Here is a 72,089-nt window from a genome sequence, read left to right as displayed (position 1 = left end):
TTGTTACCTTTTTTTTACTATCGCAATATTTTGAAGCTTATCCTTTGTATAATGCTCCTGGGTAGAGCCTTCAAGATATCATTTGATAAATAAACACATGTATAAGCAAAGAAAGAAAGGTTTTGATATGTGTACTACTTAAATGTAAAAAGTCGGCTGATAAGTGTTCTTATAGGTTTAGAAAGAGGTATAGACGTAAAGACAGGGGGCGGGGCAACACGATGAAAGATGTGTTGTCCCGTTCCCCTGTCTTTACGTCTATAACTCTTTCTAAACCTACATCATTACCAACGCGCTCACTAACAAGTGAAATGTTCTTAATATTCAGGATTGTTTTCATATTAGTGTTACGTATGGCATTACGTTATATTAGTAGGCTGGCTTCAATATAGACATAAATACGTGAAGGTAGTGGAAATAGCATCGCACGAAGCATACGCTCAGGGTTGCTTTTCAGTGTTGGATTCGATTGGACGCCCTCCGGCGGGAATGATGTCTGGAAGACTGGCCGATTATGGTGCTTACGACCAATGCCTCGCCATGAGGCATCCGCAGATGGCATTCCAGGGGAAGTACTGCTTGCTCAATTTCAAAGCGCCCAGGTTAACCCCCAGAGTGTTCAGAGCGAGCAACAAATACATAGATCATTTCAACTTAAAGGTGAGTTGTCATTACGTCTAAAATTGTTTCCGAGTAAACAGTATCCCCAGTGGTAATACACAATCGCCTAGGTGAGATAAATAACCTTGGCGATATACAGGGTGCCCACAGCAGCAGGTTGATGGCTAGTGCCTACCTCATCTCGGGCGTCCTGCAAAATACATTATGGTAGAATTTGTATCTCCGTACATACGAAACACGTTCTATACCTTTCAACTTATGAAAATCCTTTTCTGCAACCTTTTTCTGTCTGATGACTTTTTATCGTAGTATTTGTGGTTCGAGAGTGACGACTGTGACGAGCAAAAATATAGAGATTCCACAAACTGCAAAAACCAATGTTATGAAAACTGTATCACAAGTGCTAGAAGTAAATGAACATCTTAATAAACGCCCGAACTGGTCTTCTTGCTTATGTCAATCCATCCACCTCTTCACTTCTCCTCATGTTCAATGTGAAGTTCTGTATTTTATTTTTAAGTGGTTCACTGTTTCACGAGTATTGGCTGACGGCAATGCGTTGACGTGAAATTTGATAGACAGCTTGTGCATACCGGCACCCCAACATTGCAACGTGGGTGCGCTAGCTCTCATTTTAAGTGCTAAGTTCTTACGTTTTCACTCGTAATAGATACGAACAAATGGCCGGTTGACCATTGTGTTAGTGTAAAACAGCTAAAGGACAGAACCCCACAAAAAAACAATTATTTCTACGTCCGTCTGAGCTGTATGCTCCCATTTAGAGACAATACTTATACCAGTAAAGGTGCATTAAGCCAAACTACAATCATTTCCCAGTCAGAACTGGCTCAGTAATTATAGAGTTATTGATATACAAAAAAGGCAGAAGGCAGGTCTTGTTCTTCTACCAACTCGTGACATGCCATACGCAGGGCCGAATCTAAAGGGGGCAGGGGGGGGGGGGGGGAGGGGGGTGACCACCCTTCACCCTAAGCGACCAAGAAAAATATATATTTTTTTTATAAAAGAAAACAAAATACATCAAATTCTTTTAGAAAAAAATGTCTAGTTTTCGGTTAAAACGGAAGATTTTGATCAACAAACTATATCTGGGCAACGCCTCGTCCGTTGCGGACGAGGCGTCACATCCGACTGTGATATTTGAGCTCTCTGCAGACGCTATTTTTGCATGTCCCGAATTCCGAGACATTTTCGGTTGGTTTTTAGCACGTGTGTTTTACTCCTAAAGGTTGTGTATGATTATTATTGTTTTGTGTTTTTATGGCGGACAGGAGTTCTTCAACACTCGTTAAGGTATTCTACAGTTTCAACCACAATATTAAACATACGTTGATCGAATATCCCATTATTCTAGCGTGAGTTTTTCCAGAATAAACCCACAACCATGAGTTTCGAGCCCTTGTCCTGCAAAGCCTTTAAGGGTGCAACTTTCGTGCAGGGCGAACCTTCGGGAATAGCCAAGAAATATTATGACGCCATGTCACACTAGGCTGTTTAGTTATTAAACTAAATTTTTTCCGAATACGTCATATTGAAAGTAAGAAAACGCTACGTAGGCATAAAAAGCTTCACTTGCTGTTGTAGGGTATCATTAATAAAAATAATAATTTTCAGCTTACAACTGTCCTATAAATTTCGATTGTCATAACAATTTTGAGTTGGCAATGGTCCTCCATATTGTTATCGCTAGTGGGTTTGCTAGATATACATTATATACTAAAGGACCTATCTAAGCACTTTAGTCAAGTACCTCCTAAATGTATGAGATTTATAGGGTGAAAGGTAATTTTAAAGTAGACGGGCTCACGTCTTAGCGAAGTCTGCTATAAACACTGAACAGGAGCACCGCAAAGGCCACTCGTGACGTTGTAACTCGGAGTCTGATGCATATAACGGACGCTTTGTAAACCGCATTTTGGGGTAGCAATCGGATTGGTCTGGTTTTGGGATAGCAATCGAATTGGGATTGGTTAAAAAAAAAAGAGCATTAGCTCTTTTTTATAAAAAATGGCCTATTTCCCCTAAACTAGCTTTGTGCTTTGTTATTCGATGCACAAACATTATGAAAAACGAAAGCTGAGGAAAATATGTCACTGCTTTTGTTTTAGATCAATGTTAGTGCTAGCCTGCACGGCTTTTAAAAATCCCTGCCAAACTTTGATGATGATGGCCTAGATATCAGGTATTTTTTTATATAGGCTCCCAATGCTTTACGAGTGGATACATTTTATTCTGCTTGTTTGTATTTGACAGAGCACCTAAAGGACCTAGTCCTCGCCTATTAGTGTGGGCAGGCCGTCGTAAGTAAATCGCAATGTCAACGCTGCCGCGCTTTGGTGCTGCGCCGAGAGAGACGACCGCCGCCGGGACATCAAACTACCGGATTAGCCAGGACAGCAAAGACGGCCGTCTCAGCTGTCCGAGCTGGTTTCCGCGACAACATATAACGAGAACCACCCCTCCCAATTCAAAAGAGAATACCCCAAAACTGCGCGCGTCCAGCCGTTCCAACAACGCAAAGGCTGTCGGCGCCATAATAATTAGATTTTCAAGGAACAAAGTGGTATTCTCTTGTATGTAGGCTCCGTCGAAAATCGAACTAAACGAAATATCAATCTAGCCATGACAGGAATCGCCTGCCTGAAATCCACTTTTGTTGCGGCGTCCAAATCCGAATGCCGCCGCTCGCTACCCAGCTATCGACAGTCTGCGCAAGATCGGGACATTACTGGAAGCGCCTCCTTCATATGGAGGACGCTTTCCTAATGTTTTGAAGCGGCAATGGTTGCAACAACATTTCCGTGTCTACACGTCAACCGCTGAAACAGTAATGTTCTATAGTTTGTCATTAACGTTAGTAAAACCGCAATTTCCTTGCATTAGTTAGACCTACACTTGAACAGTAACAACGTGTGTCACATAGACATAAATGGCATCGCGAATACTATCTCAGCCAGTAAAAATTATCCAAAGCAAGCCAGAAGAGTCAAATCTCGTTCTTCTCTGCAACCATCAATATCCCTTATTGGTTGCCGCGCAACAAACGTCCACTATTTGCTTATCGCTTTCGATCTGAATCGGGCCCGGAAATTCATGTCGCTGCGCGACCGCCTAAGGAACAACTCGTCAGCAACTTCAGGATTGTAAATAACAATTGCACGAACTCAAGTAGGCCCCCCCAAAAAATTAGCGAATGGCGAATCCTCTAAAGTTTCGTCATTGAAACCTGCCATCAACTATTCACCACTCCTTTACTTCATTAATGGCTTAATTGTAGTTCCTGCTATCATATATACTCAGAGTCCCAGCCGCAGGCAGAACAATCAACTGCCCGTATGCTACTGACTGCATAACGTGAGACATCACGTCACGCGTCCATTCAAACTAATGGCCGATTTGAAACTTCAAAGGGTTTGGGTACTAATCTGCACAGACTGTTACATTAAAAAAAGAACTAATGAGATTTCTGTCCAAATAACCAACGTACTCGGCGGGATTTGACTGCAGTTAAAGAAAACTATCTTTAGAAAACTGTTCAAAGGAATATGTGACCTTGAGCATACTGCACTGGCCGAATAGCCCGCTTGACGAAAGGCAGAAGTTCTAACCAAATAAATTTCTACGATAACCGAAGCTGGTAGAAAGAATCCGAAAAAAGAACTTCTTGGAGACCTCAGGATGGCAGCCGATATTTCGCTAGAATACGTTTGCTACGAAAGCTGGTCATAAATAGGGTTTAATGTTTTCAGTAGCCTGCGTATACCGATACGTTACAAAAAAAAAATTAACCCCCGAGCTGGTTTTGTCGGAATCGGGGAAGACCGAAAACCCCGATTTAGAGCTGTGTGAGAAAAGCCCCGGTTTCTCGAGAAGAGTATCTACCGACAGCTTGATATTGTGTTCAAGGGAGACACAGCCCCAACTGAAATGTCCGCAAGGCTGCTTTTTTGTTCGGAAGCTCACCTCTTATCTTGTACCCTTCTCTCAATCCACCCGGTAGTTTTTAAAGTATTCGGGTCAAGAGCATGTGTCTTATGGGAGTTAAGGAAACCTATCCATGTCTCCTATTGTCTCAATCATAAGCCGCTATAGGCGCCGATGTTTTGCTCGAAACCAAAACTGACACCGAAAAACACCTACCATAGGTGAAAAATAAGCTCCGAAAAAACACCCCCAATGTCAAAGCAAAATTAACACCGAAAACATTACCCTAGTCCTCAAGAACTTAAATGAAAACAAATTTGGATGTCATTTAGAGGCCCCAACGAAATTTCTTGTCGAGATCTGCCCCGACGTTTCTAATGTAAATTCTTCCCTTAGCTTAGTGAGTTGTTGAGTGATACTATTAATATTTATGCTTAATTACATGTACAATAAGGCTTCGCCAATATCTCATTGAGACGACTTTCGCAGTTTACGGGAAACATCTCCTGTGCTCTGGAATCAGAGGTGATGAAGATCTTGCCGGTGTTCGTGCTTGGATCGTGCATACCATCCTCTTGCCGCAAAGAAGACTTACAATTTATTTTGGATACGGGTAAGTTGTAGAAACTGTTTTTAATTATAATGGCTCTAAAATCCTAAGATCGTCGCAAGAGAGGCCAATAGATAACAAACGTTGAGGCTGTTAATTGTGAACTAAACCAGGGAAAGGAAACTATTGATGAGCTTCAGACTATTTGTCAACCTTTCGCTAATAGAGTTAAGTAATTTTTGGTTCATTTTGTGGGTGCCCTCGTATACGGCTAATTTTGTTTCGAGAATGTCCCTGTAACGATCCTCGTATTGAAGAAAATTACTACAGCTTCGTTCGCACTCCTCAAAAACTGGTGGCGCCAATTCTCGAGAGTGACATAGACGTTTTGAAGTCTCATTGTTAACTATACACAATTCAATTTCTCAATCTTCTGCAAGCTATCATTCTTGCCTGCTGGGCTATGCTTTGCGGAATGTTGGATGCCACGCATGCGCCCAAGACCCTGTGACTCGACATTTGTCGTGTGACTGATAAGTGCTGGAAAGGTATGATTGCTAAAAACAATAGAGAATTAAATCACTCATAGAGCATCAGTGACGGTTCATAAACTAAAATGACCTCTGACAAGGCATTTATGCATGTAAAGATTTTTACTGAAACATAACTTTTTCTTTTGCTTTAATATATATTTTTAGGTCACGTGCGATTATGTCACAACACTTCATGCATATTTTACATACGTGAGACAAATGCTCATTTATAAACGCAATAAAATTCGAGTAAGGCCTATCATCAATAACTATACCATCACGTTTAAAGACGTTGGTTTATTGAACTTCGAATGCATGCACAAGATCCACGTAACTTTCGAAGAGGACTAGCGCCGAAACAAATACGTGACACTGCTGCGAGAACTTATAGCTGGATGGTCCCCTTATTCTCCTTTTACTCCGGGTGTGAAATAAATTTAATTTAATCGAAATCAAAAAGATTATAGCCTAGCTTTTCGAGCGGTAAAGAAACCACACACATTATTTTGGTGAGTGTCAAGGTCTCTATAAATATATGCGGGGAGGGGGAGGCTAATACTGAAAATAGTCAATGACCAGAGTCAGCGATAGTTTAAGAAACGCAGGGCGTGGTGAGCCCTGAGAATCTTATCATCGCTTCTCAGCCAATAAGATTCCAGCGTTAGCCGGTACAAAAGCCGAACAACGAATCACGCAATAATAAGTACGGAGATAAAAATTTAAAAAATTGGAGTCTGTGTTTGTTTAGACAGCCTAGAACTTAGTCTGCCTCAACGGGCGACTTGTCTCCCAGCTGTAGATGATAATTTTAACCAGTGCAGTACAACCTGAGCCAACACGCGCATTTCTTAAGCTATTCGTACTAATAGGAATGATATGTGTGATGCCAGTTAGAACAACATACCTTACCCAATCAATCACCTGGCGTTAGGTTGTATAGGGAAAACAAAATTCCAGCGAAGAAAAGCTCGACCACTTTCATATCCTATTATCCAACACTGTATACTTTCAGTGCTGATAATGCTTACAGGTTGGAAACAGTATGTTCGTCTTGTCATTCGTGGACCTTCCGTACATTGCAGTGATTTGCTCACCGCGTCTCCTGTGGGACAGTGGACACGCGGACCGTGCTTAGGAACACTGGGGCGATAATTTCAGAAAATGCGCTAGACGACGTTAACTTTATTTTTACGCAAACAATAGACATCTATTTCATTTTTAATATCGTGATTAATTAAAATTTTGAGTTGCAAAGACCCGAAATTTGATTAATAATAGAGAGTTTTAGGGAGCCGTTTTTGCATATCCAGCATGGTACGATGGGCCCTCCTGGTACGGACTGCGCATGCGCTATACCACAGAAGACCTGCATATGCGCAGTTGGTACCGGAAAGCCCACCGTACCGTATCCGGTGTGCAAAAACGGTTCCCTGAAACTCTCCAATCATTATTCTAACATCCAAACGCTTTTTTCTTATAAAAGTTGGAAAATTGAAGGTTCTTCACAACAAGTACAAACTAGCATTGCCATTTACAAAAGAAAAACCAAAAAAAAAAAGAACAAGGGTAATCTGCATCATGGGATTGTTCACCATCTTAGCATTCAACTTCTGTGCCATTTATTTTAAGAGAACCACACCCCCAAAATCATCCGTGCGTTGGATGATTTTGTTGATAATGACGATGTTAATGTCAATGAATACAGTTTTCTCTGGTTTTTGTTTCATGATTTTTTTTTAGTTTGTTTCTTTTTTATTTTTATTGTGACGCAATCCTTATGTTTATATGGAATGTATTGATTGGAATGGTTTACTGATGCCTATGTTTATTTCAATCGTGTTGCTAAATTATTGTATGCTGTCTCTGTTGACTGCTATGGGCAGGGGAGAGGGGGGGGGGGGGGGCTAGCGGCCTCGTCAGAGGGCTTTTTTGCCTTCTTTTGCTGCAGGCCCCCAGACATATGTATGACACATGTATGTCTGAAATAAACTACTCTATTCTATTCTATTCTAAGTAAAGACACAGCCTTGCTTGTCTCTTCCTCTCTTTCCACAACCTTCTAAAATGAAATTCCTGAGCGTTCACCACGCTTCTTTGCGAATTTGAATTAAGTCGGTTAAAGTAGGCTAAACAAAACCCCTATCGTTAGGTAGACGCATTTGTTCTGTCATTCGGGCTGGCTCTAACAACCACACTGCTGACATTATTCATACGCACGTCCACTGGTAACATAATTGTTTTTTTGCAATAAGTTACAAAGGGACATATGCGCTACAAGTTTGCATGTACATATCAGGATGCGTAAAGCAAATATACCCCCAAACGTTTTCTCTACAGTGGTTTCCAAGTACAAGATTCGCATCGAAGTAAACGCGTGCGAAACCCAAGTACCAGTGCCCCTGGAACGGCGACAGATCGCGATCATGTAAGTTGAGACTGATATAAAATTATGTCAACACTAAATTATTCAATTTGCATCTTAATTTACCATTATATACAGGAATAATCTCGGCACTCAAGTAGAAGTCTAACAAAATTCATGGTGAATCCATAGAAAGTATACTAAAGTGGCTTCTGGCTTCGTCACTTTGGTGCTATAAATATATATTTACGCGCTCCGCAAATTATACGAATATCACAAATTACCAAAACCCGCGTCCTGCACGTATAAAATCGAAAATGTTACTTAAAGTTGTAGGCGTTCTCTTCTCTTCGATGTTTCTTTCGGTAAAGCAGCTGTGGAGAAATGAAGAACGGGTTGATTTGTCTGCTCTGAGCGACCATAAGCAAACTTCGCTCCCCCTCGCGGCCCAAAAGAAAACTCGACGTATCTCAATAAGCAAAAATGCGTGCGAGTCACGCTACAAGAAAAAGAATTAATGAGCACTTTTTAACTTGGTCCGCTAAATGGCGTTTGATCTTGAGCAGATGCGGTGTGGTACACTTTTAGTGACCGCTTGCGACCCGCGAACGCACTGGTACACTGGCGCCAGCTACCAGGTAGCTCTGGAACACTTACGGTGTGCGTAAAATAAAACTAAACGTTTTGTAGTATTTAGGAGGAAAAAAAATCTACACACTATACATTCTAAAATCAGCCTATTTTCCTCCTTTCCCTCTGCCGGACGATGAATTTTTGTTTCCACTTATTCAAATCGAAGGGATAATTCTTCAAGAGTGCAGATCATGTTAGAATCCTATAAACTTCAAGGGAAAACCCACCATCTATGAGCGACGGCGGCAAACAGACAACTGACAAGCCGGTTGTCTGGTTGTCGCCGTCTCTCATAGATGCGGCAGCTGTCCAGAGGGTTGTGTCGAAATTTATTTGTCCACAGACACGAAACTGGGGAAACTAGCCCTTAACAGCTCCGCTGTCAAAAACAACTCTTTGGTACACCTTTTAAGTTTCGCTCTCCCAGAGTCTTGCCTTGTCTTTACAGATGTATCTACTCTTTGTGGATCTTATTTCTTCTCATTGGTACTGCGTACGACTTCTTCCGAAATTGGAAAGTTAGAGGTGAATACACGTGTTCAACTGGACCGCAAGATCAAGGTAGGATCGAGTCAATTATTAAAAATCACTGGCGACCTGATAAACCGAGTGCTATGCATGTTTATATATAGTGGAATATTTGGCATTGACCAATCAGTCAATTTCGCTTTTCCCGGTGCGATGGACAGTATTTGCACGAAAAGATAAGTCTCCGCGTGTTGAAACTTGAAACAACTGCGCAGTTTACAAGCCAGCGGCAATAGCGTGTACGCTGTGAATACCCAATGGACTGTTCGAAAATTCGTCACTGCGCGTTTCCAGTGTCAACGTCTGCAGGTTGTCCATAGACTAAAAAAGAACAACAAAGACATCAATTGTTTTTATAGTATATATACACAGGAAACGCGTCAAACAATCTAATGTTTTTTTTTTTTGTTTTTTGGTTGTTGTGTTTTTTGCCAGGTACTTTATCGCGAATTGTCCTGGCGTTCTCACTGCGGAGAGGAGTGCTGAAGCTCGTTCAGATGCCCAAATGGGGAGTGTACTGCAGCGAACTTGGCTTTGTGCACGGAATGCGAGTTCTATCGACTACCTGGATCGTTCTGGGCCATACAAAAGTCGTCAAAGACCTCCATGACAGTACGTTCCCAACTTATATCTAATCCCTTGCCTAATATATGCATTGTGCTTTTTTTTTTTTCACTGTGAAATAAGCTGAATCCCACGCACATATCACGCATTTCGAAACTAAGCTGATGCTGTATATATGCCTGTGTTGGTAGCTGTGCTGCTGCTTCTACCATTACCGTTGCTACCATCTCTACTATGGTCCCTGACAGCTTAAAAAAAGCAGCACGTGACGAGCTTAGAACGTCTTATCATCACTCTACAGCCAATACAATTGCCGTAAAAGCCGATAAGAACGCCAAAGGACGAATCACGAAGCAAGAAGCGTGGATTTATTGAAACACGCCCTGACGCTCTGCGCTTTTTAAGCAGTCGGGGACTATACTACAACTAAATCTACAACTCCAACAACAACAACTACTACTACCAGTACTAATACTACTACTACTACTATGGTGCCTGGAACGCGTCTCTGACTGGCGTGTTTGCTGCATCCAAAAAAATGGTTCCCTCGATTTCCGCCTTTTGATGTCATAGAAGTGCCATGTTATCGCCGGTCGCGATCCTGGCGGTTCGAACAGCGGTGGTGGATATGTGGCAGACGCCTGCCACATATCCACTATGTGTGACAGTCCACAGAAACTTCGCCAGCTGGAAGTTGGGAGGCTTCGGTGACAGCAACACTAGCGTTCGCTCGTGCTTTTCGCTAGCATTTAGTTTCGCAAGCAGAAACTTCGCCAGGATCGCGACATCTGACAGCGTGACACTCCGGCTTCTGTGACCTCTTATGTTGCCACTTCGGGACCATTTGTGGAGTACGGTCGAGATAGGACGCGAAACACACAAGTCAGAAACGCGCTCCAGGCACCATATGACTACTCAGTGGCGTCACTAGGGTCAGTAGCACCCGGGGAGGTAGCCCGCAGCAACCCCCCCCCCCTCTCGTGGCCCGCCGCGACACCCCCTGAGCGCTGCACCCGGGGCGGTCCGCCCCCCCCCCCCCCTTGTGACGCCACTGCTACTACTATACTAATTTACTAACAAATGTTTATACAACTACGGGGACCACTGCGTGCTGGTAAAGTTTACAGCATGGCACAGAGCGGCTAGGTCGCTCTCAATATCCTTAAACAAAAAGCTCGGAGAATTAAACCCTGCTGCGCATCTTTTAGGCAATAATTCACGAGCTTCGAGTAAAGCTGCTAACTAAAAATAGAAGCGATTGCAAAAATAGGAGAGAGAAAAAAGTGTGGAAGTCTGTGCGGTCCAACTTATTAACACGGCCACATTACTTGCAATATAGAAGGCCGACATGTCTGAAAATAGAAAAGTAGCAAGCGTGTGATCTGAAGCCAAATAAAGTCAAATTGTTGTTTCATGGAGCGTTGGAGTACGTCTGTCGCTTGTTATTTCAGCGGCAATGTTCCACGCTCTTTTAAGGTACGATGTGGAGCGTTACGTAAACAAGCGTAGTCAACCAGCAGCAGGAATCAAGAGGAGGCAGTTAAGGCACAATGCAGTGATATAATAGTTACCCAACGACTACTTAGCAGCTCAGCCGAGGAATGTTCGCTGCAACCTATATATTCAAAGGCTCGACCCCAAATCATTTGAATCGTTGAAAATCTTAATGCAATTTAACCACTTCATTATAATGCAACTATTATGGTATAACTTTGCCTAGCCTATTTATTCCAAGGTTCATGGTATTGATTAGTGGATAGTTTAATGAAACAAACGGTTCTCACAAGGTTTCAGGTGTGATAATGTACGTATACACCTATGGAAAAAAAGTAAAAAATCAAGTAGCCTCTATTTGTAGACTGGGATAAAAATAACGGTTACAAATGTAAGTGCACACTGTCAGCTTTAATGTATGTTGCCACTAGGGACATTGTGAAGTTTCTAGGCCCTACGAGTGTACCCCGATAGCAGAACGAGGGTTCACGCTCATATTGTCTAGCTGCGCAACGATGTGAGGACCTGCAATTGTCGAAAGCATAGCACCACCTGCATCGTAGAGAAGAGCGATGCCTTGACTGAGCGGCGTTCAAGACGCTTCATCAATCAATCAATTCATGTTTTTTTCTTTCTTTTTTTAACCATGGTTCGAGCGCAAGTACAGTGTGACCCTTTGCCGCTTGCCATCATTTTGATTTCGCTTGATCAAATGAGATTTTTGGCACATCTCTGTCGAATGCTCGCAGCTTAAGCGGGTGTTAATTAAAAAAACAAATTTGGTCGAAAAGACAGCATGTCGCCAAGGGGCATGCTTGCATAAACGTCAATATTACAACCTGCTAACCGCATAAAATCGCTTTTTATTTACAGACCAAAGGTCCTCAACCACTTTGACTGACACCTTTTTCTAACGTAAATACGCGAACAGAACCTGTTCATTATGATACGCTAAAACATTATCCCGTTAATTGAAGAATATCATTGTTCGCTTCTGTCCTACTTTATAAATAAATATCGTATTGTCTCTTGTTACAATAATATCCGCAAATAAAATAAGCTAATTTTTATAAACCTCGGATTATCTATAAAGCTGTATCTATCAGAAGGTATGACCACTCGAAGAAAGAAATATTGCAACGGTTAACGGATGTCCATATTTTCAACCTGACGAAGTGTTCCCATTATCAAAGATCGCTCAGTACACATAAACCCGTTAATCAATGGTCAATCCAGCACCGAATTAATGCCGGTTTTTGAGGCCGGCCTGCATCGCTCCTTGAGAGACAATTGATAAACATAAATACACCAGTCTACCATTACTAAAAGGATTAGTCCTGGGTTTTTTTTTTTTAACCTACGACTAACCCTTTAGTGTTGTCCAGAAGATGCGACACCGAAAGCGCCCGGCCTGTTGCCGGCGAATAAACGAATAATCTCTATTCTCCCTCTAGCGTAGCTGTATGACGGCACTCTCCCTTCATTCACCTGTAAAGTGACCGGGCAGCAAAGGCTACAGGCACAAAGATCGCGACTTTGAAACCTGCTTTCGCAGACCGATAGCTTCGGCAAGAAAGGCGCGCTTCAAAACAAAAAAGGGAGAGCCTGTCGTCTTCGCTGCCCTGTCAGCTGAAAGGTGAACTTTTTGTAGTTAAAGCCCCTTGATAACACGTGCAAATGTACATAGTGACTGATGCGTTCGTGCGCACAATATGTCACTGATCAGATGAGAACGGCAGGGGGACTTTCAGTGGTACCGCACCCAGTACGACCTTTTTACCTTCGATAGCATTTCCTCGTCTATAGAGCTTCGAGCGTACGCGAGCAACCAAATCACGATAAAAGTCAACAGTCGGGCCCTGAAGTTTGTATATCCGAAAGAGACGCTTTCCGATTCTGGTCCCGTCACTGACTAGATCATGACTAGAAGTAATTGCTGCAAATATGATAACAGCAAACGCGACAAAATTTTTTACCTTTTCGTGATACTGTCGCGAATGACAAGGTGACAAAACAACGAAATAACTGAGAAAACTGAAACGTTTATTGGGGCGAACTTGTGCCCAGGAATCAAAGGCAAAAGAAAATAACAACAGAGCGTCGCGGGCGTCGAAAGCGGCGAAGCAGCAGGATCGAACGCTGAGGCGAAAACTGACTCGACAAGGTCGCGGGCGGCCTCTTATCAAGAGTGAATCACTATCTCGAAGATTCGGCGGAGAAGGTTCGAGCGTAGCGCGCTCGAGGCGAGAATGAACACGCACTTTCTAGAACAAGAAAGCAGGAATAAAGGATGGAAGTTACGTCCGGAACAAGAATAAATGAGAGCGTCTAGAGTTCCCTGACCGAGCGTTGATTTCCCGGCACAGCGCGCGGCAATATAATGTAATACACACCTTTTTTTTTTCTTTTCTTTTTTTTTGCAGCCGAGTGGCTTGTGTTCATCAAAAGGGTGCAGCAAGATATATTTTTCTCTCTGCAAGTGAATGCATTCATGGCTGTTGGAAGTTTCTTGGCCATCACGTACGTATACATAAAATTGAAATTACACCCTACAGAATAAAACTAGTCCAGTTCATGTCACTGGTGAACGTCAGTTACTATCAGATACAAGAGTGTTTTCATCAACTCCTGCTCCAGCACACGCTCATTGACTTTCTTCGCGCTTTGGCTGGGCGTGCACCCGAGACCCCCAAGTGTCACCGAAGATCCTAGATGTAGGCGGAGCTTCTAGCGCGTTCTTATTTTGCATCTAACTATACAGCCACTGGGGTGATAAAAACGATGCTGAGGTCTTTCAGGTGTCAGCACCTACACCCTAAGAAATGCCTGCGCATCTAATTACCCGCAAAACACTCAAAGAGCCAATCTCTGTGATCTACGAAATCAGCTCAGCAAATGATGAGGCGGAACATCCGTTTAGACTTAAAAATAAAGTCTGCGCTCTGGCATGGTGCAATGCAAAGCGTCCTGCTTATATGCGTAATGCCGCAGCGTAGACTCAATTTTGAGGTCTAAAAAAATGTTCCGCCTCATCACTCGCTGAGCTTATTTCGTAGATCGCAGAGGTTGGCTTTTTGAGTGTTTCGGGGGTAAGTAGACGCGCAGGCATTTTTTTAAAGTGTATCTTCAATAATACTTAGGCAGATCGGAGATTTCGAACATTCATCTGCAGCCAAAAGATCACTGAAGCAATGGGCGTGTGAGGGAGGCCGGGCACGCGAAAGAGACGTCGTGCGTTTCTTGTTCTTTCAGTGAATATAAGCTTTTCTGTAGTGATAAATGCTTAATATAACACCGAATTTTATTCAAACATAAGAACACAACAAAACTTTTTTCACAAATTATCAAATGTCTAGAAAAAAAAAGTTTAAAAAATTTGTGTAGATGTTTTTTTTTTTTTTTTGCTAAGTTGAAGCAAACTACACATCGCAAAACTCTCAGTTTCCGCACAAAATTGGCGTTAGTGGTATTGTACCAGAAGTCATAGCTTCAGAGCTTCCCGTCACTGGATTCAAAAGTTATAAGCCGACTGAAGACGCAGTGCCAGTGTGCAATTTATTATCATCATCATCATATGATCATCATCAACATCATCATCTTTTTATTTCTGTGCCCCTGAGGAACAATAGACCCTTTCCGAAATTCAGTCTGGCCACTTCAATAGCTATCATCACCGTTATCTTGACGGTGCTCAAAAGTGCGGCTGGCCACACTGTACGAGGGAGACGCCGCCAACGCCGCCATGAGCATGTACGGCATTGCGAGTACGAGCTCTGCTGCAGCTGGCAGTCTAACCGTCTCGTGGACCAGACGTTTGTCGCCCATTTCAGACTTTCAGCCCGGTCGAGGACTGCGCCTGTGGCAGCATTAACGCAGTCGTCGATGTTACAATCGTTCCCTACGCTGACTTCAGTTGCGACTGCGTGGAACATGAAGTCAGCGGTGAAGTCTTCCATAGCGTTGACAGTGACGATTTCGCCGCTTGCATTCTTCTGGCTCGACGCCCCAGGTGCCGCGTGTCCACCGGTCATATCGGCGAATGCGTAGCTTGTTTCTTCGCTAGCGGGTTCGCTCACCGGGTCTTGACTGCTCGGATCGGCGATTGCGTCATTCGTCACTCCGGCATCAGCGGCGGAAAACTTCGGCGTTGACGGCGGCGCCTGTCGTACTCGTGGTTTCTTTCTGGGCGGCCTTTTCGCGACGTTGAAAGCGAAGATGCTCGGCACTGCTTCCTGTCTGAGGTAGCGACGTTTACTAGCGACGTTCGGAATGTAGTCAACCTCTCGAGAAAGTGTCCTGAGCAAATCTTAGTGTACTTCGTAATGGAGAAGTGCTTGCCTTCGTCACGTTTTATCGCAACAACCCATTTTTCTTTGGAGAGCGGGGTCGGATGGGATGGCGAACAAAAATACCTCTAAAGAAAAAAAGTATACAAATTCGCGAGAGGTCACACGAAATTCCCAAATGTTAACGTTATCTCGATACCCCAAGCCCAGCAACACCGCTTCTGTTTACAATTAGAAAAGGGTGCAGGTACATGCTCCCTTCCGTCACGCTAGCGCTTGAGAAGCAGCACGAGACGGCTTATATCATTCCATGCACTGTAAAAAAATTTGCCCTCTTTTACGGAGAAATTCTCTGGCACCTATGCTGCCGGAAAGGTCATCCGTAATCCTAATAACGGAAAAATCCTTTTAAACGCATACACAATCCGCAAATTAAAGGACGTTCCGCAAAACAGATTACGGAAAGTGCTCTACTATCCGTAACGCTATTCAAGAGCTGTCCGTAAAACAACGGACTGGAATATGCATTCCGTAAAACCTATTACGGAAATCGCTCTAGTATCCGTAAAAGTGTTTAAAAGTTGTCCGTAAAAGGGCACTCAGAGTAGGCTTTCCGTAAATTATATTACGGAAAGCACTTTTGAGTATCCGTAATCCTATGCGGAGCGCAAGTTTGTCTGCTTCTTGCACAGGGGTTGCAGTGATGTCAGAAGGCCGAGCTCTTATTGACCGATTGAACAAAAAAAAATAGTGGGTAGACCTCATGCTGTCTAGCATAGTGGTCTACCCACTATATCTTCCGCTCAAAGCCAATGAGAGCTCGTCACCTTTCTGACGTCACCGTAATGTCTACGCAAGAAACAGACGACTTGCTCTCCACATAGGGCGGTGTCAATTGAAAGGTGGGCTGTAAAACGAGCTGGATGAATCAATGCCTTCATTTAGCAAACTGAACTTATTATCAACGGTTTTCTTTTTGTGACACAGATTCCCATGAAAACTTTTAAGGTGCAACTCCATTCTATGAAAAATAGAACTATATTATTAAAATTTTTGACAATGGGCACCGATGTATACAACTGAGTCGTGTTGAGTGCTCTTGTCGAGAAGTGCCACCACCTGTTGTGGAAAGCAGGCAATACAGCTGAGCAATGGATCTGCAGCAAGTTTCCTCAATGTCAGTTGTGTTTTCTTCTGCAAGTTCTGGCATTCAGATCAACATGCAGAATTATAGAAGGCAGTGGGATTACAAAACATTATCTGCAGTCTGATCGGCCACTGCGATCATTGCAATTTCAAACAGCGATATAAAGCACCTTCTCAACAACACCAAACGTCACTCTGTCATCTGCGTCGGCACTCATGCTTGAAAATATAGAGAATGCTGTTTTCAAATACCACAGAAACGGAGCTGTGCCTTGACATGTTACAATAGTGTTCACTGCTAAAATAGAGCTTTGGTAAGAATATGAGCTCAATGCTTGTAGGAGCAAATTTTTCCAGTTCGTTTTACAGCCAGTCCCTTAGTGATACTGCTCTATACATAGAGTAATGTTCATTATGACGCTGAGACCAACAGGTTTTCTATAAAAAAAAAAAAAGGTTACAGAATTTTGAATTGGAAAAGGATCTCTTTAAAAGAATATTGAGTATTCTTTCCTATGCTGCTTGAAACAATCATGCAATGTCACCTGAATAATTGATCAGAAAATAAGAAAAGTACCTTCGAACACTTTATTTCGGTCCTTGAGAAGCCAAAGTGGAGCCCCGTGGTGTTTTGCCTTTGTTTTCAGATGCTGCATGTAACGTGATGTGCTAAAGAAGAGAAAACAAAGAAAAAATAATTAAATATCTGTATCAAATCAACATGTGCAAATTGAGCTTTGTGCATAAGACACAGCCCCCCTCAGCCCATTTAATTATTAGTCATGCATCTTATACAAAAGTCAAATGGACATAGCCCCTAATTGTTCATCCTGTGATCCGATATCTAAAACCTATGTTTGACTTGAGGGTCTTGTTCTCCTGTTCCTTAGTCAAAACCGATAGACTTCATTCAAGCTTAGATTCGTTCGAAACTGTGAAAAAATGCAATGCCGGAATTACAATAGTGATTTGCTTTATAATGTGAAACATTTCTTGAGAACTGATGAACCAACCGGAAAACTCGATCCAGTTTGAGTAATGCTTTATTTCTAAGGTTCATGAGATGTTGCAGAAGAGTCTATGTAAAACTGGCTGAGCTCATATCCTAGACTTTTCTAAGTTTGGGCAGCCACTTAAAATCTCCTATTAGAACGAAGGGCTACTTGCCCTCTTTCGCGTCGTCGAATCAGGTGGTCAGCCTCGAGTGCTTAGAGAGCACGAGCATTAAAAACTTTATTTTCTCTTTAGATATCCCTGAAAGTTTTCACAGAACTGAGGGGGTGAGAGAGTGCATTTGTACTAAAACTGCTATCGAAAACTGGGGACTAAGCAGTAGCTTCCTCCCCAGTCCCCAATCCAGGGGTGGAACTCATGAAATGTACTTGGGAGTAGCCACGGGAGCAGCTGAAACAGCTGTTTTGGAGCAGGTTGGGAGCAGCTAAAACTATGCTCTGGAGCAGGCTAGGAGCAGCTCAGATCAGTTTTTATTGCACTTCAGCTTGTGTCTTAGACAAGCACGGGAGCAATATCAATCGTGCTTAGCAGCACAGATGAACATGAGTGGTTAGGGACCTTGGTAGATGGGATAACAGCATAACAGATGCGAAAACTTGAAACTTTGTGAGCCTTACCGCTCATTCACACTGGAAGCGGATCCGCGTTCGCAAAGCGGCTGCGAACGCGGTTGTATAAAGATCCAGTACAATTGCATGCGCACTTGATGTCATCGAGTGCATGTGCAATTGTACTGGATCTTTATACAACCGCGTTCGCAACCGCTTTGCGAACGCGGATCCGCTTCCAGTGTGAATGAGCGGTGAATGAGAATCAAAAAGCAAGTACCCTATGTTTCTAAAGATAGTATCCTTGACATTTTCTGAGTGGATTTCAGTTGCTCAAAATGCAAACCAGCACTGCTTATCGCACAACCCACACGTGCTCGACATAGTAATTATATGTGCGAACCACGTGACGTGCGTAAGCAACGGACGTGGAGTTGCATGGAGGAATAGGGCAACACATTTCGACTTTAACCTATTGTGCAACTCGATATCGAAGCAGCAGACTACGATTAACGAAGTTATCGTATTTGAAGCGATAAGCAGGAGCAAGGTTAATGTATGCCGAGCAGATTTACCACTCGTGTAAGAGCTGCTGGCCGGCAAGGTTTCGGATCGGACAGTGTTTCAGTTCTATCAAATCACAATTTATCTTGCGGGAATGCAGTTCCAACTTCTAACGACGAAGTACTAAAAGGAATATTTTGCTCATTTGTTTTCAACTGGCTGACGTCCGGATCCCGGGCCGCAGAGCCTCAGGCAATCTGACGCTTAACGGCTCGACCTCAGCTCAGCCGACTTGCTTAACCGCTTATGGTTAAAGAATAACAATCCAGTCGCAGGAGGTGGTGTAGAGCTTAGAATCCCGAGTTTTTTTCGCGCGCTTCCTACTCGGGATACACAGGGAGAATAAACAGAACAAAGGATTACAAGGCCGGTCAGGCTAAACGCGCTCATTGTGGCCAATCAAGTCAATAAAACCGAAACCAAGACAAAATAAAAAAGCTTTTGGCGCACGTTTTGCCATTTGGCGCATAATGGCACGAGGTATTAACTGCGGTGTAGGATGGCGCAGACACATGCGTCTGGCGCAAAATGGCGCAGCCGTTCCACCCCTGCCAATCTCACATTTTGGGAGCTCCATCCTATCCACGTTTGAGCACACCTGTGCACACGCTTTTGAGTCGAGCGAGTTAAAAATTAACAGAGTATTTTTATATGGCATGCAGGTCTGTTTGCAAGCTCCACACTTTGTGCACCTGATTACCCCCCTAATGTGATCTAGCCATTTTTTTTACCCAAGTGCCTACCACTCAAGGAGCTCACTTGGCCACTTCGTCAGCGCATTCTGACTGCGCTTTTTTTTTTTGTTGCCCGTTGAAAGGGAGATTCTTTTTTATAATTTTCTCTAAGAGATTGTTCTGATGTGTGCGAATGATGCATTTTGGTGTACCTGCATGCCATATAGGTACTCCAATTCACAAGTTGGTTTTGGAGCTGGCAAAGGCATAGGGTCAGATGCACGATTTTAAGAAGTGTTCTCTCTGCATGAGTGCTCATACAAACCAAGCTGTCCTCAAGTGCCTGTGCCGTTGCCTGTGCTAGAGTCAAATCGGTCACATGAACCATCCAACACACCAACTGACCAATAAAAAGTGATAAAAGGTTCACCCACAAATGCTGTCGCATTTAAATTGAAAACAGGACAAGCTGAAACAAGCAACCCATTAAAAAAAAAGTACCATGAAACTTTCATTACATCAGTTATTTTATATCTACTAGAAATAAATATGTGAAGCCAACCGCTTAAAATTAATTTACAGAGACTATAATCGGGTCTGCACAGATAAAGAGGAAAAAGCCAATCTTGTGGAAGGCCATCTTAATAAATGTGGCCTTTGACCTAGTGAAGCTGTACATTTTAGGATAAAATAAATGTTAGACGCAGAGTTTTCTTCATAAATTGTAGACAAATAGACATCCGACTGCGACTGTGGAGGGGAGGGGGACAGAGGCAGCAGCTGCAGCTTTCTTCTCCTAGCACCTCAACCAAGTCGCATTAATTTGGATTGTGGGGACCTGTACCTGCATGTCGTGGCACAGAAATCTGGCGAGCACTGTGGATTTCCAAGCCAAAACATGCAGGCCACAAGACATTTTTCAAGGAATTGGGTGGCTAGCAGGACTAGTTGGCTGCGAAGCCACTGCCACCCAACGTGGGAAAAACCCTGGTTAGATGTGACCAATATTGTCCAAACAGTTTTCAGAAGGGTGCTGTCAGTCACATCAGGTTTGCTTTTATCTCAGACATGCTAGATTTTAAAAACTGAAGTATTTACTTGCCAGCAAAAAACATGTGCAGCCAACTCCACAAACTGACTTTTTCAAAGTTCTCAATCGTCAAAAACTGCTCCCCGTTGTACAGTTTCAAATGTAGTTCCTGAAAAAAAAAAGACAAACACGAATGACAATCTATACAAATGAGAGTTGCTTAAATTGTAGCTGGCTATAAGTATGCAAGGTAATCTCGCAGTGCAATGGCCACAGGAGACTGCCAGAAATCAGCGGACCTGTGCTCTAAGAAATTCCTACAAACAAGACTAAAGAACCATGCAGTTCCCTTTAGTTAAAGGTTACATTATAATGTGTTAGAATATACAAGAAAGCAGATTTAAAATCTTCTTGCAGCAAGACCTTGTATGCATCCACATAAACTAAGCCAAAAATATGCATTTAGAGGGCCCTTGCAATATTTGTCGCCTTGGTCAAGATACTTTATATACAAAAACTACCTAACTAAGCTAGTTAAGAAAAAGGTAACCTATAACAGTTATTCTTAAGAGGTAATTCCATTATTTTACCTGACTTTTTTTATTAAAGAAATAAACAAGGAAAAGTAAGAACCGTCTATGCTCAGGTTTATTGCACAAAGTGCCTGTATCCGTGTTATTACATCTTATGTTAAAGCAGCGGTTGCTTTTGTAAATTTTCATCCAAAATCTTTACTTTACTGAAGGCAAGTGCATCTATTTCCATCGCTGAACAAGCTTTCAACTGGCACACTCGGTGGAATGGCTTGCACACACAAGGATTTGTTCCTGGTTAAGACCTTAACGATACACAAAGCCATTGCCGCTGAGGTTATCTTTCTCCACCACTGCGCCTCACAGTACGCACACCTTTTGGAGGGAGTTGAAAAAACAAATTCTCCTCGTTTATCTGTTGTCAGTGTTTTCTCTGTATTCATAATCCAAAATGCGTAATCTTTTTGGTCGTTGTCTATCCATGACAATCTAGATATAAGGTATGCATCAGATTATGCTCCTCAATGTAACTGTAATTAGAAAGATTAGAAAATTAACTACAAAAGAACATTGCTATTTTTTTTTATCCAGAAAAGAATAATGTGATACAGAAGTTACTTCCAACAAACTTAGCGAGAAGTTACAGAAGTTACTTCCCACAAACAAGAAAACAATTGTTACATTAATATGTTACTTGCAACGTGTCACTACTTAATACTACCTGCGAATCAAACGTGGCAAATCATCGGCTACAAAAAGCCAGCAGCAGGTGACCTAGTAGGCTTGAATTTAGCTATAGTAACTAGATTCAAATGAATTTAGCATATTAGGTTTGAATCTAGCTATAGTGCATAGTAACACCAGTTGGGGCCAAAACAATGTTACATGTGATGGACACTACTACATAACTTGTCGGAAAAGTGACACGAGCTAGATCAGTGTTGTCTCCCTCTCAGAGTCCTGTTCGATCTGTAATAACTCAGACCTTTTACTTACCATGAAAATACACCAGCGAAGTTGACTCCGTAATTAGAGTTGTTCAAATGGTTAAATCATCAAACGTTGCTCGACATTTCGAGATGCTAACCGTATCTTCTGAAAAACAAGACATACACAAGACTGTCAGAATACCAGTTTAAGCATGCGAGAGTAGCTTAAGTCGCAGTTGGTACTGGACATGCAAAGTAACCCTGCAGTGCAAGTATGGGGAGGCTGCCAGAGATCAGCCAACTTGTGCCCTGAAAAACCTCTACAAAACAAGAATGAACCATGCTTTTCCATTGCGAAGTTAACTCATAACCTGCTAAAATATGCCTTAGAAAAAGGCTTGATACATGCTCCAACTGGGGCTTTAGTGGCACCATGTTACATGTGGCTGATATTGCTACAACAGTTGTTGAAAAAGTGACATCAGCTACATCAGCGTTGCCTCCCTCTCAGGGACATGCTGAATATGTAAGAAATCAGACTTGTGACTTACCATAAAAAACACAAGCGAGGTTGACTCTGTAACTCGACTTGTTGAAATGGTTAAATCATCAAACATTTATCGACGTTTCGAGCTGCTACCTATTTTTTCTGAAAAACAAGACACACTAGACTGTCAAATGCTAGTTTAGGCAAGTAAGAGTAGCTTAAATCACAGCTGGCACTAGACATGCAAAGTAACACTGCAGTGCAAGCATGGCTGCAGGAGGCTGCCAGAGATCAGCCAACTTGTGCCCTGAAAAACTTTCTACAAAGCAAAAATGAACCATCTAGTTCCATTTTGAAGTTAACTCATAACCTGCTAAAATATGGAATAGAAAAAAGCTTGATACATACTCAAACTGGGGTTTTAGTGGCACCATGTTAGAAGCGGCTGATATTGCTACAACAGTTGTCGAAAAAGTGACATCAGCTACATCAGCGTTGCCTCCCTCCCAGGGACATGCTCAATCTGTAAAAGCTCAGACTTGTGACTTACTATAGAAAAACAAAAGCGAAGTTGACTCCGTAATTCAACTTGTTCAAATGGTTAAATCATCAAACATTGCTCGATGTCTTGAGGTGCAAACTGTATTTTCTGAAAAACAAGACACAAGATTGTTCGACTATCAATTCAATCAAGTTAGAGCAGCTTAAATAGCAGTTGGCACTGGACATGATAAGTAGTCAAGCAGTACAAGCATAGCTGCAGGTGGCTGCCAAACCGGCCGACTTGTGCTTTGAAAAACCTGTATAAAACAAAAAGAAAAACCACGCAGCTTCACTTACTTTGAAGCTTAAAAGTTACTATTTAATAATAATACATTTAAATATTGAACGAATAATTATTTTGTGCGAGAGCAAGGGGCAAAAAATTTGCAAGGAGATAAGCTGCAAAATTGCAGGATGCTGGTTGCTGTAATTAAACAGATGCAGACTTCTGATAACACAGGATATGAATACCATATCATGTCAGCCACATCTGCCTTGACATTGTAGCAATCGCACTGCATGCATGCATCACCGGTTCACAGCAGTGTATCGCAGCAAATCATGCATTTGCTCTGGGGGCTCAAAAATTTTATAAATCAAACATCTTTGTTTACAATTATAGGATGACTTCCAGTTTTAAATGAACGAGTGGAAATAAGTTTTATTTGCATACAGTTTCCAGACTTCTGTGTGGGCTTCTGCGAGTCGTTTCAGTTGCTTGTTTAAGATGGTGTGTCCTGGAGCATTCTCAGATTGAAAATTGGTACAACTGCAGAACCGTCATATTCAATGAAAGTATAAACAAAATATGACATCATTCGCTTCGATATTTGGAAGTTTTGAATATTCCCAAAGCCCTTCCTTACACTTCTTAAAAGGTTGGCGTCAGCCAGATTAGAGTTATCTCCCTCTTAGAGACACGCTAGACGTGCAGGAATTCAAATTTGCAGTTACCATAAAAAAACATACAGATTCAAGGGATTTCTGTGGAGACTCATTTGAAGCCCTTCAGCAGCGCTAAAATCTTGCGATGGGCCGTCGTTCGCTTCACTGCTCCCATTTTCTTCAACCCCTTCTCCAGGTTGATTTGGAAGATTAGTCTAAGAGGATATATTGCATCATCTAACATTAATGCCATGCTTGCTTCATGAATACTCAGCCTGGTGAAGGTAAAGCTATTTTTTTTTCTATTATCAGGTCAGACTATGGTAGTGTTGGATCATGTTAAACCTGAAAGACTGCTGAACAAATACACATTCTATACACCAACACGCTGTTTATACACAAGCCCGCGTTTGCCCACACCAGGTGTGGGCACTGCGCATGCGCAGAAACCAAATTAGCGTGAAATGAAGTGTGCGCGCATGCGCAGTGCCATCGACAGCGCCGCCGCAGCTGCAAGACGTCAGTGCTGCGTGCTGGTCTATACAAGATAACCATGTTTCCCAGCCTTGAAAGTTACAGCCTAATGACAACCAGTGTTCACATGTTATCAATTCATTATAAAAATGCATCAGCGTAATTCTTTGTAAAATTAATACAGCTCAAATGTTTGTGCGAGTTGTGAAAAAGGGCATTACGGCACGATAAATGAAAGGGTGATATAGATTATGTCATTCTATGACATATCCTGTGGACTTGACACATTTTAAGATTCTCTCCCCGTTGAATAAACTCGAGACTGGCCAAAGCTTCCTTTAGATAGGTAAATTCAACACGCAAAAAGCTCCAAACAAGACGCATACCGCCTTCAAGAATGGCATAGGCTCTTTAAACATTGGCTGACGCTCAGTGCCAAGGAGGCGTGCAATTGTTGTTGATGACGCCTCCTGAAAAAAATATGAGCTTGCATCTCAGACGATTTGAATCTGCAGGAACGGTGGCTAAGCTCTTTACAAACAGTCTGACTGCAGAGCCAAGATTAATGCATACAATTTTACAGTCCGTGGAACAGTGGTATCACGTGCCCTCCTGAGTGGCGCCATGCAAGTAATGAGTGGACGTATATTGCTTTAATATACAGATAGAATATTATGAGCATAAAAATTAATATCAATACGATGGTCTTAGACCATGTGGTTGGGGGGAATCAGCGTACGGTGACACAGGTGCATTCTGTGAAATGAGAAATTCATCAGCTGCATTGTGATTGCTAACTAGTGAACGCGCATCACGCAGTGGTGATACACCGGTAGGAATCAGTTCATCGAACGACGTTTCCTCGACAGATCGTTTCATCAACAGCTCAAATTAGTTTTTTTTTTTTTTTAGGGGGGGGGGGGGGTTAATAACCTGCACGAGACTGTCGCCGCGAAGCGACCTGTACGGGTCGGTTAGGTGGGTTAAGATTTTTGTAATGTGCAGCCGCAGGCTGTCACCGCGAAGTGGTGTGAACGCAGGCGGGAGTGTGGGTTAACGCGCACTTCACTGATACACGCGTGGCGAAACGACCCTGCAGCGTGAAATTCGCGTAACGAGTGCCGATGAAACGTTCGTGTCGACGAAACGTGTCCATGAAAAGTTGTCCACGAAACGTACTTCCGCGAAACGAATTTCGACGAAACAATAGGGACCCCCCGGCGAAAAGAGCAGGCTACAGGCCGCGCGAACAACGTTGCGAAACTCGTAAAGCACACTCACGCACTCAGACAATGCGTTGTCATGTGCTTTACTGCAACACTCCTGCCAGCCAGCACGCGCGAACAGCCTCCCAATCGCTACGAACGACGAACCGCGCGTACCAGCGAGCTCGCGACATGACACAAGGTTCAAACGAGTACCGGACATGAGCTTTCAATTCTGAGAAGAACGTCAAACACGAACTGAGATAGCGGCGACCGTCATTGAACCCGAAAGTTTCAAGCGACGCAAATCCGTGATTTCGTTCCTTTCGAGGAAATAAGTGTCAAAAATACGAACGCATATATGACAGTCCCCAATCAATGTGAATAAAAAGAGCAGAACAAACTCACCGTTTTGATAACAACAAGGTAGTTTAACGTAGAACAGTCGCAACCGCAAAAATCACCAAGCGCCTTTACCCCTCGACAAAACAAGCGCGGTAGCAAAACAAGGAAAACAAGCGAGCGGAGACGGGTAGATGAAGAGATAGCGGTAGTGCGATTGTACTAGACAAAAATTTCACCTCGAGCCTTTTCGACTAAGCGGTAACTAGCGCCACCTCGTTTCGGAACCTTTATTATAAGTTGTTTAACAGTGCAATAAATGATATTTTAAAGAGTGAGAACCGTTGTCTATTAGTCTAAATCAAATAAGACAATTTTCAGCTTGTTGCAAACAACTTTTTTTGTTGTTTACAGAATCGTAACTTTAGATTTACGGACAAGTCAACCGTATTTCAGATTACGGATGCTTCTCCGTAGCTTTTAATGAGAAGTTCTACGTTTTTTTACGGAACGTTTTTACCGTGTGCTACTAATCTGGCGGGATCTCTTCCGTTTCGATTGCGTGCACCGCCCAACCGCGAGCCAGAGGCATTCTTGAGTCCTTTTTGCTTATACAGTGGCACACAGCAATGAAAAGGCATCGCAGAAGCAGCGTGTGGCGAAGTATCAGCCGCGCAACACCTTCTGTGGCCGCAGTGGTGTCGGTGGTGTAGCGCACGTTGAGCAAGCGCCGATGCGACCATACATGCTTATGGCGGACGCACGCCGCGCCACGCCCTCCTGCGAAGCTTTGCAACCGTTCCGGTAGATGGCGCTGAATTTGTAAAAGGGTCTATTGTATGTAATGTAGCAACAACGTAAAAGCGAATGCTAAGAACATCATTTTGGTCGTTACGTTCTCGGAAAAGTTTTAACGTGAACAAAATATATAATGAAGTGAAAAAAGCTTGCCAAGAAAGAGAGGAACAAAAAAATATAATTTATCTATTATCGTTTATATATCACAGCGAAAATTACAATTCCGCCATCTACTAGTCTTTGTGTGTCTCACTCAGTAGTTCGATGATGATTAAAGCTCTAACCCATTGTGCTCCCTTTACATGAATAATGTTTAATACTTCCCCCTTCAACGTAAACCTCAGCGTTTCATGCCATGGGTGATGAGCTCAATTATCTTGGTTGGTTTCTTTTCACGTTTAAAACCTCTAGGTAAAGAGAGCACCTAACCCCTTCCGTTCTGATGCCTTCAGAGAATAATGGCGGTCGTACAAGTCATACGTCAATAAAAGCATTTTCAATATATCAATTAATCAACAAAACTCAATATAAACTTGCAAGAAACAGTTCATATTCCGTAACAATACCCTTTTAACAATAGGGTGATCCAAGTCACCAGGCTCGATCTCAAATGAGCCATAAAAGTCGGTGCCTGCACGTAGCAGTCTAAACTTTCCGTCAAAGATGTATTTCAGAGGTCGGTTTTTTCTTGTAAATTTACAAAGCAGCTCTCTTTCTGTAAAAAAATAGGGCCGAAAACCTTGCAAGGGCCAACGGCGGACGGTGACGCAGACGACCGAGTCAAGTTGCGGTGTGTGTTTAGCGCGCGTATGGATAGATGGCGTTGGGAGGAGCGTCCGAAGGTGTAGCCAACCAGCCAACGTTGCTAGAGCCACTCAGTTGGGAAACTGCCATATGGCTAATTCCACTGGTCGTTTTGGAGCGCGCCGGGATCGACTTATCTGGAGCGAGTCTATTTCACTAGGGCGATCGGGATCGAGACCGACGTGTTTCACTGGTCGTTTTAGATTAGCTCCCGCTCCAGATCTCGATCTGGATCCGAGAAAAGTCGCTCCGACGATTTCGGGAAATTCAACCGGAAGCCAGCCAGGCCAGCCCTTGGCGCAAACATGTGACTTCCTTTCTCGTAGGGCATCTCGCCTGGTCTCGCCCATCTAGCCTCAGAAGAAGAAGCACGTCGCGGGCTGGGATCCTAGATTGTCTCGACATCAGAAGAATTCTTAATGGCCGCTTGCTTACCCCTTGGCTCGACAGCCAGTTCGTTTTCCAGGAAGAAGAAGAGAAGGTATTTGCCACGCTACGAGCATTCCGGCAATCTTTGCTGAGCCATTTCTGCCGCTCATGCGTCGAACACGTGTTAGCGCCTCGATTGCGAAAACGTCTTCGAAACGACCGCGACGGCCGCGGAAAGGGGATTCCCGGGCAGTCGAATGACGGGAAGGCATCCGCCGATCCCGGAACAGTGGTCATGTTCACTGGGGATCCGTAGGCGGCGCGACCCCGTTCGGATCGTGTGCGCCAGTCCGGATCTGGTCAACTGATCCCGGCGCGCTCCGAAACGCCCTGTGGAATTCGCCAATAGAGACTGCTCAGAAAGAATGGCACCGAAGGGTTTGGATTTGGGCTAGTTGGTTGAACATGTTTAGGGGTTAAAAGCGCTAAAAACGACGGACGAGTAGGAGAGACACACACCACAGAGCGCTCGAGCCCGTACTCGAGAACCGAGCTAGAGGCGATCACAACGCCACCACTTCTTCCGCACCGGCCACTCGAGGAACTGCACGTGACTTCCATATTGGTTTTAATCGGCCATTTTGGGGCCAAAACGGATACTGTGGAAGCGGGCGCGCCTCGGATTACTGCTGAGGTTAATATGCGCCTAGCTCGGGACGCGCTACCTGAAATCACCGCTGAGGCGCGGTTGTATAAAAACAATATTAGTTGTACTGCAAAACTTTGCAAACTAAAGATTTTATAAAATAACACGCGCCCTTCATTTTGTATTAAACTCCAATAAACGTTACTACAAAAAGAATTTTTTCCGTTGTTTTTTACGCCAAAACATGCGTTATAAAAGCTCAAGGTGACCATAGTTAAGTCAAATTATACAGAGTTTGTTGTTGTCGTATTTAGCTCGGTCTCGGTGGACGCCAGCGGCCCAGGTTTCAACGGTGAGTTTCCCAACTGAGGGTTCTAGTAACGTTGCAACAAGCGAGAGAAAGCAGACGACACGCAGACGAAATATATTGGCAGCAAAGGCGCTGTCATTTCAAACGCTTTTTTTAACTTTAAGTTTTGATTTTTTGTCCGCATTTATTCCTAAACCAAAGGTACATTACAAAAAGATTATGTTCATTTTAATAAACCACGTTAAAGAGGTAGCGCCATCTATCAATACGAGTGCCAAACGCACCCCGTCACTCGACTTGGTCGTCTGCGTTGCCGCCCCCCGTTGAACCTGGCAAGTTTATTGGCCCAACTTTTTACAGAAATGGAGCTACGCTTTGTAATTTTACAAGAAAAAACCGACTTGTGAAATACACTCTTGACTAATAGCTTAGATTTCTACCTGCAGGCGTCGATTTGTACGGTCTATTCTAGATCGAGCCTTGTGACTTGAAACACCCCATATAAAAAACTTTTAAATGTCATTGTGACACACGTTTACCTGAATTTTTAGATTGGAATATAGCATATATACTCACGGTAATAGTATTTATCTATCAGCCATCTTTTTGTGTGGCGAATTTTGGATTGTGTGGCCTCGTTTTTGTGCGCATTTTCAGGGGATTTTTGTCAGGCTACCTCGTTGTCAAGGCACCAAAAGTCAAGTTCAACGGATTCCTACTCGTTGTTATCGCCCTATTCAGACGCTACGTCAGGTGAGTGATGCCTATTTTATAACCTTCCTTAATTTTTTTTTTCACATAAAGTTTGCTCGTGTTATCGCGCATAGTGCATTCTTTGCGTAGGAAAAGGGCTTACAGAATTTTGTAGCTTAAAGTTAAAGCCTAAAATGTACGAATTAAAACACATAATTGCCCAAATTATTAGAAACAGGAAAAAAACAAATTAGGGTTCTGGAGAAATTGACTCCGAAATTTTACACTTGATCTTAAGAGCGAGGAGAGGGGCAAGAGAAGAGTTTGCAGGTTATTATTAGAATAAGCCCTCTTTCTTTTCTTCTTTAAGGGAATGTCCTGTTGTTTTTTATAGTTACCGACAGCTGACTAAACACAGGGCGTCGCCAATTCAGAACATCTTAGTATCGCTCTTCCGCTAATAAGAGAGCGGCATCAGCCCATAGGAAGGCCAGATAACAAATTACGAAACAAAACGAATTAACATAATAAGCTACGCCCTGTTTGTCACTTACATTTCAGTGTCACTTACATTTCAGGAAACGTAATTTCACTAAAATTTCAGAAAAGCCAGGACGTGGAGTAATATATACCGGCTGTTTCAGCGAAGAAAGACAAAAATTCCTAAAATTTGTGTATTCCATTCAAAAAGATACTTTTCTCTGGACCTCACCACTCGTGATGGCGTACGCAAGAAAATGAGCGATACTTACTAATTACTTCGATAATTAAATAAAAACGACCAATTAACTTCTTAATTAGTTAAAATGGGCCTATATTTCCAATTAGAAACTTGCTAAGCGTCATCGAAAACCACTGAATCAGTAATTATCAGAAAGACTTTGAGTACGTGGGAAGCGTAGTAGTGCGCTATAGTTAAAAGTCGTGGCGCACGTACTATCGGGGAAAAGTGGGAACAGAGGAGCGCGTGGCTCGCGGTACAGGCTGCGCCACCTGGAAGTGGGCCTATAGTGACGAGGGTGCGTAGCCTACTCAGATGTGTTCGCGCCCTCCGCCCGGCGCTCCCCAAGCTTCGGCATTCGGCCTCTTAGTGCGCTGAAAGATCACCTCTATCTTCGCCCGCTCTGCGCGTGCGGCGCGATGAAGCTCCCATGCGCTCAAAGTCTTCCTGAAAATTACTGATTTAGTGGATTTCAATGGCGCTCAGCAAGTTTCCAATTGGAGCCATGTTTATTTTCACTAACTGAAAAGTTAATTAGTCATCTTTAGATGATGAGCGAATAAATTAGTAACTATCACAAATTTTCGCACGTCCACCACCACGAGTAATGCAGTCCCAAGAAAATTATCTTTTTTACCCCTAATACACTAATTTTATGAATTTTTGTAAATCTTCGCTGAAACACCCGGTATAACACTTCCTTCTTGTTCCATGAATCTTTTTTTTCTTTTTTTTCCCCGTTGTTATCGACGAATGCAGCAATCTGATTGGTTGTGGAGTGATAATATTATGCTTGTAGCTCTCGCCATGCCCTGTTCGATGACCATAGAATGCTCCCTATTTCAGGGCCATTTAATTGCAAGAAATTGACTATAAATGCGCTGATATGCGCAATACGAAAATGTGTGATTGCATAAGACGAGTTCAATCATGTTAGCGCTAGTAGTAGCAGGCTCCAATGCAGTGATCAAAGTGCCAGTTGAGAGCAATTGAAGTGCATTCGTCGGAAATGTTATATGTATGTTATATAAAGCGAGCGACGATCGGCTGAGCAAAGGCAACGCTGATTGCGGCTGTCGATAAATGTACATCACTGAGAACAAGAAAACGCTGCGTACGTCCCGAGGGTTTTTTTTATTCCACAGAAACATCAACGACCATGGTTTCTAAAACTTTTGGGTTTGGAGTTGGCGCGTAATGAAGATGGTCGTGCTGCGGTTCTGCAGTTGACAGGGGAGCACTACTGCTTCAGGCAAAGTCAATTCGCTCAAAACCAACGTTGCTTTCTTGTTAATATCCATATCCTCGACATCTCAACACTAAATGCAGCTATAACAAGCAACAAGATAATAGTGGAAATAGCGCTGGACGCACGGTCAGAATCGCGCTAACATATTTTAGCGGAAAACAAACTATAGATAATCTATGACAGCTCCGAGGACGTAGTTAAAAGCGAAGGCGTCGCGTTGATGAATCAAGATAAATGAGGTTTGTAAAACCTAGAGTAACCCGAAACTGTCTACCGGCACAAAAACAAAAATTAAGCAAAGAAGCTTATACATTGTTACAGTTAAATAGGATTGTAACTGTACCATCATGCATTCCCTCCATCTTCACACGTGCACATTCCCCAAGTTTTTCTTTCGCTGTCCCTTCGCGCAGGCTTGTCCCTTCCATGATGGCTGTTTTTGGATTCATGTACATGATTCCCCTCGTCACGAGCGGACCAGCGATGGGGCAGTATTGGCCTATCATTGATCGGAAATGCGCCGACCACTGGTGGAGGATCCTCACCATGACTCACAATTATATGGAGGGACCCGAAGACCTGGTAAAACAAAAACTCTCGGTCAATTATGAAACCATACGAGATGTTTGAAAGGAAAGAGAACCATATCTTCCTTACCCGAAAGAAGAAAAGATACGCAACCCCGAACGTTGAGACTAACCCCAAATGTAACGGTACGACCAGATGTCGAAGTTCGAGAACTTACCATTTTCTGATTCAAAAGTTGTGAGGGATTTTTTGTTTTGTTTTTTTTATATAAAGGGAGATCCATTGGTAGGTTTTTAGGAAATGCGTAAGTATGGCCCTTGGGAAACGCCACACACACACACACACCCTTTTGAGAAACGCTAACGCTGACCCCTTTACGTTTCTGTTTCGGCTTTCTCTGTTCCTTCCTTTATCTTTTGCTTCCTCTTTTTGACTTCGTTACGGGGTCAGTGTTCGCGTTTCCAGAAGGGGGCCGTGCCTGGTGTTTCCCAAGGGTCATTCTAACGCGTTGCTTAAGGATCCACCAATGGATCTTCCTTTAATTCTTTCTCGCGAAGCGGACTCGCCTAGCCAGCTTCGCCCCAGCTTCTAAAGGCCTGTTCACACATGTAGCGGAACGCTACAAGCGTAGCGCTGACTTCGCGCTAAGCGCGTGCTGACGGGAGCGTTCACCAACTTTGTATCGCACCGTCAATACTGTTGTTCATGGCAGACAATAAGTAGCGAACGACACGTGAGAAGCGCTACATTAGCGCTTCGCTGCATGTGTGAACCGGCCTTAATGCACGCAGACCCGCGTCGGCTTGCCGCTTCTTGCGCCGCATTTCAGTTAGCCGAGCTAGGCGGTGCTTCTGCTCCTCTTCCTCTTTCGCCCGTCTTGCACGCTTAAGAATGAAACACATGAGCGGTCACAGGGGGTTCCGTGCGGCAGCGCGCGGCAGTACCCATAGCAACCGGTGCTGACGTCCCTACGTCACTTCCGTGCGGCGCCACGTCGTTCGGATCTTGTCAATATGTACAAAGCTGCGCGGTGCGCCCGTGGTGCGCCCGGCGGCGAGCGGCGAACGCCGCGTGGCGCCCAGTTTCACCGCACATGTGTTCCGTGCTTGATGCTGCTTTCGCTCTTCACCGGTTTCCCGCGCACGCGTATTAGCGTCCGCCCCGTGACATCGCCTCCCTCTCGCTTTTCTCCTCCACTACTCTCCTCCTCTCTACGCGGCGTGTTTCCTTTCTATGTCATGTGGGTACTAATGCTAACGCATTAAAAATTTTAATGAGAAAATGGAGGACAACAAAGCCTGCAAATACATAGATGTGAATCGTGTCAGCTACCAAGAACTAACCCTGATTTCTCAATATTATTTTCAAAACATCGCCTATCGTATAATTTGAATAAAATAATAGTACAGTCCGAACCTTGAAAATCCTATCGGAACAACTATGCACTACATATCGGAGTCGATTAAGCCTTCGGAAATACGTAGTTGATTTGTTCGGGGAGAAAAACACGGTTCTTTTTACCCCAAACACCCTATACGTCTCCATAACACAAATCGTCGTCTTAATAACAAAAGAAAGCTTCCATAAAAGCAACAGGTAAATATAGCTCTTAATATAGCTGTTTCTCATATACAGTAAGCAAAATGCTACTCAACTCAATATAAAGTGGTCACTACAGGGGAAAAAAATCTGTTTTGAGTCTGCAGGATGTGGGTGTTCATTAACCTATACCGATGAGTGTATATGCGAAGTTCTTAGAAACACCTATAACTAAATTGATATTTTGGCATGCAGTGCATGGCGCACTACTGGTACATCTCCACGGACTTCCAACTGGCCATCGTGAGCACCATTATTCTTGCTCTGGTCACACCTAGGTGAGGACAAATGCGCATATGACATTTCAATGTGATCACGCAATAACCTTGCAGTTTACCCAGTGTAGGTGTTGGTCCTGTGGCGATTATTTTACACGTATTTCTACTTGTGTACTTTGTGCAATGACGGTAATCACTTGTATATAATTTGGACTATTAATTTAATTTCGCTTATATATTACTAACTGCAGACTTGTTCTGTGGTCTTGTATGGGTTTTCTGTCTTTTTTTTTTTTTTTTTTTTGAAGCACTTCCTGCTTGGCACGCTATATGTAATAGATAAATAAACACGTAGCACAATAAGGAGTGCAATCTCTCCCCACATTATTTTTCTGACCCGCAGGTGGCCAAAGGTAGGCCTTGGCATCATGGCTACCCTCGTTGCTGCGACCTGCATCGCTGCAGGTGTTCTAACTTACGTGAACCGCTATTTTCCCCATCCCTTGATCCTCACAACTGACTTCAGGTATGCTGCCTTCTTGAATAAACCTTGATGACCAGAAAATAGATCTATAGACGCTTTCAGGCAGCTGTGCATGGGCGCCGCCTTAGCGACCTTCAGTTTTTGTTTCCTCTTATTCCGTTCGCTTCACGTCGTCATTGCCACAGTAGAACAGGTTATTGCGACTTTAGGTGCTACTGCGTCCTTTTCCCCAACATAGACCTCTGTGGAGGCTCATAAACGCCCGCTTCGGTGGCTCGGCATCTCGGTAAAACAGGAGAAGGTCGGCTATGGCGGCTCAATCTGGCGCGTGTGCAAAGCGTCTATACACGGCGTGAGCTATTGGAGACGTGCGCGACCAAAAGCGTCGCTGTAATCGGTCATTCATGATTGGCCAAACGCTCACTTGGACGTCTTGGGTAAAAATATTTCTGTTCGTATCGACGGAAATAAGAGCAATGTGAGACTCTGCGCTTTCGCGGCGTTGAAAATGATGGCTGCGCTTCCACTTCGTTGTTTTACGCACCACCGAGCCTCTCGCTAGATACTAATAATATTAATTGTGATGTCAGGGATAGAAACCATAATGGGATGCCACCAAAACATCTCGTCGCCAAAAGGCTGTTGCAGATTAGAGGGGCGATGCACCGTTTTTTGTAATTGCATTAAATACCAATTGTAACACTTGCTTGACGTGAGGCGGCGTTAGATCGCCTTTTGCTTCCTCGGCCTTGACGCAGAATCTGAATAAACATATTCCTATTATTATTATTATAAAACATACGTAAACTATAAAACACGCGTTAAATATTTTCTCCACGCCATGGCAGTCGCAGAAAGCATTCGAGAAAAACGACAAAGCATTAACCCCTCAAATTGCAGCCAGAACAAACGACCACGTGATCTGGAGGCGATTATACCTCGTCCACGGTGTAAGATATCTTACACCGTGACCTCGTCTCACCTTAGCAGGGGGCATTCGGTGACCGATTGGTCTCAAGCCCCTCTATCCTGGGAAAAGCGGCGCCATTCATTGTTGTGGAAATGCTCGAGCCACGTGCCGCGCGCCCCTTCGGGGAAGAATATGGCGTCTGAAATCTAGCTCACTGCTGCGCTGTGCCGCCATGATTTTCCCAAGGGCTGCACGTTGCACGTGCCTCATGCATCAACGCAAAATGCGCTACTTTTGAAACATGACAGGGGTTTAGAGTGGGCTAGCACGCACCAGCTCGGAGCACGTGGGGCGAAAGCTCGCACTGCAGAGCCCATGATACTGGGCTCAATTCCCACCGCTGCCCGTTTCGATCTGGATGAGCATCGTACCGGTGAGCGGTCGTGTTTCACTACTGCGTGGTGCACGTTAAAAACCCCAGGCTAGCGGTTGTACTGCACTGGCTAAATTGCTCATCTACAGCTGGGAGACTCGTCGCCCGTTGAGGTAGACCAAGTTATAAGCTGTATAAACACGCACACCACCCAACTAGTCTCACCCTAGCATAGACTATTGTTAGCCGCGCATGCTAAAAGCGCGAATTAGTTGCTTTGGATAAAGACTCGACGGATGCACGAGCGACGCGTCCAGCGAGTGCTCCAGTCTAGGAAGTCAAGGCTAGCCGCTCGCGCTTGCATTGCTTTCGCTGTTAGTCCATGCCACGGTGAAAGAAAACACATTTTTTCCACCGTGTTCCATGCTAAAGTAAGACTAGAGCCGCTAAATGAGCTGCGCTTGGAGTATCGGCACTCTGTTCCCCGCGACATTGTTGTGGGCGCCGCCATTTTGGTGCTTGTGCAGAACTGACGCAATGGCCGATCGTCATGATTCAAAAGTGCGACTTCTTCAGCATTAGATTCGGTGTTAGAAAGCTCATGTAATAATGCTTTGCTTTGTCGCGAACTGTTTAAACATTTGTGGAGGACGGAAAAGCGTTTCCTGTGATTTCAGATAAAGCTTCAGATAACTGGCAACCATGATTTTAAGCCACAATATGGCCAAGTGTCTTTACTCTGAAGCGTAGCTTATTTAGTGGCACTAGGTGAGACTAAGTATAGTCGCCAATAACTTAGTTCGGTTTACCTGCACCTCTTGCACCGGTACAGAAATGTGTAGCGCGGTGTACTACCGGTCGTATATCTCAATACTCATACCGGAAGTACACTGCCCTGCACTTTTCTGCACCGGTGCAGGAGGTGCGGGTAAATGGACCGAGGCTGATGTTTATAATAACCACAAACTGGCTAGGGCACGCGTTGAGTTTTACCCATTGTTAACGTTCGGCTATTTCCGTCGTCGCGGAGATTGGGCCCGAGGCACTAACCGAAATCCACGTCGAGACATTGGTGGTACCGAGCACAAAACAAATGCTCACACAGTGCTCCTGTCCACTGTATGAGTCGCATTTCATTATCCTCGCCGCGGATATCACAACGTTTGATGCCAAAAACCTGGAGATTGAATTGTTGACGACGACAACAATGCGATCCCCACAACTAAGTCATCAAGTTTTGCGAAGGACAGACTAAAAGAAGACGTCCGAAAGAAGCTGCTTGGTCAGTGGCGTTGCGTGCGAGTGTGCTTGTGTCCCACTTATGCCAGTAAGTTTGTGTAAAAGGAGAGACCTTCCCCCCAATTTGTTGCACCGCCCTTTTAATAAAAGCAGAAAAAGCTCGTCCCACAAAATCTTCGACGCTTTCGACTTTAGCAGAGCTAACGCTGGAGAGAAGGTGAGAAGAGAAGAAACTCGCCTTTTTTCCAACGTTTGCTCTGCTCTAAGTGGAAAAAGTAGAGGGCTGTGTAACAGGAGCATGTACTGTTTTTCTTAACTTTCAACATGCCCGACCAAAGGCGTCGCTCTGGTCGGCTTTCCGCTAGAGTGCCTTCATACACACGCGCGCTTTTGCTTGAGTGGAGACATCTCAGCCATTTTTCCGCCCAATCATTTGTTTTATGCATTTTAAAGTGCGCTCAATCTAGTGTCAATCAGCTCGAGCGCGTAGCTTTGGCTAATGCATAGACGCCATTTTACCGCCCAAGCCACGCACCGAGTGCGCAAGAGCGTCACACGCTGGCACATTCAGGGCAACAATGGATGTCTTCACCTTGAGACAGACAGCCATTTAGGCACCCCACTTTCCACAGTTGGCCAAACGACTGGCGCAAGAGCAGTGTTAGACTGTCAACTTTAACGGTGTTGGTGTAAGAATGCGATTGCTCCTAGCCTCCACCGTGTTTCTTACACACACCATCAAACTTGCCGCTACTGATGATAGGTGGCTTGGATCACAACTTGCGACGTCACGGTGCCACAACTCTTGGGCTCTAAGCTGGACACTTGGCGATCCGCATGTGGGGTGTCACGCACCCACAGATCCATCTTTCTCATCAAAATAAAAAAAAGATGGCTTGAGGCAGCACATGCACGCGCCTCGGAGAGCTCGTGAAAAGAATGCTCTGAAGCCACCATGACAGGCAGACACGTCGTTCGTCGTCTGTTTCCATGTCCTCACTTTAAATAACGTGGTAGGACCCCGCGGCCTCCACACGCGCTCTAACTCGTTCAACAAGTGCAGTGCAGAGAAAGGCTGCCTTTGTCTCCACTGCGCTTGTCGAACGCGCTCGAATGCGAAAGTCATACGCCCGACGCCGGCGTTTTGCGTTCTAAAGCATTCGACGAACTCTGTGGAGACAAATGCAACTCTAGCTTTAGGTCTACCCACTAATGATTGGAACCACAGCTCGGCGTTCTGACGTTTCCGCGCGCTCTCGTATCCTCCTCTCTCTCATTTTGTCGGTACAGATAGTTCGTCTTTGCCTTACTACTGGAAAGTCTGGAGCGCGCGAGCACGTTGAGACGCGATTCAACTGCCACTCAGCTCGTGCGCAGGCTCTGGTAGTGCTTTTCCTCACGCAGCTTTTGCGAAAACGCGGCTTCTATTGGTGACGTGCGCGAACAAATACGTCGCTGTCATCGGCCTTCCACTATAGATTTTTTCTTCAAGTGCGCCGCCATCTTGAATTGACGTCACTTCCAGTATGGGCGAAAACATTGTTTTGCCTTTGCCACGCCAATAGAAGGCATTTAGGATATAAGCGTAACCGTCACACTTTCTCGTTTTGCCTCCCCTCTATTTTTTTACTATTTACAGGTTGAAACGTTGGATTATTTTTTCATCGCCCATACCGGATACGCCTATTCGGTGGCTGGGGACGAGAGTACACAGAAAAGGTCTATTGGTAAAAAGCTCGCTATGACGCCTCTATACTCCATTTCATCTTATGTTGTACTGCAGGAAGGCTATAAGCGCGAGCACCTTGCTCTGGGGCAAATTTCGGCGGCACATGCTCTCGTGCAGTAAGGGCAGCTGTCAAAGCTATCAGTCGGGCTTCCAGCCTTCGCTGCTGTACAACAGAATGTGAAACGGAGTATAGTAGGATGAGTTCTGCTTTCATCGACCCTAATAAGAGCAAAGTCAGACTCAACTTTGACGGGGTTGATTTAGGAACGTAATGAACAGGAGTTCACCGCAGTTTTTAGGCCCCATCCCCTCGAAGTTGTCCCTCGCTACTAATAATTTCGGTAGTGACGTACGCCATGCAGTTGCAATACGTTACCATGTCAACGGTTACCGCGTCTCTTTAGGCTCACGAACGGCCAGAATCAGGGACGATCTTTAAATTGGGGTGAGCCTGAGCGAGATAAAGCAAAGCGAAAGCCAGTTACACCGTTCATTGCCAATGAAATTCGCTAATGATACAGCAACCATGACGAATTTGCTCAGAAGTGAGCGGAAAGGGCGCCGCCATGTTTGCCGACGCAACCCGGCCCCGATCCAACAGGGGCCGCACGCTATTTCTCGAATTCTGCGTTGTGCACGAGCGCCAACCCAAAACCCCAAACGGAGACTGGGTTCTGCGCATGCGCAGTGGTGAGTCCCACTTTTTGGGGGGCTTCCAAACTTTGGGGACCCCTATTCTAAAACTCTCTATCGTCGTAAAAAATTTCACTGCGGCGAAAAGGCCGAAGCCGTCAAAGCCCTGCCGATGGCAAAGTCGTGGCAAGACGGCGTCCGAGGAATACGAGAGACAAACGCGAAAAGAGACAAAACTGAAATTTTCCGATGGCTAAAATTAAATAAATAATATATCGACAATGAAATTATATATTTTGAAGTCTCAAGGGAATGACTACACGAAATAATTCGAAACCTTATTTCCTTCTATTCAGTAAACCGATCTGCGGGGGAATAATGAGCGTTGCGTTTCGTCTGCTAAGTCTCACAATAAAAAAAAAATTATTATTATTATTTTTTTTTTGGGGGGGGGGGGGGGGTAGGAATTTTATTGAGAGATTTTTTTAGAGAAATGGTTGGACATGCAGTCGGGCTGAAAACAATCAGGCGTGCATTTATTTTACATTTATCTTGGTTTTAAAAGAGCACCCTCAGATTTCATCCTTTCTTGGAAAAGTAATGTGCGTTGTGGTGAGAAGCAACGAGTATAATTCGGGCGAACGAGCGCCTTGTAATCCAGGCAGCTAGCCAAGCGAGCTCGATGATGACTATTCCGGCCCTGTAGCTTGCACCACCGCTCTTCGCGAAGAACCTTGAATCTTTTTTTTCTCTGTGTCAGTCTCTCCCGACGAATGAAATGGCCGGAGGAGAGCTTCGAGCGCCAAGAAACTCGGTAGCCACGTCCTGGTCGTAACGTCTCGGATGAAATCCATGAGAGGGCACCACTGAAACATCTCGTGTGATTCGTTGTCAAGGTTAGCGAAGCTTGCACACTGCCGCAGTCCCCCATTTCTGTGAGAGCATGTGGCTGTTTCTTGCGTCCTATTCGCACTCGCTTTCGCGTCACACGAAGCCCCGCACTAGTGCATCTTTGACCTGCATTTTTGAGAATAATGAGTCTTAGTAGATCCTGCCCATAACTCTGATAATGATACTGGATACTCCGCCCACCCCTCTGCGCACGCAATATATAGCTCTCTTGTATCGTTATCGGAGGTGTCGGAACGATCTTCTAAAACTCTTTAGTGTTGGAGCACTGTGAAAGCTATGCTAGCCATGATAACGTAGCACGAAAAAGTTGAATGCGAGCATAGAAGGTGGTTACGGTTCTTCTGTTATGCAAATGCGTTGTTCTATGCGTTTATTGTTTCCTTCTATCCTCGGCGAGGCAATGCTTTTGAATGTAAAACAAAATATTTAGCCTGCAGGTCTGCTGTGCGCACATAATAAATATATTTCTTGAGGAGACGTCCAATAATATAAAATACTTTCTTGATCAAAAACATCTAGGCAGTAAACGTCGGAACAAAACAGTAAGATAAGGAAGAACTTGTCTTAGAGTAGACTTTAAATTCGTAGTGAGTCGAAACAATTCCCTGAACATTGATTTTACGCCGGTCTAGGTGATACTTACAAATATTGATGTCCCACATTTAAAGTGTTGCCTCTCGCCAAAAATAAAAAGCAAAGGTTTTGTTGCGCTGGATTTTTGCGCATGTTTCCGCAAATAAATTGTATTAAAATCATTTTTACAAGAACAATTTAAAATATATATTTTGTTTTTAAAAATTGTAGGAAAGCAAAGGCTGATTTAGTGCTCAGTGCGAAAGGAAATTTCTTTGTGCCACTCTTCCGAGAGTTAAACAAGACTTACTTTAGATGATAATTGATAGGAAGGACCGATTCCTATGACCTGCATCTTCCTTTTGTAACAGTGAACCTTGCCAGTCCTGTACACGTTACCAAAAAATTCATTGTAATTATAATTAATCACGCTTCATGATTATTCCAGTGCACCACTTGGTTACATGATACCAAAAAATATTATCGACCTTCCTTTAGAAGTATCCGTTAATATCTTGTTGCTTTCTGAGGTCCGTGCTGCTATTGGTGGCAAACGTATTATTTTTAATTATCGTCTTTTCTCAACCACCATACGTTTAATGCAAATATATATCTTTGTTGATTGACCAGACAATTACCTAGGCCTTGCGTTCGTGTTCGTACAGTGAGGGGCATTGCTTTCAGGGGTACTTTTTTAGACGCGTTCCTCTAAAGATCCAATTAAGATTGCGTTAACTATTGTAAGAAGTAATGAAATGACCCATGCAATATCATTGTAGGAGAAGTACAAAATACAGTTATTCTGAGCAAAACCAGGCGAAGTGGTGCGTTTAATGCTTGTTCAGGAGACCCCCATAACGGATACGAATAATGAAAATCTGAATTAATCGATTGCTTTGTTGTTCGTTCTTTTTTTGTAACACCTATATACTACTTTATATTTATGTGTGTGTTTGTATTACTATTTCGAATACTGTGCAAAATAATGTTGTTGCCTCTGCTGCAGTGGGGAAAACAGGCACGTGAAGCAACGTCTGAGCTCATTTTGTGATCTGCCTACCCTCTCCAAATTGAGAGAATAAAAAAACTTGAATTTCAACAATTACACCTTGATTGTTATGAGTAATTAACCACAAGTAATTCGAATGCTTTGAATGCGTATAGAGTAATTATTGTGTGTTTCTTTAGACAGTGGAAAATTAGTCAGCTCCAGTGGGCGTCTGACGCCTTCGCTGTAGATGGGAAATTTATACAGTTTAGTAGCGCTTCCAGCCTGGGGTCTTCAACTTACCAAATTCAGCAGTCAAACACGACTGCACGTCGGTAAGGTGTTCATTCAGTTCGAAACGGGCAGACATGAGGATTCGTAACTTTCAGCGATGGTGGTACCGCGGTGCGATAATCGCGCTCGGTAGCCCCTGGATGATCGGGTACATGATGAAGGTGCTTACCCATGCTTTCTTTCCTGACGTGAAAAAAAAAGTAAAGTTCTAATACTGCTCGTATATTTCAAAACTAAAATAACTTACGCGTCGCAGACCCAGCCTCGTACGGCTGTTCTACGAGGATCATCCTGGTGACAGCCATTTTGAAAGTCGCCAGTGCGCCCCCTATAGATCGTGAAAGTTGGGAAATTGAATCCAGTATCTCTGGGTTCTGAAGCGTGAGCTTTCGCTCCACGTGCTCAGAACTGCGGTGCGTTAACACGCTTGGCAACTGATCCCTCTTTGCTGCTCTGGGGGAGGCAGAGGTTTGTCAAACAACGTCTGAGTTGCTTCTTTTTTTTTTTTTTTTTTTTTGCCTTTCTTCCCTTTAATAGAAACAAGAAAAAATAATTGGAACAATTACACCCTAACCGTCAAAAGTAATTGACAACAAGTAATCCGAATACTTAGAACGTGTTTGACCTACGTCAAGAGCTTATGCACTGTGCGATTGATACACGTTTTCTGCCTGTTCTTTCACTTATGGGCACCGCAGTCGTCTGACCGTCACGCTGATGCACGTCTACACCAAGTCGTACGTACACGCCCCGTCCCTCTTCACTGGACTCATCTTCGGCTGCCTGGCCGCCAAAGCGCACAAGCTGTCTCGTAAGGCAGAGGTGCTCTTGTGGACGGTGTCCGTTCTTTTCGCCACGTCGTCGCTGTTCGGAGTCTACAGCTGGAACATCGGCCGCCAGCCGGAACTCCTCGAGTCTGCAATTTACGCCGGCCTGCACCGGTTCGCCTGGGCCTTCGGCGTCTCCTGGGTCATGTACGCCTGCGTCACGGGCCGCGGTGGACCGGTCAACAGGATGCTCGCTTTTCCCCTGTTCTACCCGCTCGGCCGCCTGTCCTTTGCAGTGTACCTCGTCCACTTTATGCTGCTCGTCTGCAACGTCCTCCTCAGCCGGGAGCGCCAGCCTCAACAGCCCTTTCTCCAGGTCAGGGGTTCGGAGGGTCAAACTGTACTCTTGACGTCATGGTTAGCTGCGAAAATCTCACTTACACGAACCTAGCACAGAACAGATCGTCGAGTGATGGAGGGCCCCTAATAAAACGAGGCCAGTTTTGGTTCTGAAACAGCTAGCTGTGATAGTGACAGTACAATATTTTGGTGGTTTGGCTGAATGCGGCTTCATGCATGGCTGATGCCCGCATTACTCAGTAAAAAAAAGTTTCTGACTCCATATTCCTGCGAGAGAGAGAGCCAGCCTATCGCCGTGAGGAAAAGAAGAGTCCCAGTGAATGATAAAGTTGGCATTACGATAAGATCTGAAAGATGCAGTGTGCGCAGGTACAGAGAGCACGTGAAACGTCATATACATTGTCCCTGCGCGCATATTATTTTCTAGCCATATTTCGAGTTTCGTCAATCGCTGCTATACTTCTTATGTTCACTATGATTTGTTATCTCCGTGCTCTGCAGGAAAATAAACTCAGGAACTTTTAATTAATGCGTTAGTATTAGAACGCCCGTTTTCACGAAAACCTGGCGTTGTCGTTCGTTTGTGAGAGCCGGGGAGCAAGAGAGAAGGAGCGGGAGAAGGTGACACGTGCGACGCTCCCATCGGTTCGAAGTGCTGACGTCAGCACGCGTCAAACTCTCCCTCTTTCCCCGGTACTGATAAACTGACAGACACCACCGGGTTTTCATCAAAACGAGCCCCTTCGTTTTCGGCAAAGTCACGTGCATAGCTGGCGTGGAGCCAGAGAGGCGGAAGCGCCACGCAACACCTCCTAAATAACAGAACTGTAGTGCTGAATGAGATGGCGTAATCAGAGAAGGCCAACGCTAGACACAGATTGGGGAAACGAGTGTTGTGTCAGCGCTCGTTCGAGTCAAGTTTGAGCCGCATGATGACGCAATCGTCGAGTCCAATCTCTGCCCAGCGTTGGCCTTCTCTGATGCCATCCCATTCAGCACGACGGCTTAGTTATCTAGGAGGTGCTGTGCCGCGGCGCGGTCGAATCCGGGTGGACCCAGTTGCCGCTCTGCCGTCGCCGGTTGTTCTTCGCTCTGGGTTTACGTGTAGTAGCGGCGCGTGCGTTGTGATGTGTGTTTGTGTAGTTAAAACAAGGGATGCGGTTCCCTCCAGCAGTGATATGGGTGCGGATTCTTCCACGGGTGGTATCGATGTGGTTTTTTTCACGAATAATACGGATGACCGTATCCAAGGCGTTCAAGTACTATGACAGGCAGTGTACAGAAAAGGGGTGAAAAACATTGCAGTAAGATCCAGAGGTGGATTCTTAGCAAATTTGTTAGCATGGCCTTTGGGGAACTCCACACATCTACCTTTTTGGGAAACGCTAACACTGACCCTGAAACTAGGCCAAAAAGCGGTAGCAACAAATAAAGGAAGCAAAAGAGAAAGCCAGAAAAGTGAAGGTGTCAGCGTTAGCGTTACCCTAAGGGGGGCGTGTGTGGTGTTTCCAAGGGTCATACTAAAGCATTCCCTAAGAATCCACCAATGGATATTCCTGTCACCTTTTTAAAGTGAACGGCGCTGCTGGTAAGTGTGAAGTGACGCGTCGCACATATTGTTCGCCGCGTGTTAGCTCCTCCGATGAACGCACCCTTTTTCCCCCACTACAACAAAAGCTGCGGGTACACGCTATAGCCCATTTTTGAGGTACCTCCATTGTTTGAGTGCAGATCTAGCGGAAAAGTTGCCCTGTGCCAGTGCACAAGTCGTGTGTCGCGCTATCAAAGGCGTAGGCTCGCGAACTTGGCTCTCTAAATCGATTTGTTTGCACGCGTATTCGTGCAATGCAATCAGTGTTAAAAGTAACGCTTTAGAAAAAAGGTGGTAACTTGTAACACGTCATTATATTGGGGGGACGTAAGAACCTGGTAGTTTTAATTCGTAAGGACTAAATCATCATCCCAATACGTCTACTCATTAATTACCTTCTGCCTCGGGAAAGGTAGACACGGGGACAAGGGAAGTGGCAAGTGATGGCTGATGATTAAATGAACTCACCTACCCCGGAGTATAGCGGGAGAAGTCGATGAGTGATGCGGCAATCAGTTTCTGTTCCCCATTTACGGTGGTGTTTGGTTGAGTCACTCCATAAAGGAACGCGAGCGTAAGACGTCCATCAGGCCGCGTATTTTGGCCTCATAATTAAATGACAAGGAGTAACCAATTTCTCTTATATGTTAGGGCAGGGGTTGGCAACCCACGGCCCGCTGGCCGTTTTATGCGGTCCCCGGCACGACATTACAAAAGGAACCCCCCCCCCCCCCCCTCCCCTGCAGCTTCCTCCCACAGGTCCAAGAACCACACGGCAGTTAGGACCTCGCATGGGGTTATCAGAAACAAGGAGCGCTTGCAATTGGCATTGTCCGGCATCCCTATGCTTGGGCAGAGAACGCCTTCACTCCCTTTTTTGCCTTATTTTCGTCTCCACCCCCCTCCTTTTTCCCCTACGAAACTTGCCGCCCGGCCCCGCCCGTGTCGACTTCGTGACGACTCGGCCCGACTTTGCGAAAGGTTGCAGACCCCTGTGTTAGGGTATCAGTATGAACGACGCTTTCACTTTATAAGCGCGTAGGCTCTTGTACCTTCTCCATCACTCGCACTTATGAATAGGGATGCCGCGAACTTTTTTCGAATCGAAGTTTCGATGATCGATTCAAGCGGTTTGAAAGGTTCGAAAGATTTCGATTTTTCGAATTGTCTACATCGTAAAATTCTACCGAAGTCGAATTTTCGAACTTGTTATGCTAAGAAGTTCGACGCTTTTCGAGACGTCGAACTTATTACGCTAAAAAATTCGATCTTTTTCGAACTTTCGAACTTATTGCGCTGCAAAGTTCGATGCTTGTCGAACTTCCGAACTTAACTGACAAAAAAATCGATGAATTTCGAACTTTCGAACTTATTTATCAAGACAATTCGAAAATTTTCGAACTTTTGATTCCTGAAAAGTCAGAAGTTCGACGAACTTCGAACTTTTAGGGTAAAAGTTCGACGTTCGTCGAACTTCGAAAGACCGGCGGACGGTTTCATTTGAATTCGAATAGTGAGGTACATTCGTAATTTTTTTTTCTCGAACTTTTACACGCGGTACCGCGTTCCTTACGAAAGACAATACCGTTTGTTTCAATGTTCTGGCATGCTTAGTTTTAAAGAAATAAATTCCCGAAGGGGCGAGGAAGGACGACGGGTTTTTGACGACTATCGTTTGTGCCAGATTTGAAGCGCGCTGTAGCCGAAGCTATTTATGGTAGAGGTGTTATACTTTTTTAAGAATGATCTATGTGTAAGTGCCGTCTTAAGATGTGATTATTGTTATTCAACGTGAGTTTCGAAGAAATGTCCAAACATGTATCTACATGCAATTATGCCCTAAAGATGATATTTATTTTCGTCTAAGTTGTTTGAGATATCGCATTTAAATTAACACCACAGACAGTACATATAATTGCCATCTGCAGAATACAAAATAATGTATTTATTGTTTTTTCCACGTTAAGGAATAAATTAACTCATGGGAGAAGATTTCTAATAGTGTTCAAGTTCAGCACGTCATTAAATGAAAACATTTTTTTTTTTCGCTTCACGTACCTGGGACGTGTTTCTACGCATTTTGGTAAAAGAAACTTCTTTCGAAGTTCTGAACCTCTCTCTAAATATGCAAGAATACAATACTTCCGGGAAATTCTTGATAGTTTTTTTCTCTCCAGCTTTTTATCCCCGCATTTATTTATTTTTTTTTTTTTTCACTATTGGCACAGGTATTTAGGTTGAAAAGACATTTGAACTTCCGAACCACTAAGCATGTGACGAGTAGTGCCTTCTGACAACGAGTTTCTAACAATGACCATCTACGCAATCTTTTATGCAGTGAAGAGCGACAGTATACCTATACATATGCATAAATAATTTCAGATTAAAATGAGCTCGACCACGCCCTCTTTCCCCGTATTGTTTTCTTTAACAGTCCGAAATATCTGCAAAGGGGGGGGGGGGAAGGAAACTGAAGCCCCCCGCTACCCTCTTTCCCCCCGTTTTTCCTCTTCCGACGCCACTTGTATGGTAGAACGCTCCTTGACCTCGAGTTGTGTCGGCTTTTTGCGAGGCGATTCCTCCGTCCCAGAAAATAAACCTCCAGGACAATTACAAACTTAACTTACTATATACCAGCGTCACTCGGGCGGCATTCGATCGGATTACTACTAGCGTGCAAGGGGTGGCGAGGTAGTTTGCCAGGTCGCTTCAAGGTTTTTCTGAGCCTCAACCTCCTGCTCGCACCTGGCCGTTTCGAACTGGATGAGTCTCGTAAAACAGGGTGTTCGTGTGACCACTACTGCGTGATGCAGGTTAAAGACCCCCCCCCCCCCCCCCGGGCTGGCGGTCACAATTACTGATCTATGGTCACACGTCACTCTGCACTGGCAAATATTGCAGCACATCCGGGACACTCGTCGTCTCATTTAATTGCCTGGCCAACTTCGCAGAATCTAGATATCACACCCCAACTTTTCTAAACTTGAGTTTGTGAAAACCAGTGAGACGTGAAAACGTTATTTGAAACAAACTGTGGACGAACTTGAAAACCGAACTTGGACTAGAAAGAAATTCAAAATCTTCGAAGTTTTTTTGTTGTTTTTTTTTAATTTAGCGTTGAAAGAGAATCGAAACCTTCGAACTTTTCGAACTTTATACAGAAAGAAATTCGAAATCTTCGAATTGTTCGAACTTAATGTCCATAAAAATTCGAAGCGTTCGAAGTTTTCAAATTTTATTTCCAAAGAATTTCGAAATCTTCGAATTTATCGAACCTGAAGTAAAAAAATATTCAAAATATTCGAATCCGAAATTTTAGAAACCGTGAAAGCTTCGAACTTTTCGAATTCGAAACTCCACTGTGATCGAAAGTTGCGAATTTTTCGAATTCGAACCTCGCTCGGCACGAAAATATCGAAATTTTTCGAAATCGAACCTCAGTTCGCTTCGCAAATATCGAAACCTTTCGAAATCGAACCTGGGGTGGTTCGCGACATCCCTACTTATGAACACCTTTCGGGCATCTGCACATCAACGAAGCCATTTTTGAACTTCACCTTTTACTTTATTTTGTTCTGTTTCGCGTACTTGATTCTCATCTTTACAACTGGTGATTGCATTCCTAGACACCGTAACTTTAGTATCAGCAATACAGGCTTCGTGTGGGTTTATTTTCGCCCATTCCAATGGTTCGGCGTCTCAGTAAAGAAGTCAACCACCGGCAACTCTAATATTGCGTGCTTGAAAGTATCTTATAACATAAGTTTGCTAAAGAACCAATGAAAAATATCTCGAAAGTGTATTTCTGTGGACTTTTGGGGCCACGTTCTAATATATGGTATATAAATAACTGTCGAATAAAAATACTGAAACTCAAAATATCGCAGATTGAACGTTAATCAGCTTTGCGAAGTACGAGGGGCATTTGAGTTGTAGGGTCTCCTAATGTTTTATCTGGATTATGAACAGGTAGAGGCCTAAAAAGGCTCTTAAAATATTTGTAATAATATTGTGAGTGAGCAAAAAACACAGTAACTTTGTAATAAAGTAATCAAACAATTGTGGCGCAACCTGGCTTCACCAATGGTTCAGGCACTGGAAATTGCGATGTTAACCTACGGAGAGCATAGTGCTGTTATTTGGTTTCATGGAGTCAGGCAATTTTTAGCGTGATAACAGCATAAATGCTGGTTTCCTTTCATTAACTAACTGTCATATTGAAGGAGAAATGAATGCCGTCTGTGAATCTTGAAGCCAAACGCCAATCGCAACAACGGGAGAGCTGCATCTCCCCGCCACACAAGTTTCGCGTTATCGCTAGGCGGAGGAGGCGGTGGTTGTTCCCGGGAAGCGGAGACGTTGTCCACGGCCACTGAATCACGATGAGCACGACATTGAAGGCTGCGTCCTACAGAACACGTTATGGAGACAAAATTGATTCCTGCATTGGAAAACAAACAAAAAAACACGATAGGAGAAGGTCGCGGTCGTGATATTTCATCACGACAATAAATTTGAAGAAGTGTTGCACATATCGAGGGGCAACACTTCTTCAAAATATCCTTGACAATGGAAACTTTGAACTAATTCCTCATGCTCTCGGATAAATTTACCCGCTAAATTTAGCCAGATAATTTCTCCACTAAATGCGTAAAAATGCCCGAACGGGGTGTGATTAGTGTACAGCAGAATGTGCGGCGCCTGCAGTCGCGGCAGTTAATTTGCAGAACAAGTCAAGGAACCCGTCATTTTCTTTTTTGCAGATGCAGTATCACATCTCGACAGTCCTGGTGTCGTATGCCCTAGCCACAATTGTGTACCTGTGCGTCGAGTGTCCTTTCGCCGTCCTGGACAACCTCATGTTCGGCGGAATGAAGGCCAAATATGACGCCCAGGTCGCCGCTTCCATTCGCCAGAACGGGCCCCAGGAACCGAACGAAGCTGCGCACGTTACGAACGCTGGACCGAACAGCGGTGCTCAAGGTGGCAGTGTCCACCTCAGAGACTCGGAACGCCAGAACAACCTCGACGGATGCAGCGCAAAACAAGGCAGCGTTTCTCAGGCTGAACTGTGCCAGAACCAATTTAGTGCAAGTCAAAACGGAACTTATCAGGGTAACATGAACGAGAGGTGTACGAACGGTTCGACATTCATTTGCCACCTTTGAGGGTGAAAGCTGATGTCGAGAGATGCATCATATGAATCATATAACGCACTCTGCGCCAACAGGTCGACTTAGTATCGTAAAAATAAAGAACGAAGAAAATTTGTGTTCCTTAGGTTTTAATCGTTTTTCTTTTAATATGTCTTTCAGCTATTTTGCGTTAATATTGTAAGGAGATGTCTGAAAGTATTTTCAGATCACTTTCGTTTCCGATATACAGGGTGTTTCTGCGAAAGTTTTCAAAAATCCATTAAAATATGCTGTTTGAGATAAGGGGAAACTTTGCGGGAACTCTACCAGCTTTGGCGGACGTCAAGGATTGCAAAAAGCTTACTGATTATCAAAATTATTAACTAAAACAGACTAGATAGAAGTCTGAGCTTTTGGCACACACTTCCTAGATGTTAATTCTATGAGAGTTCACTATCGAATTCAACATTTAGGTTCTTTCCGTCGTCAACATAAGAAGCAGGGATAAAACGACACGATTTGAAAGATGACGAATGTAAGAATAGAGTCGCATCAAGAACAAGAGATTTAAAATATTATGGAAGTATACGAGATGCGTTTATCTGTTGTTCATTCTTAAAGGGATACTGAACCAAGGAATTTGGTGTCCATAATAAGTGGCGCACGTTCTTTCCACGAGCCAGCAGCCGCCGGTGTGCGCGAGCACACGCAACAAAAATGACGTCACAGACCTCCATTCGTGGTTGAGATGACAGTGAAATGTATGGGCTTCGGACCAAAGGAGAATAAAGACAAGTTTTTCATCTACACAGTGGTGCCTGGTGTAAAAAGTAAGCGATGAATTGGTCTAACAAGCACGTAGCTTTCACTTGTAGAGATGAAAAGCCTGTCTTTATTCTCCTTTAGTCCGAAGCCCATGCATTTCACTGTCATCTCAACCGCGAATGGAGGTCTGTGACGTCATTTTTGGTGCGTGTGCTCGCGCACACCGGCGGCTGCTGGCTGGTGGAAAGAACGTGCGCCACTTATTATGGGCACTAAATTCTTTGGTTCAGTATCCCTTTAAGGCATTTTGATTAAAACACCTCATGAGATTATTTGTTGTTTTTTCAGCAGGGAAATTGATCTATTATATTCCATATGGCGTGACAATAGTAAACTGCCATCGTCATACTGATAAAGCTTGCAGCTCCATATTGAAAAAGACATATCATTCACTGACACATTAAAAACTAACGGGGATAGAATCAAGCCCCGAGGAACTCCGAAATTTAAAGAAACCTTTGACCTCCGAGTATGATTCAAGGTATATGTATGGATGGTAGCGAAGCTTCCATAGAAGCCCATAGGCGCAAAGATGGCCACTCATGGGGCTCAGCGCCAACTGTGAGATGCGCGGCATTGTCGTTAGTTATGGTCGCCTGTGACGTACAAGAAGTGACGCTTCATTAAAAAGAAACACGAAATGACGCAATTTCCTCATGATTGTGACGTCACGATTGTTTTTGGCGCGAAATTTAAATAATTTTCGCCGGTGGCGTGAAACTAAAATGCGTTTTATAGAAGTTCTACATGCCTGCGCAAGTACCGCCCTTCATACCTTGCTTCACGCGTCATAGCCTTGTTTGTATCAATCACTCCCATGTAATCCCTCTTGCAAAAGAACCAGTTTTTTATCAGTTCTGGGAACCACCAATAAGTTACCATCTTTTTCAACTAAGCAGTATGTTACAGCACGCCTATGAAGGCATGCTATGGTAACTATAGCTTGTTTGCCAAGAAAGACAAAAAGGCACAAGTTGGTTTACGCAGTTCATTATATATGAACTTACACCACCACCACAGGACACTTAAAGACAGAGATAAGGCGTTGAAAACATAGTGAAATGAGTTTGGACAACTATATGCACGCACTTGATACTCTCAAGAGGAGGCACGTTTACGCATTTATTTTGCCCTGTTCACGTTGAGAGCTCGTAACTAGATTCAACCTTATCAAAGCTGAACGCTGGGCTAGTTGGTATTGGTCTTGGGTTGCCGAAGGCATGGTAGCGCTTTTTTGGACGAGGACAAAAGAAAGAAAGACAAGACAGACACGAGCGCTGACTGCAACTATTTAATCAACATGGAAATGAGGCATATATACACGCTTCGATCCTATCAATCAGCCAACCCCAGGCCTTACCGCCATTTGCATGAACCATATCAATCACAGGTGGAAGTGCGGGGCCATGCATGTCTTTTGCATTTGAATGTCCACATGAATTACTGCTTCAAGAGGTTGAAAATTGAGACCTTTCCTTATAGTACATGTGCTCGCTTGTGCTCGCCACAAACATATTGTGCTCCACAGCTTGACTATCTATGTGAGCGCTAGTACGCAAGAAACTGCCACAAATTGACAGGAAAAAAAGCATTAGAAAAAGGTTATTAATTCGCATTGTTGCAAATTGTTAGCACCATACCGACTCACTGATTTACCTTTCATCGCAGTTTGATATACTTATGTATAACTCCGACAACCAAGCATTAATCCAGGTCTTTGTTTCAAGTCGTCACACTGCACAAGTAAACATCGTGACCAACGCTTGTTCTCACACACTCTTCAATCATGCACAGGGTGTGTAGGGTGTCTACCAACCTGGAAAACCTAAAATTCTCAAGTAATGCGGATTATATTGAAAGGACAGGGTAATATCAAGGAAACCATAAAAAGGTTCTAAGTCAGTAAGAATGATAAGTGAAGTGGAACGGCAGCGTGCAACGAAGCCCGATGATTGCACGTTTGTGCCGCTGCACTGAATAACGTTGCCCGACACGTCGCTAGGCAGCGCAGGCCACTAAGTACTCCCTGAACCACGGTCAACATTTTATCGAAATAGTCAGGAAAACCTTGGGAAAATTGGAGAATTTGGAATAAGTGATTTGGTAGACACCCTGTTCCACCATTCAAGTGAGCGACGTCATCTAGCACTATACAGCGAGGGTCGAATGGATCTAACATATCTTAAACAGAATGAAAAATTCAGTTTGGCATGCTGTGACACTGAAATTTTGATACTGATCCAGGGAAAACTCAAGTTCATCAGGCTGTACCTTGTGGGAGCCGAGGGTGAAAGATGGTGCGAGACAGTGCGTGCTGAGCGAGGCTGGAGCTGGGCAGGAACGACGGAGCCGGGCTGCCTGGCCTGGCCACTGGCGAACCCCGGAGCGGTTCACCAGCGAGGTTTGAAGTCCGGACCGGTGTAAGCGGCGAGCCCTGGCAATGGCCCTGTCCATCTGGCCTAGGCCATGAAAATCCCGGGGTGGTTCCGCAGCGAGACTCTGGCAGTGATAGCCTGGGACAGCCAGCCTACACAGCGCTGGCGTGGGAAGGGCGCAAGGGCGATCCGCAGACCTGGACACCGACTCCGACTGTGAGCTCTGATCGACGGGCGACAACAAGGGCCGGCGTGCCCGGACTGCCGGCTCTCGACGACGGACACACTCTCAGAAATAAGGGGTGTAGGAGGTACACCCCTTGTCCCATATGTAACACCCCCCAAAAAAAAATTACAACTTATTATAATAGCTAAGTCTACTCATTAAAGACTGCAGTAAGACAATCAAGGATTTTTGGCCCTGCTGCAAAACTTCAGTGTTTTTTTTCTGTTTTGTTTTTAGTCTTTGATACGCACATTAGCTACTTAGTATGTTATATCCAACATCTATCAAGCTCCTCGTAAAAGAAGGTATTGTCAGCTCGACATCACTGGACTGAACGTCGAAATTTAGTTTTGGGGTTTTACACATATGGTACAAGGCGTGTAGCCCGTACACCCCCTATTTCTGAGAGTGCAACCGGGAGGTACAGTAAACCCATTCGTTGTCTTCTCGTTGCAGTATGTTACTCCCTGGGGGACGAGCGAAGTGCTTACCGATCGGGAGGCGATTGTTAGTTGAGCGACCACCATAAAAGAAACCCACAGGCTAAAGGCATTCGCACGCCATGGAAACAGCCACTTGGCTATTTTTTGCTCATGCCAACATTTTGCGAGACCTCCAATTCCAGTGCCACAATTTGCTTGTGAAACCCGGCCTGGAGCCAGTAGCTGTCGTATGTGACCAAGGGAATCAAAATGTTGCTATTTTTAATGGCCTTGATTACCCCTGAGAATCACTACATAACTGTGAATGAGAAGCCTCGTTTTTTTCTATTTGATGTTCCGCATCCGCTGAAGTGCTTACGGTACAATTTTCAAGTTGGGGACCACACGCTGAGAAGCTCTTTCCACAGGGAAGCCTACGAAAAAGACAAGCAGCTTGAAGTCCGATCCATGCCCAGGCTCAGGGAAAAGCATTTTAATTTGACTTTTGCCTCCAAGACGTCAGTGAAGCTAGCAGCGCAAATATTCAGTAATCACTGTGCTGCTGCAATGTTTGCCTTGTTAACTTTTCAGCAACTGCCAGTTGAAGCTATCCACACGGCCCGGTTGTTTGAAAGAATGGATCGTCTTTTTGATGGCTTGAACAACTCACAGAAACATGGGAAGAGTGCATTTCTGCTTACAATGCACGAAGCCTCTGTTCACAAAGAGTTTCTGAAGGAATGCCTTCTTATGTTTAAAAGCCTTAACGTTCTTCGGTGCCCACGGAAGCCTGCTTGCATTCGCGGTTTCTGCTTGACCATTCGGTCTGTGATGCTGATTTGTGAGCACCTGACATCTGAGTATGTTTTCAGATACCTTCTGACTCGCGATCTCAACCAAGATGCACTCGAAAGCACATTCTCCGTAATAAGGTCAAAGTCTGGTGCGAACGCCAATTTCTTTTGCTGGCAGTTTCAAGCAGCCTTTAGGCATCTCCTAGTTAGCAACTTGTTTAAACTGTCCAACAAGAGCAACTGCGAAGAGGACATGACAACTCTTTTAGCGGCTCTTCCTGTTGGTCTCTCAGCTCCCTCACCTTCACTTAGTCTAGGAAGCTCACGTCCACAATGTGCAGCTGACCTCACATCCTGTAGCTATCCCTCTTTATTATCACTTAACAACTTGGTTTACTTTGCTGGATGGCTGGTAACAAGGTTTGTCAAGTTTCGTACATGTCAAAACGTGACTTAGCAATGTGAATTGGAAATCAAGAATGCCACTTTTTCTGATGAGAGCCAAGTGTTGTTGTATTTGAGTGTGAAAGGAACGGCTGAAAGAGACTTTGGAAGCCTCCCAGTCCCTTCACCTTGCTTTGTTTCCTTCGTTCAAGCTTGTGAGAAGGTTTTTGTGGCGTCAGTTGACAGTCTTGTTTTAAAAGAAGGCGTTTGGAAGGCGTTGTGTATCACTCTTCATGAGTAGGTCGAAAAGCTGCTGACCCTCTGCAGTGAGGATGCCTATGATGATTTATTTGCTTTGTTTGCAAGAGTGAGGCTTCATTGGTTCGCCCGTAAAAAGAATACTGAGCTCCTTGATGCAGCTGTGAGACGCAAAACAAAGCAACAAGTCTAGAGGCTGTGGAGATGAGACAACACTTGCGTTATGGCCACAGAAAGTGCCTTTAGTTTATCTTGTATGTTGCATTCAATGCTCGCGCTAGCATACCGGATTGTTTGAGTACATACCTCTAAATTATCACACGCCCTGCCAAAACTGTCTACAGCGATGACCAAATGAATCTAGCATAGTTTAAATAAAGTAAAAAAGTCCGTTTCGCATGCTCAGGCACTGCAATTAAAGTATAGGTTGTGGGTTTCCTTGTGGGGGTCGCTCTACTAATAATCGCCGCCCGATCGGTACGCACTTCGCTCGTCACCAAGGGAGGGACATAACACAACGAAAAGACAGCGAATAGGTTTACGCTACCTCCCGGCTGCCCGTCGTCGAGAGCCGGCAGTCCGGGCCCGCCAAACCCTGTTGTCGCCCGTCGATCAGAGCTCGCAGTCGGAGTCCGTGTCCAGGCCTGCGGATCACCCTTCCCACGCCAGCGCTACGTAGGCTGGCTGTCCCGGGCTATCACTGCCCGAATCTCGCTACGGAATCACCCCGGAATCATCCTGGCCTTGGCCAGATGGCCAGAGCTGGACGTTTCCACCGGTCCGGACTTCGAACCGCGCTGGTGGGCCGCTCCGGGCTTCGCCATGGGCCAGGCCAGGCAGCCCGGCACTGTCGTTCCTGCCCAGCTCCAGCCTCGCTCAGCACGCTCTGTCTCGAGCCAGCTCGTGTCTTCTCCGCCGACCGCCTGTCACGTGCCTCTGCCTCGTCTTTCACCCTCGGTCCCACAAGCCATAAACTCAAGAGCTTTGTTTGCGATGTTATCGCCTCTTCCAGTGTTACTTTCTTCGAGCCCTTCAAACCTGTCTACAGAGGGGTTGTACAAGAGCTCTTTCGTGACGTGCATCTCGTCAAAGACAATTATACATGGCTTGTTTTGTGGTGAAAAAGAAGGTGCACGTCTTTTGACAAGTTCGAAAACTTCTGGGTAAAAACCAACCCTTAGGGGAACACGCTGAAGCCAAAGCTGTAACGACCTAATGGATGGGAGCCTCAACAATTGCCTAGAGTACCGGAAACCCTTAGGGCTGTGAAAGTGAAAGCCCAAGGCAAAGGCTTTGTTCTGGCTGCACCACCGTCTGCCGAGCCTGCTTGCATTGGACATCTTCAGCTGAGCTTACACAAGGGTAGCATCGGCTGGAGACAAGGCTACGTACACTTTCAGCTATCTCAGTGACAGTCAGCATATGACGCCGTCGCTGCAGTCATTCCTGAAGTCTTTTGTTCTGTTTCCGAAGCTGTCGAAGTTTAGCCCTCAACACGTCCATGCTCCCCTTGCCCTCGGTGTGGGTGGCACAGGACTCTGCAAGGGGAAAGCAAAAGCAATTATGAAACGTTTCGAGAAACAATGAAAGACGCAATGCTCCTCCACTGTAGAAAATTTGGAACTACAAGTAAGCTTCGTGCATCATGACAGATACCTACGTTGGTGAGAAACTGCAGACCTCGAAGTTATCGAAGCATCATAATCGATAGGGGAAAGTTCGGGCGCCCACACACCGTTTCCTCCAGACGGCAGACCATGTCCATCCATCGCGTATGTGTGATCCACTACAAAAAACAAGACAAAGGAAACAAAGTGACAGAGTGGTTGCAAAAAGCTGAACCAGCTATAGCTGGTCAAGTACTACGCAACAAAGTAAACTTCAAAGACTGCCCTAAATAATGCACACTATCAAAACTTACCATGAACTATGGTTGGAGGGCTAGTCTTCGTGCTACAGGTCAGAGCCGTGAGACTGCTCCCCATATCTGCAAAGCAATGACGAGGCAAATAAAAAATCTGTCAAAAACATCAGTCATTGCATTGTTTCGGGATATTCCTGCGGCACCTGACAAGCTAGATTAAAAACATAGTCATACATGTTTTGCATGTTTCCCAAGAAAGCACAAGTACTGGGAACACACTCTACCATAGGAAGGGAGGCTACTATGCGACAGTCTGAAATATATAAACACATGGACTGCAACACTTCTCCACCAATATGCAATTGCTTTTACCTTGTTCCGTAGTGCGGTACGTATGACACCGTAATGATGTTGGCCCACCGGTGATACTGCTGCTGGCCGGTGTGGGCTCGCCCTCGCTGATCAATTGGCCATACCGCCCGTTCCCGCAGCTGCTGTGGTGTCTTGTTCTGTAGGCTTATGTTCCGGCAGAACTGAACCCAGACCCTCCGCCTGAATGTGAAGCAGTGTATTACTTTACATACCCTGGGCTAAACTGAACAGGCCGAAATGCCTTTAGAGGACATTTAAGAAAGAAACAAGATTACACTATAACGTTAGCGATAAACTAGTGACATCATTGTACCTGGTCTCCCGTTTGGGTCCAGCGAACGCCATGAGCGCGGAGCACACCTCTGTGCACGTGAGGTTAGATAGGTTCAGAACGCAGACGATTACACTACTAGATTCCCGAGCATGAAATCCACAGCAAGTAGACTTGATAGTCGTTAGCATGTTAGAGGGACGACACCAAACACGTTTCAAGCAGAAAGGATGCTTTAGTGTTATTCACATCATAACATGAAAGTTCGTTAAAACTGAAATGTTCAGTCATTGTTTCTTGTTAGGTTTTTGTGGTCACGCAGTCGTTCAGCAGAGGTCACGCAAAGCCGCCACTAATATCTGAGACTAGTTTCGTCTCGCAGCTTGGAACGAAGACTGGGCCCAAAAAAAGCTCGATCAACGGGTGCCTATTACTAAATGAGCATGCATGAGGGCCCATAGAAGAGGTTAAGAGCTTACCAGACATCACCAGACAACGGACATCAGGACATCACACATAATTGCAGCGGACACAGCTGCTACAAGTTTTCACTTGCAAAGTCCACAGGAAAACGATGGAGTGTGATGCCAGCGGTGAAGTCATGAGTTGGGCATCGCGCTACCGAGCAGCGTCTCTTACATAAGGCAGGCTCATTGTCCCGACGAACGTTGAACGCACCCGGCGGGCGCTCGACGACAAAAGCCGCAGAACGGCGCAATAGGCTTCAACCAGTGAAAACCGTTCTGCACTCGGATACGTGGGAAAACTAAAAAGACTACGAATTCGTTAAACGATTGCAAAGCGAAAGTTTGACGGGAGCTACAGAAATGCAGGCACACTGGCAAACGCAAACAATGCAAACACGAGGTGTATCAAGATTCCAAACTTCTGCCGACAGCGTAAACACCCGTAATAACGACGTTGTAGAGGTCGCAACGAGTATGCACAACATAATACATATTAAACATAACCTAAAAAATTCACCCAACTGAACATGCTTAAACTAAGTCATTATGAATAAATAATGCTTTGATTTAAAGTAAACTATGTTAAACACCGAAAATGTATCTTTAATGTTTTATAAGCTTAGTGTTTCGCCACGCAAAACACAGTCGCGCTGCGGTAGCGTGACCTCCAGGGTGATGACGCTGTCGATTGGTTTTGGGCCGCTTTTTCGCTCCACTTTCGCGACCTATATGAATTGACCTTGTATGATCTATGTAAACTTGTTGAGTGCGTCCAGTTAAATAGTCATTTATTATAGCCAGAAAAAGATAACAGAAGCCAAGACGGTAAAGATTTTGTAACAGAATGTCATGATTGACATTGTGAAATGCCTTGGACATGTACAGAGAAAGGGCGCAAGGTGACATCTTTTCTTTTTTTTTTTCAAATGCATATTGTAATTTATTTGCGAAATGTTGAAGTAATGGTGTTGTTCCTCGTCCGCTGACAAACCCGTATTAATTGTCCGATATGATGCCAAATTTATCGAGGAACTGATTCGTGACCTGGAAAAGATTTTTTTTTTCTAAAATTTGACTTACACATGACAAGATTGAGATCGGCCGATGATTTTCTATTTTTTGCCGATCTCCTCCTTTGTGAGGAGGCTTAACTTTTGCATTGTTGAGGCTATTAGGGATATTTCCATTTGCAATGAAATCATTTACCATGTATGTATGCGAGGTTACCCAGCTCTCAGGGAAGGTTAAGTCCCTCAGATTGACTGTTAAATGTTTGAAGATTGAGATGAACAGTTTCACTGAAAGGCAACGTGAAAGTGAGGGTCTGGCCGATGTAGTTGACGACTTAAACAATTGCCTACGGAGGAATGATCTTATAGTTAAGGTTCTTCCCGAACAAGAGCCTGAAACATGGGATGGCACAGAAAGGATGGCTCAAATGTTTTTTTCTACACACTTAAACATAAGTGTCGAAGAAATCGAGCGCGCTCACCGACTTGGACCCCGTAACCCGGATTTAACCGCCCGATAATTATAAAATTCCTCAACTACAAAAGCAAGAGTGAGATCCTGGGCAAGGCGTACAAGCTAAAAAACCTGATATCGCCTAAAGTATGGGTCGAAGACGACTTCTCACCTAAAATGCAACTCATCCGCAAACATCTGAGGGACTTCGTAAGAGTGAATCCAGGCGAAAGCAGACACTGGCTCTCCTATGACAATCTTTTACTTAACAGTGCGGTTTACAAATATGGTCCCAACAACGGACAGGTCGTGGCCTGACAAAATCATCACTCTTTTAACGTAACCAATGGACAGCCTTTTCAGATCGCGTCCCGTTGAGAAGGTTGGTCAGCTGTCCTCTGTTTGTCGCCAACTTTTGCAGTCTAATACCGAAACAGGATGACTTGCTCTTTTTATTGATACATGTTCCGCTGGTGTCATTTTGGGAACTGAGACATGGCTCAGCTCAGACATAGCAAATTCAGAGTTGACATTTGCAGACCTGTTTTCAGTCTATCGAAAGAACCGATATTACTCCAGGGTAGGTGGGGCTATGATCGCCGTAAGAAAGGGCATCCCATCGTTATTTATTCCGGTTGATGCAGCGCTTGAGATTCTGTGTGTTACAACCGGAATAGGCTTTCAAAGTTGCTTAATCGGAGTGTGCTACTGACCACCGGACTTTAGGGCAGAGTTTATTGACCACTTAACAGAAATTGTAGACGATTTACAGCCAAAGTTCCTTAACACTACTATAGTCCTGGCAGGTGATTTTAACTATCCTTGTATAGACTGGACAGCAAATAAAGTTTTTAACTACAGTACAAACAAGAGGGAATGCCAAAACGTTCTTGAGATGGCGAGTTATTTCCAACTAGAGCACATTGTCACAACCACTACAAATGGAGATGCTGTGTTGAATTTAATTTTTACAACGCAGCCTGAGCACACGTTGCTTAATGTTATTGACTAAATTAGTGATCACCGTGTTGTGCATTGTACCTTCTCTTTATACGTTGCAAAGCGTGATATTTTAGGGAAAGAAATTTTTGATTACAAGAGAGCAGATGAGGAATCCCTGATGTCAAGATTGTTAATGTTTTCTAGCTCTTTCTTGACTGGGTTTGATGAGCGTTCCGTAAATTAAAACTGGATGTTGTTTCGCAACAAACTGATAGAGTCTCCGGCTGCCTGCATTCCTGTTTTAAACATTGCACCTGTCTCCATTACCTATGGTTTATATCTACAATGAACGAAGGATCCGAAACAAAAAGCGCTTATATAAGCAAGCGAAGAGCTCTCACTTGGACAGCAATTGCACCTCCTATCATGCGTATGCCTTATGCAGCAATAAATTGATAAAAGAGACCAAGAAGGACTTCTTTGACGTTGATGTCTTGAACCTGCCACGGCCAGACCCGAAGGCATGTTGGGGGGTTGTAAACCCATACCCTGCAAGTGTGCTTCTGTGCTTGGGTTCTGGTGGCACCTTACTTGGTGAATTTCAGTTGGACGAGCAGTTCAACGAGTTTTTCAGCAGCGCTTTCACTGATGAGGATGTTCTTTTACATTCGACTATATCAGAAATGTCAGTTGAAAGCTATACGGAAGATATTGTCATTTCTACCTATGGGGTTGTATGTGCCATTGACCGATTGCCCACTGACTCTAGTCCTGGCCTGGATGGCATATCCACAAAATTATTAAACCTCAACAAATGGATTTCTGGCCCTCTTCGGGAAAGGCAGTTCTAACAATCCCTCCCCATGGGTGAATTACCAGGTGATTGAGAAAATGCCCCATGTTGTTCAAATTAATAATTACAGATCTTCTACACAGCGCATTAAACCCGGGGTCCCTCAGGGAAGTATTTTAGGCACACTATTGTTTATAATATATGTTAATGATATTGTATATATTGAAGCGTCTGCTAAATTTATTATATACGCAGATGACACCAGCATATTTTTTTGCTGATTCTAGAGAATGGGTACTCACTTTCAAAGCGAATCATTTTTGAATAAATTAAAATCATGGGTAGTTATGAATTCCCTTGTTATTAACATATCAAAAACAGAGGCAGTTTTATTTCAGTGTCCAGGATCACGCATTAGGTTGTCACGCAATTTGTCTTTGGGGGATTGTGCGAGTGCGTTGATAGCATAAAGACGTTGGGGTAATATTTTCTTGTCACATGTCTTGGAATAATCATGCTACCTATATTCATAAAACAACTATGCAAAGTGTTCGGAATAATGTATAAATTCAGACACGTGCTTCCGGTAAATATTAAAAACTAATTTACAATGCATCGTTTTACCCTGTGCTTTGCTGTTCCCACCTGGTGTCGGGTTCGACTAAAAAGGGCGACATTGACAAGTTACGTCTATTACAGAAGAAGGCACTTAGGATAATCGAAAATGTTCCACGTGACTATCATTCCCTTCATCTTTTTGAAAAACATAAAGTCATTAATATCACCAATGTGTATGCGCATAGACTGATAGCTAATTATCAGGGTTGTAAACGTTACTTCAAAAATGTACCTAAGATACAGCTACAGTTACTCATACGAAAATGTACCTAGGTGCGTACCTAGCTACTGGCTTAAAAATGTACCTAGGTACAGGTACAGTTACTTCAAAGGTACTTTTTATTTTCACGTGAAGTATTTTTCTCGAATTTGTCACATTATTATTGGAAGTAAACCCTTTGTATACTGGGATGTACACAAAAACAAGTTTGATAAACGTATTGAAAAAACAGTTAGGGCGCAGGCGAGCTGGTGTAAGTTTACCATTTTTTTAGACCACCTGAGACAGGGTGGAAGAAACACGACGACCTCTCTTGAGACGTCGTCGTGTTTCTTCCACCCAGTCTCAGGTGGTCTAATAATGGTTGATAAACGTGCTTTATTGGTGTCAATGGGAGAAGTAAGGCAAAACGCTCCCACCAGAGCATTCGAGGACTCTTTTTCACTTGAGTTCACGATTTGACCTCAGAATCAGGACTTCTTCGAAATGTTCATCCGACATCTTCGATCGCAGTTTGGTAGCAATTGTTCCTCCTATGCTAAAAACGCGCTCCACCGCCGCACTGCTTGGAAGCCCTGTGTTGAATTTTAAGAACCCGCTTTTCAGCAGCGGCATGTGCTTGAGACAGTCCAGACTTCTTGTCGGAGCGAGTTCGGTGTATTATACAAACTCCTGCTCCCTTGAAGCAGATGAGGACGATGTTTCAAAGTTAAACAAGTGCTCACAGTCTTCTTCATTCTCACCACTTTGTTCGCCTGACGACGCTTTTTCTATGGTTGATGTTCGCATAAGTTCGTTCTTTAGATAATCCCAGGCCTGCTTCCGTTCCACTTCGTTGTCTATCCATGCAACCTTAAATTTTGGATAGCATACGGCAGATATTATCAAATGTTTTTCTTCCTCCATACCTGCAAACCTATTATTGATCGCCACGATTAAGTTCTCGACCACCGGGCGGCAGTACCTCAAGTTCTCCGTCAGCAACGCGGACAATTTTTTGCGAAGTGAAGCCACTGTAGGCAGGAGATATGTCATGAACATGCTGTTTTCGCGCTGGAGAAGAGTTATAGCTTGTGCGAGAGGTGTAAACACCTGAACATACTCATCAATAAAGTCAATGTCTGACTTTGTGAATCGCGGAATTTTAAAATTCTCACAAACTTCCTTCAACTTTCCCTCACTGTGAACAAGCATTCCGTGAAGCGATTTGAGGCAATCGTATGTAGAGTTCCACCGCGTGAGGACAGGCGTGGGCAAATATCCTTCACAGCTTGAAGAGATGGCGTCATTAACCACATTAGACCTCGCTTGCTTCTTCCATAATGCCGAGCACTTGCTGAAAGTCTGTCTTATTTACTTCTTCAGCTGCGGCGACGATTCTTGAGAGTTCTCCACGTCCTGCAGAATTAGAAGTAACATCAACCAATTGCCGCTGTAACAGTTTGCCTATTTACCATCGTTGCGATCAGATTCAGCATATGGCACACACAGCGCTGGTGGTAAGGAAGTGAGTAGACCCCATCAGATTGGTCACGAGCTTCGAGGACTTTATAGATTGGAACAGTTGCACAGATTTCCTCCTCTATCTCACTCTCCGATGATCTGTCTGTGTAGTCTTCATACTGCCGCCCAAAATGGCTCTATAAAATAAATATTAAACATCTATTCAGGCGAAATTGTTCGAATTTTTTTCGTAAGAAATATCAAAGATTTCATTTTAACCTGAAAGCCTTTATGAATTGGAGCCGCTGTCCGTTGTGGTACAGGTTAGTTTGTCGAGGATATCGTACTCTGTGCATACGCCTTCTAACGTAGATGCGAGAACATCGAATGTGTGCCTTCCTCGAATGCGACGACAGCCCAGCACAAGAGAGCACCTTTCCAGCGTGTCTGGGTCGATCCCATGTGCTGTCACCCCAAAGTAACTCCTTGAGACACCAAAATAAATGATGGCACTGAGAATACCGCATAATGAAGAGAAACCACGACAGTTACCTCTTACGAAGTGACCAGCAGTCCGCAGTAGAAGAAACATACTGAAGATCGCCAAGCTTTTTTCTTATCACTTCCTTCGTCTCAGCCGCATCCTTACTGATTTCGCTCCTCAACTTGGGTCGACTCATCATGTGACGGCCAGGGAAACCGCACTGCATCAGATGCCTGAAACTCCTCTGTTCCACGAAGCAGAACGGCAGGTTGGCATTTACAACCAAGTCCTGAACCATTTTGTCTAATACATGTGAAACCAAATATCTGTTCAATCAATAAATCCAGGGCTGCTCTTCGGTAGCAGTACGAATGTATCTTAGAACATGTTGTAGACAACTTTCTGTTTGTCAACACTCAATTATGTTAAAGAACTCCGGCACGTAGCCAAAATCTTGTTGCGGGCGGAAGGGCGGGCGGGGTAGGGGGGGGGGGGGGGGGGGGCGACTATGAAAAGATGCTACAGGTGAGGGAGGGAGAAAGGAGGTCCCAGCAAAACCAGATTTGAGGGGGGGGGGGGGGGGGGGACAACACCCTGGCTACGCCTGAACAAACTCCCGCCTGGTTACCTAAAACACCCCCTACAAATACTACTTCCAGAGCCACAGTTATAATTACGTGCGGAAAATAGTATTGGGAGACATTAGATATGTAAATGTTCATTTCACATAATTAAGCACAACAAAACTGGCAGGCTTCGTTGTCAAAACTTAATGCAGAAGTAGAAGGATACAGACATCAAGGGCAGATAATCTAAGTACTCGTACTCTGGCTGAACGAGGACTTCGAGCTCCTGATGTAGTCTGCCACTGATGACTGGACTGCTGCTACTCTACGTTGTGGAGGCCCTGTGCTACATTCGCGTCTTTCCTTGGGTGCCGCGGCTTTCCGTTTTACCCCGGCGACATTCGTCTTGCTCTTGTCGACACTCTTTAGTGCTTCCTTGTGAGACCTCTGGAATAAGCAAAGCATGACTAGTTAATATTCATTGCACCGTGTCAGAACAGCTCAGCGGCGCAGGACACTAGTCCAACTAGGTTTCAGCATTAGAACTTGAGACGAAAACGATATTTCTGCCAGACGCCAAAGATGGTCAACAGCGGCGGAAAATTCCGGAGGTGCGGGCATTAAAAAGGAAAACAGTGGTTGCTTTCAGTAAAACGAAAATGAAGACGATATCTAATTGACCAATGACAAGGCAGCTTACAAATAATTGTTGTGGGTCGGTTCATTTTCTCGGAAGCCCAGTTTACCTAGCGCACCCGGACATTTTTGTAACGACTTCTTACCGTCGCTACATAAGCCCTGAAAAGTGGACCTGCACCGTAATTTTGTATAAGTATGACCAAAGATTTTTTTGTTACCTATTCCTGACGAAGACCGGACTCCGGTTGAAACGTCGAAAATAAAGCTTCCGTTGTTCTACCGAGGGACCTCTACTTCGTCGTATATAATATATAGGTGAAGTCAGAGTTGTAAATGAATCGAAACACGTCGAAAACGAAGAGTGAGTTGACTCAGGGACAGGCTTTAAACAACAGTTTCGAGGGGGTCCTGCAAAGTTATAAGTCCCAGTTACCGCACATTCGAAGTTGAGAACAATGAGAAATCAGTAGCAGGCGTGTTGTACGCACAAAAAGTTGCTACCCGGACGTGCGACGCAACGTCAATCTCTTGGCCGACTGACGGACGTAAACGCACATAGTACGGAGCATAACAAACCGTACAGAGTGATGGAAGTGCCATTTGACCTTTTGCAGCAGGCCTTGTAGCAAGCAAAATGTTGGTTTGGAGCAGGTAGTGACCCTTTTGGAGCAGGGTCCGGCATATGTTGGCATATCACTTGAAAATGAAATAATGCTGCATAACTATATAAAGTCCATCTCTATTATTGGAACACAGCGCCTGTCGCCTTTTTAAGACAGGATATATAAAATTCAACAAAGTAAACACACAAAAAAACATTTTAAAGGAACGATGCAACAATTTTTGTACTTTGCGCAAATACCGCTTAAAACGGATCCCTAACGTTAATGACCTATGAAACACGCGTTCGTTTTTCACCCTACGCAATAGAAGTCCCAGAAAAAAATTAAATAAAAACGAGCAGCGTTCACCACCTCAACTCGCAGCCAGAACAAGCGGCCACGTGATCTGGAGCCGATTATATGCCACCAGTGTTGATCATAGCCATGCGCTGGGGTTGGCAAAGCGCAGGACAGGCGCTGAGTTCCAGACATTGTTTTGGCTCGGCTGTTGTCGTCGTTGCAGCGATTGGACACGGGTCACTACCCGTATGCTTCTCGAGCTAGCAATTATCACGAGCCCAAGTCGAGTGCCCACGCAATGCTCGAGTCCAATCTATGAACCACATTCAAATAGCGTCACTAGGGTGTACTGCGATCCCCACGTTACGTCATCAAATTTCGCAAAGGAGAGATTGAATGAAAAATGATCGCTTTTGTCCTTAAAACTACACCGTAACGAAGGAGTTTCTTGGCCAGTGGCGTTGCGTGTGAGTATCCTTGAGTCCCAGGTGTGCCAGTAAGCTCGTCTCAAGTGAAAAACATTCCGATTGAATATCGTTGCACCGCTCCTTTAAATAAAGTTCATTTGCTCGTCAGATAAAAAAAATACAATTAAATATGTCACACTGAGTTTTGATGGTACAGGATATTTCGTTTTATCAGCCTGCACTTCTTTTAAGGTATCTGCAGCAGCATCCAACGACCCTCACTGTTGTGTAATGTTTTAGTTCAGATTAGAGTTGTCTTTCGGGCAGCAGCTTCAAATATTGCGGTATCTGATATTCGATTCAAAAATTCCGATTCATTTTTGATGTGCTGGCGAAGTCACGATCGGATCACGGCGAGTTAACCCGTTGAGTGCGCTCTTTGGCATGCACCGACCCGCTGCAGAGAAGCGACACCCGCGGTGCAGACACCGTAGTCAGTACCCGGACACTCCCATAGACCCAATGGAGTCGATTTCTGAGAAAACTGGGCGCTCAGCAGCGCTTCCGTGGTCGGAGGCGCTCATTACTGCAACGAATCGAAGCCTCATTTCTCTATTAATAGATTGCGAAACTAAAATAAGCAGCGATAATTATGTTCATAAAATGAAGCGCTAACGTTTTATTAATTACTTTTGACGCCGTCGAGCTAGCTGGAGCGGCTTCCTGGCCGTTTGCGAAAACGAAGCCGCTCAAAATCCAACATGGCGCAGCCCTTTCGCCGTGCCCTGCCGCTGCTCCCTACCGTGGTACCGCCGGTACCGCGGTAGGTTTTGTTTGGAAATTTACGGTCCGCGCGTGCCATACCACGTGTTATGGCAAAGAATCATAAGTTCTGCTTGCCTACCTTGTGTCCAGCAGTTGACAGTCCGTTACTTGTCGTCAGCGTCTTCCAGAGAATCGAAATAGATGCAGCATTTTTCGCACTCGTTGACGCATTTATTCAGTCATTTGCATGACAAGGAAAAACAATTTACACTGTCACTTTATACAAACATTGCTATGCGGAAAAAAAATAATGAGCGCAGTATCTACGTTAGCAAGAGGTGCTACAGTGAAGATGCAATGTGCGACACTGTTAGCGCGAACATGACATAGCTTTTTCACTTTGAAAGGCTATCGGCGCGCACCAACTATTACTGCCTTAGTTCTCGCTAACGTGTCTCGCTAACGTGGTCGATCGTCTCGGTCACGCTGCTATAAATGTCATATTTTCGGGGACTGATATGTGTCCCCATACAATTCAAACTCGTCACTTTAAATAAAGAAACCCGAAGTACGTACTACGAAGAGCTTGGGAGCGAAACGGATAAATAAATTTTTTTTTTATCTTTTTAATGTGGCCTCTGTAAAGACAAACGCAAAAAAAAAAAAAGAAAAAAAATGGGGGGAAATATATTAGTGAGGCAAAAAAGAATGACGAGGGTAGAAAGTTGGGCGAGTTGGTGATTCATAATGATTAAAAAGCGCGAAACGACAACGGACACAGAAGGAGACACAGCACTGTGTCTCTGTCTCCTTCTGTGTCCGTTGTCCTGTCGCGCATTTTAGTAAAGCTCTTCGGTTACGGAATTTACCCAGAGCTGCACAATTGTTAGATATGACAATGGTGACTCAATGGTTACAATTTTCAGGGGTTTCCAGCCTGAATCACTTGCAGTTCTTTCCCTTTCCCAGTTGCAGATGACAAAAATAAACAACATACCACCTTCATTGTTTATTCTTTGTGATCAAGATTATGGATAACCAACATTATGGAGAATTGTTTTGGAAACTGGAGATGTCCATATTAAAGAGAAAATACTGTAACAGCAAACGGAAATTTCTGTTTCCGTGACATGAAAACACAATAATCATAATTTCTGATATGTGTTACATAGAAGCAAACCCAGTGCGAAGTAAATATGCAGCCTTGCCGGAGAATTGTATGCAAACAGCCCTATTGGTGAGGCAGGCACGTAGCCAGGGGGAAGGCCCATGGGGGCTGGCCACCCCCCCCCCCCCCCCCCCGAAATCTTCCATTTTGCCAGGACCTCTCCCCCCTCCCCCCGTACAGCCTTTTGTCATAAGCGGCCCCCCCCCCCCCCCTTTAAACAAAATCCTAACTACGTGCCTGCGGTGAGGTTTGTCTAAGAAGATATTTAAATGGTTATAGGTTGTAGAATCTCAAATACCAACTTGAACGTATATTACGATAAAACATCAATTCTTCAACCTGTGTAATAAAACAATAATGCAAAATTTTAGTGGGTCAGATAATGTCCACCAAAACTTGAGATCTTAAAGAGTGAAACTCTCCAAATACGTAGTTTGAATTCTAGCTGCCAAAGGTCCTGGAATCACTGGTTCGAAGCAACAGATATTTCCCCCCTCGCCCTCCCACCTTAAAAAGAAAACTGCCTAGAGGTTGTTGGCCACCAGCAGGCTAACAACGTGTCTAAACAAAGTGGATGCTCAGAGGCTTCTGTTAGTTTATGATCTTGCTCCATAAAAATCGTGCAAAGAGCAACCTGCTGACGCAGTGGACAACATTGTCTCTCGAGGGTCTCAAGAAGCACAGCAAAAAGATTTCATGCCTAGTTGAAAGCTTCCCTATTGAAAATTCCATCAAGATACGTAATTTGGGACACTGACTGCCAGTCAGCAGCCTTGGTGGAACGTGATGGACCATCAGACGTAATCTGATTGTCCATTAGATGACGTCTGACTGCCACTGCCAAGGGAATTTCATCAACAAGGGTAGCATTTATATAAGAGTAAAGCTATACGCACTCATAAATATCGCCAAATGCCTCACTAAAACAAAATGTTCCAGAAAAAAAAGAAAAGAAAAAAAAAGCAGGACTACCGCGGATCAAACCCGCGACCACTTCCACTTGCGTACAAATCGGACATCTTAACCCCTATGCTATGCCACCGCTTTGCAAACTCGATTTGACTATTCGTTTTATACAAGATGCTTCGGCTGCAAATGCAGTTAAGCCGTCAGCATGTTATGCAAAGCACTCGTACATCACTCGCCGTACTTCAGTTCTACTCACCTGCCATGTAGAATACTTTCGCGTCGTAGAACGATCCTTTTGTTCGCGCGTCTCCGGCCCAGTAGACCTGGTACACCTTGTCGTCTTCAACTACACCGCTAAAATCCCTTACATCGTCGGAACTCACAACAGGCTGGGTCTTGTCGAGTAGAAATTCTACTAAAACATAAGACATTGTAGAGCCCGGGCAGGATTGACAGGTTGGAGCAAGCGGGCAAACAAAACGAGTCGAGAGCGATCGTTCATGAAAGCTCGGCGAAGCCTCTATGGGCGAAGCGAAGTGTCGTGTTCGGCGCTTCGGCGAGCTTCTCATCAAGGTTGTCGGTCGGTTGCGTGTCATATCTCTAACGTCAGCGGTTTTATGGGCTCACGTCCCGAAATCGTTTTCTCGTGCATAGATTACTTTTCGTATTCATAGATTTGACGAAATAGTGGTATCCGAACGAACTATACGTCCTTTGACCGTACGTCTGTCTGCACGTCAAAGCTTTTTGACGTACAGTCAGAGACTATCAATGTACAATCAGAATCGCCACCAAGACATCCTGATGGCATTTCGCGGCGGCCGACTGCAAACAGGAAACCATCAGAAAGCCGACAAGCGGAGTCTGGCTGGAGTTTGACTGTCGGTCAGAGTAACTTGTTGGCCAATCAGACATGCTTGACGTACAGTCAGACACAGTCAGCGGTCCACTAGAAAACATTGACTGCCAAACAGGGTTACATTGATGGATTTTTCCTTCGGGTTGTGTCATTCTGAATGGTCCATGCAAATAAACAGTTAACACAATGAATTGTAATTCGGGCAAACTTATTCGTTGCTTACTTACAGACTTGAACCAAAATCTTTAGAGACTTAATAATGTGTAGACCTAGCTCTCTGTAGACCATTTTGGTATTTCTCATTTCCCTTGGCCGCTTGATGAGCTTCCGATACCTGTCGCTTGCACCGTCAAGTTGAACCACGAGTTGAACCAGGTTTTCTTGGTGTGGCCACCGAGATCCTATGATGCCCATGGGATGGGCCAGTCACTTCATTGCTCTTTCTAATTTTTGCTGTATGTGTGTTTTCTATCCTCCCAGGATCTGCACAAGACAATGTAAGAACACATTAGTTTGTCTCGTCACAACACATACACTTGCAGAAGAGAAACAGGGCTATGAAATATTGCAGAGGGCTGCTCCTACTATCCTTTTGTTTTTGTTGTATTTCTCTTTGCCCAGCCACTCTCGTTTTACATTACAGTTGATCGTAGATTAGACTGCATAGATCACTACGGCGGAACCTAGCATGCTGATGGTTACATATTCAGGAAACTTGATAGGCTGGCCAACAATCAAGTGCACTTCACAAAAAAGTTACCACGGACATACCTTTTGTCTATTGGGGTTCCCTGTCCCTGAGGCTTGTTGGAGTGATTTTCATGCCTTGAGAATCTGTATGAATTCACAAAAAGAAAAAAAGAAAAACAATGCAAATGATGCAAATGATGCTATTTTATGTGCAGCAAACGAAGAAAAAAAAAAGCCTAACGGGAGTTTTAATTGTTTTGAGGGGAGTGCGTTGGGAGGTGTAAAAACGTTCGAAAGAATTGCACATGGAAGGACGGATAGCACATCTCGCGATCAAGCTCTGCTGTCTGCATTCCGCCTTTCTACGCGTAAATTTTTCAAGATTTTAAAAGTGTCTTTAAAAATGATTTTACTATCCAGCTTTCTATTTATTTCTGAAAAAAATAAAACGCGAAAAAACGAGTCGCAGGGCTGTAAAAGAATCTACACGAGATACATTAATAAAAACGGGCAGATATTATAAGATGTGAACTCCGAAATATTCTAAAACTGGGAGAAGAATATTTATATAGAGACTTCGATTTACTCGACGGGGTGTCGACACTGCTGTGAACGAGATCGACGGGAGGTAGAAGAGGTGATATTTCGCCAACAGTCTACAGATCATAAAATATTTTCAGGACGTGGTCTTCATCCACAAAACCGTGCTAAGAACGCTCGCCGAAATGGGTACATCGCAATGAAATCACGGTGACATTTTGTAAATTTCAAAAATGAAACAATATATTCAGTTACCTAAAAGAGTACAAAACCCTCAAATGGTGCAATTTGTGGCTGGAAGATGAGCTTAGGAAAAGTTTCAATTGGGGTGAAAACTTTCAAATTCACCGTCGTCAGTTGGGATCTGAACGAACGGGTGCTTCTTGTCCCCGACGCTGCTTGGGCACGACTTTGAGTAACCGCACAAATGAGGTGGTTCAAAGACACGAAAAGCTTTCAACTTGCCCGAAAGTGCGAGGCTCGCGCAATGCGATGATCGAGGCGCCGAAGCTTGACGCTCCGAAGGCGAGCGAAAGCACCGAGCAGACCCACAGACGCCTCCACAACGGTCCACCGGTTTCAGAACGCGCAGAGCGCAAGCACGGATGC

At 44.3% G+C, this 72,089-nt stretch overlaps 2 protein-coding genes and 1 pseudogene across 2 annotated transcripts; 2 read left to right on the top strand and 1 right to left on the bottom strand.

Moving 5' to 3' along the window:
- Window positions 1–31,909: 31,909 nt before the first annotated feature.
- On the top strand, window positions 31,910–49,846 carry LOC120840821 (nose resistant to fluoxetine protein 6-like). The gene is made up of 5 exons (XM_040211549.3): window positions 31,910–32,062; window positions 33,803–33,885; window positions 34,229–34,351; window positions 42,659–43,103; window positions 49,442–49,846. The coding sequence occupies exons 1-5, from the start codon at window positions 31,910–31,912 to the stop codon at window positions 49,844–49,846; spliced, it is 1,209 nt and encodes a 402-aa protein (XP_040067483.2).
- Window positions 49,847–54,363: 4,517 nt separating this feature from the next.
- On the top strand, window positions 54,364–54,912 carry LOC121837068. Its single transcript, XM_042292488.1, has one exon. The coding sequence runs from the start codon at window positions 54,364–54,366 to the stop codon at window positions 54,910–54,912; it is 549 nt and encodes a 182-aa protein (XP_042148422.1).
- A 7,637-nt stretch (window positions 54,913–62,549) lies between these two features.
- On the bottom strand, window positions 62,550–64,333 carry LOC121837203 (annotated as a pseudogene).
- Window positions 64,334–72,089: the final 7,756 nt, after the last annotated feature.

Source organism: Ixodes scapularis, unplaced genomic scaffold (genome assembly GCF_016920785.2).
Source record: "Ixodes scapularis isolate PalLabHiFi unplaced genomic scaffold, ASM1692078v2 PGA_scaffold3__209_contigs__length_174095766, whole genome shotgun sequence".
NCBI classification, from domain to species: Eukaryota; Metazoa; Arthropoda; class Arachnida; order Ixodida; family Ixodidae; genus Ixodes; species Ixodes scapularis.
Note: the sequence above shows the minus strand (reverse complement) of the source record. Positions and strands in the feature narration are given on the sequence as shown.

What these genes read in the sequence shown, in the direction of transcription:
- LOC121837068 (XM_042292488.1), top strand. Translation starts at nt 54,364, where the DNA reads ATGCACGAAGCCTCTGTTCACAAAGAGTTTCTGAAGGAATGCCTTCTT.
- LOC120840821 (XM_040211549.3), top strand. Translation starts at nt 31,910, where the DNA reads ATGGCTGTTTTTGGATTCATGTACATGATTCCCCTCGTCACGAGCGGA. An exon ending in CTTGCTCTGGTCACACCTAG is followed by an intron (nt 33,886 to 34,228) that starts GTGAGGACAAAT and finishes TCTGACCCGCAG; the next exon opens with GTGGCCAAAGGTAGGCCTTG. An exon ending in CTCAACAGCCCTTTCTCCAG is followed by an intron (nt 43,104 to 49,441) that starts GTCAGGGGTTCG and finishes TCTTTTTTGCAG; the next exon opens with ATGCAGTATCACATCTCGAC.